The sequence below is a fragment of the Choloepus didactylus genome, chromosome 7 (assembly GCF_015220235.1).
Source record: "Choloepus didactylus isolate mChoDid1 chromosome 7, mChoDid1.pri, whole genome shotgun sequence".
In the NCBI taxonomy this organism is placed as follows: domain Eukaryota; kingdom Metazoa; phylum Chordata; class Mammalia; order Pilosa; family Megalonychidae; genus Choloepus; species Choloepus didactylus.
Window position 1 is genome coordinate 22,188,063 of NC_051313.1, and position 72,089 is coordinate 22,260,151.

The 72,089-nt window shown below is 37.6% G+C and overlaps 1 pseudogene; it reads left to right on the forward strand.

The window, feature by feature from the left end:
* The first annotated feature begins 49,756 nt into the window (after positions 1-49,756).
* Positions 49,757-50,617, forward strand: LOC119540495 (annotated as a pseudogene).
* The last annotated feature ends 21,472 nt before the right edge of the window (positions 50,618-72,089 follow it).

Consider the following 72,089-nt stretch of genomic DNA (forward strand, 5'->3'; position numbering starts at 1 on the left):
AATATTTGAGAGAAATATAAATCTGTCATAGGGTCTGAGATATTTTTACTCATTAAATTTCTAAAGTGTGTCTCTAAATATTATTGATTATTTAAAATTCTACAGCACTGGCATTTGCTCAGGGTAGTCACCCATGAATGCTTTGCATATTGTTCCTTCAAAGGATATTATCACACATTTAATTTTGTACAGTGTGTTCTGTTCTTTGGGCACATATTTCCCCTTTCTGACATATTTTCCCTATCTTCCAGAGGTACAACCAAAGATAGAAAAGATAGGAAGGAGTAAGCAAAGTAATGTATTATCCGAGTTCATTATGTTTGGTTTACTGATCATCTGAAGTGTTATTTCCAGCACAACCATTTCTTGTACTCTTTTCCAGAGTGGTACAAAGATGAAACTAACATATTCTTTGAATGTAACACACAGTCAGCCCTGCACATGGGCAAGTAATATTTGAGGTCCTAATCTACTAGACTTTCCCATCACTCTTTTTTTTATTACACAACAAAAGCAGGTGTGATTTCTACCCAGGGTACATTAAACAGTCAAATAAAACAAAAATGCTTCGATGCTACAACCAATGAGATAGTTTTTGACAGTGCAAGGCAAGAAATAAGAGAAAGCCAACATTGTTTTTAAATCTGGGAAATTAATCATCAGGTACTGAAACTTCTTTTTCCCACCCCAAGTAAACCTATGTAACCCTTTTCACAGGGCAGAGAAATAGCACCAAAAAAGGGTGCAGTGCAAACAGAGTGAGAAGCCCTTCCACGGATGCTGAATGATACAGATAATATCCATTTGCAGCTCAAGCATTGGAGAGGAGTAAAACTCTTTCCATTTTGCAACTTCGCAGGGATCTTTTCTTTTTAGGAACAGTAGTTGCTTTAGTCATAAAAATACAATTGAACATGACTGGGAACTTGAAGCAATTGCAAATCAAGAGATTACAACTTCTTTGCAGTCACTGTAAAATTGTGATATAATAATGTAATCAGTCTGATCTTCTCTAGCCTGAGACAAATTGATTAAACTAAAAGATGAAGAGCATGTGACTTGGAACCAGAACAATAAATGAAAAACAGGATCTAGACAAAAGTAGGACAGAGATTTCCCATTATACATCTCAACAAGAGTTTTGCCATCCCTGGTATTGAGGGATTAAAAGTTAACATCAATACATACTACCAAAATTACAAATGCATATAATTTGCATTATGAGAATTGACATATATGCATGGTTTCCTACTGCAGTATTTTTGTAATAGCCAAAGATTAGAAACAACCCATATTGCCATCAAAGGGGACTAGGTTTCTAAATTATGGTATAGCCATGCAATAGAGTATTGCGTTGCTATAAAAGGAATCTCTCTATGAACTAAGGAAATCTTTCCAAGACCTATTAAACAACAAAAAAAGCATTTATATTGAGACAGACAAAGATTTCTTAAACAGCACATAAAAAGCAGAACCAAAACATAAAAAACTTCTGCTCTTTGAAAGACATTGTTAAAAATAAATAAAGAGGCAAGCCACAGAATGGGAAAAATATTCACAATACACATATCTGATGAAGGACTTATATCCAGAATACATAAAGACCTCTTACAACTCAACCTAAGAAGACAAACAACCAAAGTAAAAAGGGGCAAAATATTTGAACAGATATTTCGCAAAAGAAGAAAAATGGCCAAAAGGCACACAAGACAATACTTAAAATCCTTATTCATCAGTGATGGCCTTGAGCCAGGGCTAAGGAGTACTGACTATAAAAGGGCAAAAGAATAGTTTGGGGCTGCTGCATATGTTTTATGCCTTGGATTTGAGTGGCAGTTAGACAAGTGTATACATGTTTGTCAAAACTCATCAAACTGTACACTTAAAATGGGGGCATTTTATTTTATGTGAATTATACCTGAAAATTTGATTTTTTAAAAAGAATTTTTTTTTAAAGGCCAAATGTGAAGAAAATAGGAGGAAGTTCTCATGGCCAAGGAAATAAGAGACTACCCAGGAGAATATGTGTATTGGACATCTCTTAGCACCACTTGAAATACTCGTGGCCCCACCTCCTACTTCTGCCACTGCTGCAGTGAACAGGCCTGCACAATCTTTGGCCAGTTCTGCCCAGGTGCCACCTGACAGCTCCTCACTTCAGTCTGAACTCTGGTCTTCTTCCTTCTTGCCAGGGCCTTTTCTGACACTTGGCAAAAGCTGGGAACAACAGTTGTTCAACATGAAAGTATAGCAGCATTAATGCCCAAAGGGCCTTCCTTGACCAGTGGTGTATGAGAGCCAATGAAAAAAATGCAGCCAGTTTCAGAATACATTACATTCACTTCCATAAGATGGCCAACTTCACAATGCACCCTTGGGTTAGCTTTTCCCCCTTCATTGTTGTACAACTCTGGTCAAGCACTCCTTCCCTGGGATCATTTCACAATAAACTACCTTCATGCAAGCTTTGATTTCAGGATCTCATTCAGGGAAACATACACTGGGACAAGTAGTATCATGGAAGGCAAATAATAATAATAATTGAAAAGTTTATATTTTTACTATGTGCTAGACTTCTCTAAGATCTTTACATGTATTAATTTATTTAAATATAATAACCCCATTTTATAGATGAGAAAATGGAGGCAGAAGAAAGGTTAGTGGTGGGATCTGGTAGAAAAGTGGTTAACAATGACAAATGCTTCTGAAAAATCATGAAATTCAAGGGATTTGGCAAGTAGTATATTACTGAAAATCTTGATGCAAGCAATTTCAGGGGAGCAATGGGAAAAGATTCCAGATTTTTGGAGACTTATTTTTATTTGTACCTAATACTGAAACTCAGTCTTCAATTGTGCAAAAATGTGAATGTCATGATGCTTGGTGAAATAGTTAAGAAATACTGTGTTGGATAAGTTTAACAAAGCCGTCAATGTGCACTCATGTTCTAAACGTCTCTGAATCCCATCCACATAATGAATTTGTGCTTTGGGATTTTCAAAAGTATGGCTACTGCAGTGAATAAAATGAAACAATGAAAAATGTTGTTGATGTAATAGAAAAAGAGGATTAAATACAACAGCAGTAAGAAAAAAAACTAAAAATAGTCAAAGCCATATATGATGACCTTTACCCATTTATCATGATAGAACTTTTGTATCCCACTGTGATTTCACTAAAACAATATATATCATATTTCAGTTTTCTTTGCGTCAATTATTTCTTTGTATGCAATTGTTTCTCCACAAATGCTAAATACAAAAATGAAAAAAGTCTAAGCATAAAGTCCAATAAAAGACAATTGATTTAGAAAATCAGGAATTCTATTTAATATGTGTCATACTTTTGCCATTCATAGGCCATATTGTTCGTCGTAAGTAAATTTTCAGACCTCAAATTATTGATAAATGAGCATGGATCTAGTCTATAATAAACTTGCAAGGTCATGAATATTAAGCATCTTTTTCTTCTGTATAATTCAATATGGTAATAAGCAATAAAGTTCAAGCAGTAACAAGTTCTAAACATCTAGTTTCAAAATCCTGGCCACTTGTTGTTGACGCTAACCAATGCAAAGTTCAGATCTGAAAGGTAGCCAGTACTTTCAAATACAAATCCTAATAAATAAGACAGCTGTTGGTAATCTTAGTAATTGGTGTGTATGCGCCATGTATGTTGGCACATCAGTCCAGCTCATATTCTTGTCATGGTAACAAATACTGCCATTTGTCAGGTGTTCATCATTTTAAAATGAAACTGCACTTGAAAAAATTAAAAGCAAAACCTCATAAGATGTCTGCATGTTCTAGAAATAAGAAGATGTTTGGCAGGAATAAATATGTGCTGGCAACACATCTCATCTCAGATTTCAAGGACAAAATTGAAACCATATTTGCATGGAGTGCAAACATTGATTGCTGTATGTTTTTATAAACAGAGTACTACAAACAGTACCGCAGCACTCTGTTGATCCTCCTCTCCTTTTATGTGAAGTCCAAAAATGTCCCCGTTAAAGGAGGCTTCCGAACTCAATTCAGAAAAGAGACAGGGACTCATACATCAAGAGTAGAGGCAAAGCACACTCGAGGTATGAGTAAAAACAAACAAAACCACAGTTATGTTTAATTTTGAAAGACAAAACTATTATTTGCTAATGGGTATAAAATCAGTGAGCACAAATGGTAGATTATTTCTGAGTTTCATTCAGGCTGTGAGTTAGGTCCTTTCATCTGTGTTCCCTCCACAGTTAGTCAGGACTGGTCATTCTGTCCCATGCAGCCAAAGTAAAGTACTTAATCCCTGCCCCAGTTAATTCCATCCAGGAGCTTCCTGTTGCACTTAAATGAAAACCAAAGCCTTATCGTCACCCCCCAGGCACTGTGTTGTTTTGAGGCTCTTCTCTCACCACCCCTCCCTTCTTTAATAAACTCCAACCACACAGAATTTCTTTCAGATCCTGAAACGCTCCCTGGGTCTTTCTGCCCAGGATGTTGGCACATGTTACTTGCGCTGCCTGAAAACTGCTTCCCATCAAAGTTCACCTGGTTAGCTTCTACTCCCTCTTCAGACAACTTTAATGCCGTGTCCTCTAGGAAGATGGCCACTTCCCACCAAGATGGTCTCAAGTCCCTGTCAAGTTCTTCCATCACACCCTTTGCTTCTTCATAGCACTTATGATTAGAGCCAAATCATTAATTGTGAAATTATTTATTTAATATTTGTCATCTGGTTGGAGCGTATGTTTCTTGAAGGGTGAGATCTTGTCTGTCTTGTTGCTCACTGGAATCTAAGTACCTTATTGCTCTAAATAGTTAAGTATGTGAATGATCATTTGGGAAATGAGGAATAAAGAAGGGAGGAAGAAAGAAGCAAGAGGGAGGAAGGGAGAAATGAGAAAGTAGAGGGAAGAAAAAGGAAGGTTGGAAAGAATGAAGGAGGGAGGGGAGAATGGAGAAAAGGCTGAGTATCCCTTAGCCAAGTTTTGCTGTGTAAAACCAGAAGGCAGTTATCAAAGGTCAGGTACAAAGACACAATGGCTAAAGGGAAAGAATATGAGCAAGGATCAAGAGTCAGTGGATGAGAATCAGAGACGCTGAGCTGAAATAGCAGCAGGTGGGAGCATATAGATAAAATCCAGAGATGAGGTGGGCAAGGAAGGGCCAGTATCGGCAAAGAAGCTTTTACAGTCTCAGCTTTTGTTTGTGTGATAATCCAAGTCCAAAAGATAAAGTAGCTCCAAGCTATTTGTGTCCATCAGGATTTTGATTCTGGTCAACTTCAACAAACTGGTCACCATATACCTCTGTCTGTTTTGTCAAGCATTAAACATATGAAGTTTAACTTCCAGTTTTAAAAAAAAAAAAAAAAAGTGATTTAAAATTAAATCCTAGAGCCCCCAGCAAGATGTTCAGTGAGATTTTATTCCCTTTTTTATTAAGTAGGTGTTATGTAAATAATAGTCAGGCAAGATTTTTATGAAATGTGTATTGTGTTTAAATGTAATATTACTTCTGATTAATTTCCATAGAATTAATAAATTTATTTAACATATATTTAACCACTGTCTTAGAACTCTTTCCTCTTCTTTAAATCTATGATTACCAATCACCCTATAAGACTCGGAAGATTCCAATACATATCTTTTAAATGAAAATTTTGCCTTACTAGAGGTTAGTTAATAATATTACCAATGAGCTTAGTAGAGAAAATGTATAATGCTAGACCCTAAGTCAAGTTGCAAAAACAAACAAACAAAAAGCCTTCTAAAGACAATGCACTTCCCTGAATTTGTCCATCCTGAGTGCCAGAATATTGTCTGTGTTAAAATCAGACTGGATCCATGTAATCTCACTAACATAACAAACCCTGAACAGGTTCTGAACTCAGAACTTTATAAAGACAAAGAAGGAACCTTGAGAATACACTCTGTCATATCTAAGGTCCAAAGATAGTTGCCACCAATTCTTTCCTTACCTGCATGTGCATGCATCTTCTCCATAGAAGGGTGAGTGTATTTCCCCTCCATTTGAATCGGGCTGGCCATGTGACTGCTTTGAAAAGTAGAATGCAACCGAAGGAACATTCTGGGGCTCCTGAACCCAGGCTTTATGCAGACTGGTAGCTTCTGGTTCCTTCCTCTTGGTATGTTTGTTCTTGGGACATTCCCTCATGGAACCCAACCAACATGATAGGAGAAGCCTAAGTACAGGAGGAGAGCAGAGGCACCCAGGTAAACAGTGCCAGCTGAGCTTTCAGCTCACAGAAACTCCACAGCCAATCAAGTGAGTTGGCATCTTGTATATTCTAGTTCAATTGAGTTCCTTGTTGACTGCAACATTGGGCAACAACATATAGAGCAGAAGAACTGCCCAGCTGAGCGCCATCAACCCAGAGAATCAGGTTGGTGTAAGTAACCAAGTTTTGGTGTCATTTGTTTAATGGCAGTAGATAACCAAAACACACATAACCATGAGATTTATTTTACTCTCCATTTAGCCATCACAGAAATATAGACTATAAACTTTGAATATTATATGGTGAAGTTCTAATTTGCATTTGTAGTTTCTATTATTGATTAATTTGTAAACATCTTCACACTGACTAAGACTAAAGACTATGTTTGGGCTTAATCTGGATTTGGCATGACACACTTTATTCATAGGATGTGTCCATTTGGGATTTTTTAGTTACTTAGCTACTTACATTACTCTTTATTTATGAAGTATTTTTAATTTTTTCACAGGTAAAACTCAAAATTCACCTACATTCCAAATCAAGTTAATGCAAAAAAGCATGATTTCCTTTAATATATTATCCAAACTGATGTTTCCTGTGAAATTTCATTTTAATCGAACAAGCTGTACTCAGTGGGGTATACATAGAAGACAATTATACTCTTTCCTAAAACTTATTATTAATTTTACTCTGAAAAATAGTTATTTCCCTGACTCTGAGTGAAATATGGGGAAATTCCCACTGTTTTAAGAGTAAATTGTAAATAATTAATGGATATTCTCCTTTTCAACTCTATGATATATTATTTCTTCTTTTATTCAGCATCTTTAGTCATAGATGAATCAAACATGGATTAAGAAAGCAAGTCTTCTAATCTCCCTTTTTAAAAGGCAAAGTTCATCTTTCTGATATAGTCACTTCAAGATGCTACAATTGGGGTAATCAATGAACAACTACATGATGGCAATGTGATCAATTGATTGTATATTTTGGATGATTTTATGGTGTGTGAATAAATTTAATAAAAAAATTAAAAAAAAGATGCTATAAATGGGGAGCTAGAGTCATGATGCCATATATGGCCACAGGTCACACCACCAACAGATGAAGAAAGGGTCTCATTTGTTCTTTAATTAATTTATTTTCATTTATTTGTGTTATGTAGGACACTTTAAAGTGTGGAACTCAGAGAAAGTACACTTATCTGGGTCTAATGTGGTACTTAAGGACACTCTAGCAAGCTAGCATAGAAGGTCTAAAACTTCTTATATAACCTTAATGGACAACTTTCCTGGCCAAGAATGTTCCAGGGATCGATGTTGACTGGGGTTTGATGTCCATTATTATGTAAACTTCAATCAAATGTATTTGTCTGAAAAGTCAATCTATTGATCTTCAAAACACACACTTAGTTCTTAAGATCTTGTTATGACATCTAGTTTTTACGATGCCTATTAAAACCAACTCATTTTACTTCAAAAACAAAATAAGATAGACAAAACCCTTAAATTTATGGGTGGGAATGCCTTAATTACAAACCAAACATTTCCCCATTATGATTTTCTAATACAGATATCCTCTATATCTATAGTCTATGTAACTGAAGAGGTTCTAGTCTAGGGCTGTTCCAGATTTTGATTCAATGCCAAATTAGGATGTGCATGGAGAAGACATTCAACTCCCTAGTTCACAGATTCTTGGCCTCTGCAACCCCAATGAATTCCCTACATCATTTCAACCACCCCACCCATGGCCACTCCCTAGACTTGTCTCCACTTGGAACCATTCTACCCTTAATTTTTTTTTTTTTTTTTTTTTTTCTCAGTCAGTGGAATTAACACAACAAAAGTTTATTCCTTGACCATATTACACTGAAGAAAAAAGCCAGTTATTTGCTCTATCACCCTCTGGTTAAGTCTACCAGATAATAAGCATTCCCCCCACTTCCACAGCACTACAAATCAGATTTTAGTGCCTCATGTGACATATGAAAAACAGCAAAGATCCAAGACATTTAAGGAAAATCTCCAATGTGAAGTCATGAAAGATGGCAGCTAAACCAATCAACCAAAACATCAAAAGACACTTGGAAGAAACAGAGGAGCAGGGACAATGCAGGAAATACATGATTACTTAAAGTAGTAGTAAGAATAAGAATAAGAAGAATATCTCCGACTAATTGCTCAGGGAGATTAAAGAAGATATTGTAGCCTTGAAATAAGATCAGAATGATTTTTCTGCATTTGTATATATAAACAATTGGAGAACAATGAAGACCTCTTAGAAAACAGAAATAGAGCAAAACTGAAACATTCCACAGAAGGTCTGGAAGATACATTTGAGGAAGTCTCTGAAAACAGAACCACAACAACACAAATGTAAAACAAAACCAAAAATAGAGGGACAATAAGAAAATAAAAGGATATTAGAGAACCAATCCAGGAGGACTAAGAACAAAAAAATGGGCAGAGAAAATTATCAAAGAAATAACAGTTCTTAAATTGGAAGAACAAGAGGCTGCAGATGGAAGAGTCTCACTGAGTGCTCAATAAAATGGATGGGGCATAACCCGCCCAACACAGACTGTAGGAATGATGGGGAAATCATAAAAATTTCTAGGGAGAAGGGAATAGATGACAATTTAAGGATTAGCGATAAGAATAGTGCCTTAATTTCCCAACTGTTAAAACAAATATCAGACAACTGGAACCTATTAGCTCACAGCTTTGAGGCTAAGAGAAGCCCAAAATCCAGGCGTCAGCAAGGCAAATTTCTCCTTGAAGCCTGTGGCATTCTGGGGCTGGCTGCTGGAGATACTTTGTCTTTGGCTTTTCTGTCACATGGCAATGCACATGGCACTGTCTTCTTGCTCTTCTGGGTTCCGTTGACTTCTAGCTTCTGCTCCTCCATGTGGCTTTATCTTCATAAACTTTCTAGTAACAGGATTAAGGCCTGTCCAGTTTCTACCCTTAATTTTTAAGCTTCCATGTTTGCTTTATTTGGTCTAAAGTTTAACCAATGAGTGTGTATTGACTATGTCTACCTTGCCTACCATTTTATCTTATACAATTTATCTTTCAGAACCTTATTTCCTGATATTGTGTTCTATATTTATTTGTTTATTGTCTCTCATCCCCCTTAGACTGTAAGATCCATGAGGGTCTGAACTTGGTCTTCTTTATTCACTGCTGTGTCTCCAGTATCTGGAACAATGCCCAACTCATAGTATATACTCAGTTAGTATTAGTTGAATGAATAAATAAATGAGTGCCCATGTCAGCACAGCATCCTGAACATAACCTGTGTTTAATAAATACATATTAATAAGGGAACAAGGAATAATAATTAATACCTATTGAGTGCTTCATCTGGGCTAGGTGCATTCTAAGTGCTGTTCTCCAAAAGCCCTGTCAGGTACATGACATTGTTATGGCCATTTTGTAGATGAACAAATTGAATCATGTTAAACAACAAACTTGTATGAAAGTCATTCAATTAATTTTCAATTTAAGTTGAAATTTAAACTAATGCAAAAAGAAAGGGGAGATAAAAAGGCTTGAAGATTCCCACAGCTTCTTACAGTGTAGCAGTGAGCTTTGCCTACCAGCAAAAATTTTCTATACCTCCATGTTTAAAAAATGTACCTATTTTAGTGTATCCAGTTTTATTTTAGGAAATATTAGAAGGCTAGATGTATAGTCTGCTTCTGTAGCCAAATGTACCTAGCATGGTTGAATGGCACTCACAAAGCAGAAAGGCAAGGATTCACAATTCTTAGCAGGGCTGTTCTCAAAACATTCCTTCCCCTTTCTTATTTCCCTTTTCCCAAAGCAAAAGTGCATTTAACTCTTCAGACCACCAGGAAAATGTCAAAGCAGTGAACTGTTTCTAAGATGATTGGGCCCCATCCACTTAGTTCTTAGATTAAATTTAACACCTTTTTTTTTTTAAATCATCTCATACTTTTTTAGAACAGAATCTTTACTACCTACTGTAGTGCAGTTTCTGTGAACACTCAGGATGTTTTCTAGCACTTTCAATTGAGTATTTGGTTGGGGTTAGTTTATATTAATGATAAAAGGGATCAGAATTCCTTTTTGGTCTTTTTCTCCATCCACACTGAGAAGTAATCACTGATATTCAATAGGTTACAGGAAAATCAACCTCACCACTGAATTAAACTTTATGGTCCATGAATTTTAATCAAGTGAGTTTTTCAATTGCTTGTATAATGAGACTAAGTTGTCTAATAAAAAGAAACTGAATCGTGGAGAAAGGAATTGATGTCAAAAAAATGTGAAAAAAAAAAAAAAAAAAAACTTGCTGTAGCTAGAATGACTAGGACTTGGGTGGTGGTGAATACCACAGAAGAGGCAATGCATTTTGAGATGTTTTAAAGTTTAACTTACAACTGTCACATAGACTTCTGTTGAATAGGAAGAAGTCCAGGAAAGATAAAATGCCACTGCAGGGTTCAATCAATTTTTATCTGCATAGAACCACCAAACAACAAGGAAAGAAATCAATCATGAGTTATACGAAAGTCAAAAGCAAAAATAAACTGAGGCATTTCAGAGATTTAAAATACACATACATCATCCACTTTTAATCTGATAGAAAACATAAAGCTGTATTCAACAGCAATAAAATATATACCCCAGTCCCATTCTATAGAGATGCTCAGATGTGGCCCCGTCTCTCTCTCTAAGACCACGTGGTAATACTGACATTCATAGCTGCCAAGCTCTAGCTCTGAGTTTCAGATATCACACAGATACTTAAAGTTCTAGAGACAACCCAGGTTATACACAAAGAGCTCAGCATCTCAGAATTTGGAGATAACCATTACAACTCAGGAATAGATGTGACTGCTGTAAGAGCTTACTATCCAGAGACCATTACAATAAGCATTCCCTTGATAAGCTGTGCTCTAAGATTCAGTTCTCAGAGTTTACACATTATAGCTAGCCCATATTGGTGAGGCATTATAATGTTTATCTTTTTGTGTCTCACAGCTTCATTCCTTCTTGCAGCTGCTCAAAATTGTATTGTACGCATATACCAGAGTTCACCATTCTGTTCATCAGACGATAGACCCTTATCACCCAAGCTTCTTGAAAGTAAAACTAACACTCATTTACTCCTCAAACCACTGCAACCCAAATTGCTCTCAAAATACCATTGATGACTTTCTAACTGCAAATTCAAAGAAATAGTTTTCAGTTCCTACCTACTTGATTTCTTCTGCAGCATTTGCCACCTTTTCTTACTTCTTGTCTCACTTTCTGATAGACCTTTGTTCCACTTACATTTCCATCTGCTTCTCCTCCATCTCTTCTGTTGTGTCCTCTTCTTCCACTTTACACTGAAACAGTGTGCAATGAAGGATTCTATCCTCTGCCCTTTGAACTCTCTCTGATCCCCAAATTCCTACCTCTCAGGTCCCAGAAATCTATATTCAACAGCCAAATGAGGAATGCCCCATTCTGATTTTCCACAGACATCTCAAACTCAGCAGGTGTCAAAAGGAATTTATCACCTTCTCTACAACCCTCTATTCCTCCTAAATCTCTATCTAAGGAAATGACACTACAATCCATTCAGGCACCAGAGTTAGGTGTCTGGGACCAGACTTATCCCTTACTGTCTCCTACCTCCCCAACCCCCTCAGTTAAGTCCAGGCTTCCATTTTTCTGTATATTCTCTTTCAATACCGACTACCTTCATTCCAACCTTTATAATTTCTCCTCTGGATTACATCAGTGTACTCCATATATCGCTTCTTGTCACCAGCTTATTTTTTCTCCTATCTATCTTCCCTCCTGCTTCCAAATTGCCATTTCTCACAAAGCAAATTTAAATACTTCTCCCTCCACTTAAAATCCTATAATATCTAAACATCTTTCCTATAATATCTAAAGATCTTACTAGAGTTTTGTAGGCCACAGTAAGGCAATGAAAATTCACTGAAGAGTTTTATAAGAGTATGTCATGATCTAATTGACATTTTGATAAGATCACTCTGGCTATGGGGAATGAATTAGAATGGGGCAAAGTTGGAAGCAGGGCTACTGTTTAGGGGGCTAGTAATCCAGGTGATGGTAGTTCACACCAAGGAGTGAAACTACTGTGTAAAAAATTCAAGAATTACTTTGGAGATAGAGGCAACATGTCTTGATCAGTTCTTGGATTTGATATGTTGAAAAAGGAAATAAGAATACTGAAGGGTGACTATCTCCAAGGTTTATGCTTAACCTTTTGGATAGATAAATGTGCTGATCACTCACTGGAAAAGAAGACTATGAGAGGAAGTTTTGGTGCATGAGAAGGTGGGGACTGGGGAGAATCCAGAGATCTGCTTTAGGCATGCTCAACTTGAGGTTCCTATTACACATCTTGGTAGGGTAACAGTTTGGTATATAATCCAATATTTACTTGCCTCCTCTACTCAACCCCTATTCAAACAGCAAGGCTATTCTGTACTCAATTGCATTAAGGTAAGGGTCTGATTATAGAAACTAGAGAAAAGAAGGAGACTCCATGACTCTGGATTCCTTTAGAATGTGGAGAGGACTCCTAGCCTGGATAAAGTGTTTGGGAGAAACATAATAAAGCAAAGCAGGGCTTTACTCTAGCCCCCAGATTCTATTCCCTTCCCTAGCTACAAGAAGAGACTCCTCTGAGATAAAAAGGAACAAAGAGATGAAAGTGACAAGAGTAAGGAAGTTGGTGGTATGGGTCAAAAGGTCTGGACCTGAATTGTCCACATGAACAGGAATGGAGATTAGCTCATCAAAGGGGCAGAGGGAGAATCTCAGGTACCTAAGAACCATGTGGAAGCCACATCCATCCCTTGTGCCCAAGGTTAAGCAAGCTGTTCTTGTCACTGATGTCTAGAACAGGCAACTCTTCAACAACCTCTGGCACTTTTCCCAGCCACTGCTCAGAAGGACTGACATCTCTTCATGCTCCATACTTTGCATGTCCCTTCTCTAACTTATCCCGTATGGACAAATGGACAGATCATTTCTGCAATATCGAGGGCTCCATAATTCCTGGAGAAAGTCCTGGACAATTAGTAGGGACATAGCATTCTGTAAGGGAAGACTTGCCACATCTGCAATAAGTGGAGTGGCATGCCAAATAAGACCACCTCAAGATGCTTCCTAAATTGTGAGATAGTGATAAGATGTATTCAAATAGGTAGTTGAATATCAGTCTGAAGCTTGGGGCAGTCATGACACAGAAGGAAAAGTTAAAGCCTTGGAAATGAATGAGACCACATAAGGAGAGAGTTTAGTCAAAGCAAAGAGGAGAACCAAGTTGTGAAGAATGGTAACAGAGAGACCTTCTAAGGAAAAGTGGCCAGTAAGGCAGAAAGAGGCCAGGAGACAACAGATAAAGAAGCCAAGGCCAAAGAGGAGTCTGAGAAGGACCTAGACATCATGTTCCATGTTGCTGAGAGGCCAAATAAGATGAGAACAGAAAAAGAATCCACTGACTTCAATGACATAAAGATCAGCATCAAAGAATATATTAGGGATAGGAGCTAAATTGTAGAAGACTGAAGAGTAAAGGGAAGGTGAGAAAGTGGAGACAGAGTTTAGGTTCCAAAGAGAAAAGAAGGTTGGAATTTTTTCAGGGGAGTGTGATAGAAGAAGAATGGCAAAGAATTTGAGGGTATTTTGCAACTTCATGGAGAAGACACTCCTCGGAGGTAACACTGCCTCCTGTGCATACTTTGAGCATATTTGATATCACACAGAACCATGATGGGTGGTTATGAGTTTATTTCCTTATTAGACCAAGAGAATATTTTAGTCCATCTTTCAATTCTAAGAGAAGAAATGCCAGCAGGGCAAAGAATGCTGAAAAAGTGTTAAGCCTGTTGTTCTAGTTTACTAATGCTATCGGAATGCAAAACACCAGAAATGGATTGGCTTTTATAAAAGGGGGTTTATTTGGTTACAAAGTTATAGTCTTAAGGCCACAAAGTGTCCATCAACAAAGGATACCTTCACTGGAGTATGGCCAATGGTGTCTGGAAAACCTCTGTTAGCTGGGAAGGCATGTGGCTGGCGTCTGCTCCAAAGTTCTGGTTTCAAAATGGCTTTCTCCCAGGACGTTCCTCTCTAGGCCACAGCTCCTCTTCAAAATGTCACTCTCAGTTGCTCTTGGGACATTGGTCCTCTCTTAGCTTCTCTGGAGCAAGAGTCTGCTTTCAACAGCCATCTTCAAACTGTCTCTCATCTGAAGCTTTTGTGTGTTCTTCAAAGTGTCCCTCTTGGCTGTAACAAACTCACTCCTTCTGTCTGAGCTTATATAATGCTCCAGTGAACTAATTCAGACCCACCCTGAATGGGCGGGGCCATATCCATGAAAATTATCCAAAGTTATCACCTACAGTTGGGTGGGGCGCATTTCCATGGAAACAACCCAATCCAAACATTCCAACCTAACCCCATTAATATGTCTGCCCCACAAGATTGCATCAAAGAACATGGCTTTTTCTGGGGGACATAATACATTCAAACCTGCACACCTGTCGAGAGCAGTAGGCCCTGAAGACCAACACCTTTTCAGCAAGGGCAGAGGTAATGTAACATTCCTCTGACGGTTAATGGCCACATATCTGTCTCAGTGTGCCAGGGTTTCAGGGCAAAAGAGTGTTCTACTATCACCAAAGGAAGTTTCTTGCCGTAACCCAGCAAGTTAAAATACGCTCAGCACAGAATTTTAATTACAAGGGATCATAATAATTTACTTAGCTCGTCCGACTGCAGGCTCAATGCAAGAGAAACTTCAGGGAGGGCTCTAGGAAACTGGCCACTGGAGGCGGGGGGTGAGAAAAGGGAGGTGTCTACATAATGAAAACCATTAGCTTCGGTAGACAGTGATTGAGTACCTACTGTGGGCCAGGTACTGTGTTCAGTTGTAAAACTTCAAAGCATACAGCTTATGTCAAGACAGCCTGCACCACTTAATCTGGGGCAATGTGCTGTGTTTATTGTGCATATGTACGTGTGCAAGCACATGTATAATAAATTATATTTATTTATATTCTATGTCAACTTTTCCCAGAAAATGTTCTTTGGAATACTGGGGTCCCTTGAGATAGTAATAAAAGTTCTGGGGAGGGGAGAGTTTCCAAACGCAAATAAGTTTTAGAAGCCCTTGGTTAGACAAAGTTAAATGGGTTTCTTTATGGCAGAACTTCTAGAAGACTTTAAAGTGCTAATATGTGTTATGGTTTTGTAAGAAAGGGGGAATAAAATAATAATTCAGCATTGCCAAACTTACGGACTCCTTTTTCATAAGACAACTTTTAAAATCTCAAAGGATTAATGTTCGTTGCTTGAGAAATTCTGAACCACAAGATGATTTATATTAAATTCACACAGTGTATATTATGCATATATATACTTATATGTGTTAATTATCTTCTACTATTCTCATTCCTAGCTCCAACTTTGGACAAATTATGGAGATATTTTACCATCAGTTCATTTCAAAAAGATAAATGCTTTCATCCTAATTAAATTTAGATATTTTAATCAACAGCCAGTAGCTATAATTATAATTATACCTATTCTTAAGTTCAAAAAAAGGGAAATGGAGTAAGAATGTAAACATTAAATATTTGTCTCAAACTAGAGCACCAAATAAACCTTCTTCAAGTCTCAGGAAGGACTTAATATTTTGAAGTATAAATTCATGCAAACATTTTATAATAAATAAGAATATTAAGATTATATCAACATCTTGGACATTAAGGTGATACTTGACACCTTACCTGGAGGCTTTTATCCAAAAATGTCACAGTATTCAACAAATATTTCTTGTCAGTTTTACAAATAATTTTTGAAATTCGTTATGCCCACAGAACCTCAGTTTGACAGAATAAATGTCCACATTTATTAATTGTACATTTTTATCCCTCCTAGACATCTCCACATGTTACTTAGATCAGCAATCTTCAGCTATGTAGAGCCAGCCAAAGTGACTAAAGCTCAAGTGTGGCAATTATCCTGTTAATGTAAATGCATGGGCTGTCAACCCAAATAACTCAGGAATATGCATTAAATTTCGTAATTTAATTATCCTCAGGGATTACGTTTCCCATATCTTTTCACTGTGGCACAATTGGCATTAGCAGCAGTTTATATGGAAGTAAGTCAGAGTCAAAGGGGGTCAATGAGGCCCTGAAGAGTGTAAAAATAGTGATACTCTGAGGGCTCCCACAGAAGTCCATTTAGAGAAAACCAAGAGGGATATAAGAGATTCTGCAGCATACCCTCCCTTTTAGACACACTGAGTTTAAAAAAATCATAATTAATGCTTACATATAGTACTTTTAATGGTTTCCCATTGTTAACAGGATCAAGTCCAGACTTCCTGATCTGACAAATGAAGTCTTTCACCATGTACTTTTCCCATCTTTGCCCCTCACCATACAGCCCCTGTCCTTAATTCTCCTTTCTTAGCTCATATTAAGTGTGGTAGGTTGAATTATGTGCCCCAACAAACACATGTTCTTAACCTTAATCTGTTTCCCTGTGGGTGTGTAAATAGGATCCCTTGAAGATGTTATTTTTAGTTAAGGAGTGGCCCAACTAAATCAGGATGGGTCTTAATTCAGATTATGGGAGGCTGTATAAAGAGAACCAGGAAGTCACAGAAGCAAGAAAGCAGAGTACTTCACCTTGTGATGGGAGGCAGAGTTACATGCTAAGGACCCCAAGGATTGCTAGAAGCCAGCACTAGAATTCTACAGTCTGGAGAGAAAGCAAGCTTTGCTGATATCTTGATTTTGGACTTCTAGCTTCAAAACCATGAGCCAATAAATTCCTGTTGATCAAGCCAATGGGAATTGTGTTGGATTTGTGGTAGCAGCTCTGGCAAACTAAGACATCAAGTTTCTCAACACTCTTCAGAATAAAAACACTCAAGTTTGTTCCATACCTTTGCATGTTGTTCCTTTTGTCTGGGATTCCGTTCTCTCTTCTTGCCCCTCAAGTTTCCAGGCAATTCTGACCTCTTTTCTGAAGTTATCCCTGATCCTCCTTACAGCTCTTTCTTTCTTTTTTTTTTTTTTTCACTTACAACCCTTTGAACATCTCTCATTTGTAGAACTGCTTTTTTCTCCCACTAGACCAAATTCCTTGAAAAGAGAGACAGCTGACTTGCTCACCTTTGAATCTCTACCACCTAGTCCAGTGCCTGGCCCATAGAGAAGACTTAACAAAGGTTTACCAAGCACATATCAAGTGAATGTTTAAATGAATAACTTGAAATAAAGAATAGTCCTGAGACTTTTTATTATTTAACTGTCATTAATGGGTTAGGTAAAAGATAAAATGATAGCAATTTCCTGGGATTGCATCATCACTTACTATTGATACAGTTTTGTCAGGAGTGTAAGTATTTCATTGCACCTGTTTTAATTATACATAAAAGTTATATTTCACCAAAAGATATAGAAAAGAATTTCATTCAACTTTAGCTATAAAACTGCTAAAAATAATATGTTGGCAATATAAAAATTTCCCCAAATTCTGCATTAGTTACCCATAACCCAAAAAATATAAAATTAATATTTAGAGACCACTGTAATTGATTTTGTTTAAATTATTCTGGACAGTGACAATGGCTAGGAGAGGTGTCCCTCATCACAATGTTTGTGCTTGACAGAACTATGAACCCTAGGCAAATTACCTCCAGTCAACATGAACTCAGGTTATCCTGCTAATTAATTAAGGTTGCATTTTAACACCACTAGTTATCCTTACCTGGCCTAAATAATTCTAAAAACTTAAATTGTTTCAAATATTTGTCTTAGCTATGTGTCGAATGTTTCTCCTGGTTTGGCTGAATTTAATATTTAATTCATAGTAATAAGCAGAGACAGTATAGTGAAACAGTTAAAGCTATTAGCTTTGGAGTCTGTGTGTAAAGCCGAGTCTTAGCTGTGATACTCTTCTCATCTTGCAACCCAACCTCATGCTATTTACTCTGTAGGGGTATATGAGCCTGGAACAGAGTAAATGACCACAGAGATGATGATGAAGATGAAGATGAAGATGATGATGATGATATGAAGAAGGAGAAGAAGAAGAAGACAACTACAGTGAAGACAATCATCTGCATGGAGAAACAAAATTCTCTCACTAAGTTTGTAAGTGTAGTTCTTTTTCCATGATGGATGCTTAGTAAATTATTGCTTTATTTGAATTTTCTTAGGTTCATACTTAATTTGAGAAAACATAAATATTTATGGAACATCCTTGAAGATATTTTTATCATAAATATTTTCAGGAGCCAGTGATAGGTCTGGTCATACAATAGATGCTCCAGAATTAAAGTTTACTGTGTGTTGAATAATAGATACATGAAAATGATTTTGTTAGTTGAGAAGCTAGGGGAGTATATTGTCTTACATTTCCTTATGCATTATTCTTTGTATTTGTGGAATTTACATTTTGGGTGTTCACAATTTTCCCATTTCTCTGAAAGCATGTGACCCATAATAATTTGATTTTGGTTTAGGAACAAAAGACAACTGAATATATGCTGAGGTTGGTTCACTAGATAGAGCCTAATATCCTAGCAAAATCTATTCAATGTAGTTATATTTTTCCCTTATTTTCGACTATAAATAGGGAGAATTCTGAAATCATAAAATTTATTTCTTGAGAAAAATATGCCTCATCTAGTCATTAAGATGGGAGTGAAGTGGTCACACAAGTATGGTATTGAGTAAATTAGGATGATGTGTGAAAACATGCCTAGTGAGACAGGGCCGGTTCACAATAGCACTAGTGAGTTTTCTTCCTCCCCACACCCACATCTCATCAAATTCTGTTTTGTTGAAACATACTGTTAGTGCTTAGAGAGTAAATACAAGTTTTATATTAATTATAAGAGCAAATATCAAATTTGCTGATGGCTCTATGAGTAATTCCATCATATGCTCTATTGGAAATAAGAAAAATAAGTTGTGAAATTGCTTTAAGAAGTGCTTTGAACAGTGCAGATAAGAAAAAAATACATATATGTATCAAATTTTGTAAAAATATTGGTATATAAGAACATGGAAAATGCGTGGCTCTCAACATAAACCTTGGGAAAAAATCAGGAGCTGATACAGACATGCCTGCAATACTATAGGTAGAACAATACTAGTGCAGGTATAGGACCAATTTTTATCTTGAAGTAAGACTAGTTTTTTAAGCATCATGCAACTTTATGTAATGTGAAGCCTAAAATGAAACTGAATAGAAGAAATTGGCCTGGTGAAAATATCCAAATTTTATGGATTAGACTGCTTTCCTCAAAAAGATATGTTCAAGTTCTAAAAGCCCCCTCCCCATCCTATAAATGTAATCCTATTTGGAAATGAGATCTTTGAAGATGTTATTGATTCAGATGAGGCCAAACCAGATTACAGTGTTCAGAGCCCTAAACCAATATGACTGGTGTCCTTATAAGGGGGAAATTGGCTACAGACAGAGAGAGAGAGGATAGCCACGTGATGGAGGCCAGGATAGAGTTACACCACAAGTCACAGAATGCCATGGATTGCCAGCAAGCCACTACCAGAAAGAACCCTACAGGCTTCAGAAAGAGCATGGCCCTGCCAACACCTTGATTTTGGATTTCTAGCCTCCTGAGCTATGAGACAATAAATCCCTGTTGTTTTAAGCCTCTCAGTCTATTCACTTTGTTAGGCAGACCCAGGAACTGAAACCCCAAAAGAGAAAGAACACAGATTCAAGGTAGCTGTGGTGGGCTGAATGGTGGCCCTGAAAGGATATGTCCACACTCTAGTCCCCAGAACCTGTGAATGTTGCTTCATTTGGAAAAAGGGTCTTTGCAAATGTAATTAAGTTAAAGATCATGAGAAGAGGAGATCATCCAGGATTGGCTGGGTGGTCCTCCGTCTAATGACAAGTGTCCTTCTAAGACTGATACAGAGGTCGATTTGACAGGCAGAAGAGGAAGAGGCAATCGCACCACAGAGCCAGATTCCGCAAGTCAAGGAATGTAGACAGCCACCAGATGCCAGAAGAGGCAAAGGACAAATTCACCCCAAGAGCTTCCAGAGGGAGCGTGGCCCTGCAGGTCTCCATAACTGTGAGAGAAGAAATTTCTACTGTTTTAAGCCACCAGTTGTGGTAATTTGTTATGACAGCCACAGGAAATTAATATGGTTGCCAAGAACAGATTGACCTCTACTTTAAGGCAGTGTATCCGAGAGGGTCTAAGCCAGGTTTATCTATCATTCTGTAAGAATCAGGGCACCAAGAGGCCAAATTTCCTGAGAAGACATATATGAAAGTGTGGATCATGGTATATCTCTTTTGAGACTGGTTTAATAAATGTTTAGAAAGTCAGAAGTGTAGAAATAGATTGCTTCCCACAGCTTTGAATCCGAGAGTCTACTAATACGCCCGACATGTACACCCCCTTCCATAAGTCAGTTAACACGGCGCTCCTTTTCCCTAATGTGACACTCTTCCAGACTTCCAACCAAAGCATAATGACATAAACAGCACAGAAAAGATTTAAACACCGATGCCAGTGGTTGGAAGAATTAAACACTCTGGTATTACAACATTGCTAAATTACTCATGAGCATTAGATCAGTCGTGGATGAGGTGAAATCTGGAAAGTGAATTGTAGCCATGTGGTTGGAGGCAGGCTTCCATCTAGATGACAGAGTGATGCCCTTTGTGGAGTTGCGTGGAAAGTGGAAGGTGAGTGGTGAAGATTTTGTGGTGACTTGGTTTACCAGGGCTGCTACAACAAACACCACAGACTGGTTGGCTTTAACAATAGGAATTCACTGTCTCATAGCTTTGGAGGCTAGATGTCAAAAATCAGGGTGTTGGTAGGTCACGTTTTCTCTGAAATCTGTAGCATTCTGTTGGTGGCTTGCTGGCAATCTCTAACTCAATCTTTGCTTCCATCACAGCCATCTGTCTACTACCATCTTCTGTCCAAATTTCCTCTGCTTATAAGCACTCTAGTTATATTGGATTAAGGCCCACCCTGACTCAGTTTGGCATCATCTTAACTAATAGAATCTTTGAAAATCCTATTTACAAATGAGCTCACTCACATCCACAGGACCAGAGATTAGGACTTGAACATTCCTTTGTGGAGGACATCATTCAACCCATAACATCTGGACACCATTGCAAGTCATAAAGAAGATCTGGTTAAAGGTCCAGTAAACTATGTAATTGGTTTAAAAACTATGGAATTGGTGACAACAACTACAATATTAAAGAATTACAGCAAGTTATTTTTGACCTTTGAAAGTAAATTGTGGTCCTCGAATATGCATTGATGCTTTAGGTTTGCAGGTTTAAAGTTAGTATCACAAACTACAGTAATGCATGCCGTGCCATGTAGAGCTGACTTTTGTGGCAGATTTAGCTTTTTAAATGGCTTTTGTCTTGTATTAATAGAATCATTAATGAGCTGAAGGAATCACATTTTTTAGTTATACATTACTGAATTTTGATGGAGTAAAGTATATATACCACAAGGTCATTTGAAAATCTGAGGATTCATAAATTTCCAAGAATATAGCTCAAGGCTATACTAGGAAAACCTTCACTATAAACTAATCTCCACGTCAACCCTCTTGGAATAAAAGTAGAATCTATGTACACTGTCCCTGGTTTAAAATTTGTAATTATATCTTTTTTTTTAATTTTATTTTGAAATAAATTCAAACTTACAGGAACAGTTGCAAAAACAATACAAAACCCATACACAGAACTCCAGCATACCCTGACCCCCTCCCCCGATACCCCGATCCACCGATTTTAACATCCTGTCACACCACCATTTCTTTCTTTCCCTCCCTCCCTCCCTATCTATTATCCATCATCTATTGCTCTGTCTTCTGAACATATGAGAGCTAGCTGCACACATCCTTGAACAAACACATAATTCACATATACAATTCCCATGAACAAGAACATTCTTTTATGCAATCCCGTTAAGCACAGCTAAGAAGTTCAAGAAATTCAACATGGATACAAAACTTACATTCTATATTTCCTTTTTTTTTTCTTTTTTTTTTCCTTATGTCCCCACTGTGTCCCTTTGAGCCTCCTCTCCTTCATCCTCAGATCCCATCCAGGATCATCCTTGGCATTTAATTGTCATTGCCTATTTAGACTTTCTTTTTCTTTTTTTTTTTTTTTCCTCAATTGTGGAAATATATATACAGCCTAAATCTTCCCATTCCAACCCCTCCCTGGCATTCCATTTGTGGGATTAATCACATTTAGAATGTTGTAATGCTATCACCTTCCCACCACCCATTACTAGAAATTTCCCTTCATCCCAAACAGCAACCCTACATTCATTTCTTAACTCCCCATTGCCCCTTCCCCCACTTCTCATAACCCCTACTCTACTTTTCATCTCTATGGTCATATTCTCTGATATTTTCTTTGTGTTTATCATGGGACTTAAATTTAACCTCTTAAATCTATAACAATCTTGTTTTTCTTTGATACCAACTTAACTTCAATAGGACACATAAACTATGTTCCTATACTCCTCCATTCCCCCACCTTTATGTAGTTCTGGTCAGAAATTACATATTATACATTGAGTCCAAAGCCACTGATTTGTCATTAGAGTTTATGTATTTTATATCCTGTAGGAAGTAAATAGTGGAGTTACAAATAAAAAATTATTGACTTCTATTTGTATTCCATTGTGGTCAGAGAATGTGCTTTGAATACATTCAATTGTTTTGTTTTGTTTTTTAATTTATTGAGGCTTGTTTTATGTCCCAGCATATGGTCTATTCTGGAGAAAGATCTGTGATCACTAGAGAAAAATGTGTGTCCTGGTGATTTGGGATGTTCTATATATGTCTGTTAAATTTTTCTCTCTCTCTCTCTCTCCTTTCTTTGTTTCTCTGTCAGTAGGGTTCCCTTTAGTATCTGAAGTAGGGCAGGTCTTTTATTAGCAAAATCTCTTGGCATTTCTTTGTGAAAAATTTAAGCTCTCCCTCAAATTTGAAGGAGAGTTTTGTGGGCTAAAGTATTCTTGGTTGGAAATTCTTCTCTCTCAGAATTTTAAATTTGTCATGCCACTGCCTTCTCGCCTCCATAGTGGCCACTGAGTAGTCACAATTTACTCTTATGTTGTTTCCTTGGTATGTGGTGAATTGCTTATCTCTTGCTGCTTTCAGAACTTGCTCCTTCTCTTCAGTATTTGACAGTCTGATCAGAATATGTCTCGGAGTGGGTTTATTTGAATTTATTCTATTTGGAGTTCACTGGGCATTTATGCTTTGTGTATTTATATTGTGTAGAAGATTTGGGAAGTTTTCCCCAACAATTTCTTTGAATACTCTTTCTAGACCTTTACCCTTCTCTTCCCCTTCTGGGACACCAATGCGTCTTAAATTTGGATGTTTTATTTTATCTGTCATATCCCTGAGATCCATTTCGATTTTTTCGATTTTTTTCCCCATTCTTTCTTTCGTTCTTTCATTTTCCATTCTGTGGTCCTTGAGGATTCTGAGTCATTGTTCAACTTCCTCTAATCTTGTATTTTGAGTATCCAGAGTCTTTTTAATCTGTCCAACAGTTTCTTTTATTTCCATAAGATCTTCTATTTTTTTATTTACTCTTGCAATTTCTTCTTTATGCTCTTCTAGGGTCTTCTTTATGTCCTTTATATCCTGTGCCATGCTCTTCTTCATGTCCTTTATGTCCTGTGCCATGCTCTCATTGTTTGATTTTAGGTCTTTGATTAATTGTGCCAAGTACTGTGTCTCTTCTGATCTTTTGATTTGAGTGTTTGGGTTTGGGTTCTCCATATTGTCTGGTTTTATCATATGCTTTAAGATTTTTTGTTGTTTTTGGCCTCTTGGCATTTGCTTTACTTGATAGGGTTCTTTCTGGAGATAATACTGATATCTAATTTGTCAGATCTACAGCTTGGTGGTGTACACTTTCTCTAACTAGCCAGCAGATGGCGTCCACGAGTCACCTATTCCCCTCAAGTCAGTTCTCCCTGACTTCATCTTTGTGGTGTGTGGGGATCTGATTCTTGTGGGGTTCAGCTGGTGCACTAAGTTTGGGTGTGTTGTTGGTGCTGTCCGCCTGAATGTGGGGCGTGTGTCTGAGCAGTTAGGAACACAAGGCAGCTTTAATAACCAAACCTCCCAGGTGTTCCTGGAGATTTAAGGCTGTTACAAGAGTCTAAGCCTTCATTTCAGTCTTGCCACAGATTGTCTCTGCCGCTGACCCACAAGTCCTTGATATTGGTGTAGGGTCCCTGGGATTTCCGAGCGGGTCCCCCTTCCCAGCTGTGCTCTTCCAGGACCTCTGCTGAGGGAAGGCTGTGCCATGTCACAAGTGCACTCTGGCCTCCAGGGAAGCCCTGGGCCACTGGGCCGTGCAGAGGCGTTCCCAGCCTGCTTTAAAGATGGTTGAATAGGGCATGTTAATTTCCCCCTTTTCACACAGTCCACCTTCCCAGCTCCAGGACAATTAGCTGTGTGTGCACTAAAGGTCATGGCTGATATTGTGGTGTGTGCATAGCACTGTGGGAAACACTCTTGGCACGGCTCTGGGCTATGGCTCCGTCCCCGGGCAGGAGTGTCTCCAGCCCGCCGGGGAGATGTCTGCAAGGGGCATGGTTTCTTTCTCCTTTTGGCTCTCCTCTATCCCCCTGGCCCTGAGACAATCAGGAGCGGGTGTGGGGAGGGCTATCCTCCACGCCAGACACCGAGGCATTGGCTACAGCCTGCTCCTGCAATGCTTCGCTGCGCAGTTCTCACTGCCATATCTGCAGCCGCTCCCAGGTTTTTTTTGTTTTTTTTTAAAAAGAACTAGTCCATCTCCAAACGCCAACCCACAGTTTCCCCACACCACAGCGCGGCTGCCAGACTTTCAGCTGGCTTACTCACTTGTTTCAGAATGCAGACTCCCTGTTTCACCAAATGCACAGTCCCTGTGGATTTAGCAGACCTTGTCCAGCTGGAACATCCAGCTGGAACTGGTGTTCTGGGTCACTTTCTGGCTTTTATCTAGTATTTTTCACGGAGGTGTTTTTTTTGCCCTGTCTCACCTAGCCACCATCTTAGGTTCCTCTGTAATTATATCTTAAATTTGTAAAGGTAAATCCCAGTTCTTCAGAATCCTGAGTCCTCATTTGCTTTATGATCCCCCCAAATTTTATGTCACAATGTTAAATAAAGGACAAAGTTATTTCTACATCCTGAGTCTGTCATTTTAGCTGATACTGTGTTTTGGTAATCATTAGGCTTTATGGGTAACTCAAGATTTCTCTTAGCTCCAAACCCACCCATCTTAGGTCTCCATTTTTCTCTCAAGGAGGAAGAGGGCTTATATAACCGGTCAAATACCCAGACGTTACATTAGTCACAGTCCCAGTGGGCAGAATTCTAAAAGGGGGTCAAAAAGCAGGGCTCCTTAGACAAGCCCCCTTCTGAATGTAGCCTCTTCTGCTACAAGGCTTGTAAAACAGGCACCCCAGCATGCTCCACTCAGGGAATTGAGTAAGCTCCTTTTCTTTGGACCCCCTCTGTGTTGGCCTTTCCTCACAAAGGAGTGGCAAGACCAAGATCTTTAGTTCGAGCCTGCAGAATGGAGGTAAGTACTAAATAGTATTTTAGCTATCAAAGTAAGACAAATGGAGAGAGAAAGTGAGAAGCTCCTATGAGAAATGAGAAAGGGTAAAGTGACTATAGGATTTTTAGAAAATTTTGCTGTATGTGATGCAATGTATTTTCCTCTTTGCTACCTTCTCAGGAGATCTGCAATAAAGACCTACAATATTTTTTAAGTATTATGAAGCTAGATTTGTATTTCACTTAGACACTGTGCTAAATCTTGCCTTAAGGTAAACCATTTTTCTTCCAATTTTGAGGACAATCTGGAGAGATTGGCACTGTCATCCAATTTTACCATTTCTTCTATTGGCCAATTGGATAAAAGTATTCCCAAAACTCAAAACCACCATCAATCACCATTACTGGTACAAAAAATACAGAAACCTAGGGGTGATATAAGTCATTCCATCCAAAAAAAAAAAAAGAGGTGGGGAAGAGGCTTCTCCATAAACCACACTTTTGAAATTTTTTCATGTAATGGTTGTGGTCATTTTAGGAAGCATTTTGACTGCACGTAGCAATATGAATACATCCCAACACTTAACCAAAAATTGCACTTATTTCTACCATATTTCTTCTGAATTCCAATCAATCAACATTGAAATTAAGAAATCTGAAAAAGTAACTCTCATTTGGAGCCAGTAACTGCCCACTTATGTCCGTAATGGTTGTCAATCAGAATTGTGTGATAAACTAAAGAGCAGACTATACTGCCTCATGAGTTTCCAAACATATCAGGCTCCTAAAGGATATAAAATTAGAGAGGGTTTTAAATCTCAGTTTGATCAATGTAATATCTTAATTAAAAATAGTAGCTATTTGTTGAGACCTCACTGTGTGCCAGCCACAGGTGTAAGCATACTTCATATATTATCTTCATTTAAGCCTCTCAGCAATCCAGCTGAGACAGATTCCATCAGGATCCTATTTCACAGATGAGGAAATGGGCACAGAGAACTAAACACCTTGTCCAAGGTCACACAGCTAGGAAGGGGCAAAACCAGGTACTAAAGCAGTTTAACTGACTACTTCCTTACATGAACTTTAATTTCAAGAACTGTTTAAAATAAAATCTGCTCCTGTACATTCATCAATGGTAATATGTAATAATGCCCATGTCAAAAACAATGTTTGATATGGTTACAACCAATACTAAAAGATAATGTACTCAGTCATTTTTTTTTAAATCTGATACTGTTATTAATTTATTGATTTATTGCCTCTCAGCTCCAAATTCATACTTTTTTGTCTGCTCTGTGAAAATGGAGCTGGACACTAATTTTTTCTTTGCCAGTAGGCACTGAAGCTTTGTTGGTTGAGGTCACCGAAGAGACACTGCTGAAGGAAAAGAGTTTTGCTTCCAGGTTTTCAGGTTCTCACTGGGCAGACTCCTGGGGTGAGCAATGCCAACCTCACCCAGAGGCCAGTGTCTTTCCCCCACAGATCCCTCAGGTGATTTTGTACCAGAGTGCCACTGGTGAGGCACCTCCCCATGAACAGCTTCCCCCAGAACCCTAGAGGGAGGATTTCCACCAAGTTCCACCAGTGTGACATCACAGTGACTTCTGCTGGGCCCTCTCCAAAAGATAAGGATCTCAGCTGTGGGCGAGGAGGGAGTGGTGGACCCTTCCTTGGGCATCTCTCTCAGCTCCAGGGTAATGGCTGCTCCTTGGGTCTCCTCTTCATGCATTCTTTAGAGGTTTCTTCACTTCCTACTAGCCAATCCCTCATTATTCAAATCCCTTGTTATAGTTAACAATTTATGTTAAACTTTCTCCATTAAAATTACTGTGTGAGTTCTCTCTCTAATTGAACCCCCGACTGATAGAGATACTTATTCCAAATGAGAAATTTAATTGAAATTAATCATGTGAGAAGCAATTAACTGAATTTATTTTGTTTAAAAAACAACTTCTAGGAAATACACAAGACTGTAAAATATATTGTTTACAAACAAATGCTCAGTTATCACTTTGTTTGTCATCATTAACTTACTGAAAAGAAATTTTAAGTGCAATAATCATGTATCAATTAAAGTTGAAATCTTATAAGATTCTTATCTTGTAAAAAGGTCTTTTTTCTATTATTATTTTATTTCTTATTTATTATAATATTTAATGAGAAGTAAATAAAGTACCTAGCATGCTGATCATGACTAAATATTATAAAGCATGTAAGTTAAGACTTATTTAAATGTACTCAAATAAAACTAAACTATACCAAATTTAATAGATGTATGTTGTAATCATTATCTGACTCTGCAACTTAATATATATTTGACTGGCTTTTTATTTTGGCCATAAATATAGCTTGAGCCCATATTCCACAAAGCCTTGGGAATGTTTCAAGCCAAAAAGAAAGAAAAAATATTAGTTGAGTTTAATTCCTTTCAGCCAGTTATGCCTAGGGAAATACATATTGGAATGCAAGAAATGCAGCTCTCCTGTGTTTGAAGTGAAAAATTAATCAAAAAGCAGCAAGTTTATGGAACTCTGTAATATAGCTATTGGTAACTTTAAAAATCCATCAAAGTTAAAATCTAAGGCAAAGTTGGCAAATAATAGCTGATTTTCAAACACGACAAGTTTCATCATCGTCTAACCTATTCAGTTACCCCAACTCAATGGCAAGCATCTAGGAGTGCTCACGGAGGACCTCATTACCCATTGGAAACATATGACTCTTAAAACGTCTGTTTATGCATAGAAGTGTGACTTTAAGGATTGGAAAATTCTTTGTTAACAAAAGCTAAACTTTTCTGAAACACAAGACCACCATGTGCTGTAACTTTCTCAGTTCTCATAAAATAAATTAGGTCTTACTTTGTCATTACGGAGAAGGAATACCACCAAAGAAAATCCAAGGTGTGACTCCATGCAGAGATTCAACAAATACCCCTTGTTGGAGATCAAGATTTAATATTGCCTTCAAAATAGTGAGCAAAGGAGTCCCAACCACATGCAGAGTGTAAATAGACTACTTTGGCTCCCTGACTTCTGATTTAGAAATTGACCCCTTGGAGATAATGGAGAAGTCAAGGATTAAAAGTAAAAATGCTACAAGACTGATTCAATGTCTAAGAGTGCTGGGAAAGCCACAGGTTTGGGTATGCTGTCTGTGGTGAGAATCCTGGCTCCTTTACTTGGTACTTTTAGCCTTAGGCAATTCACTTAACTTTGCTGAGTCTCAGTTTACTCATCCATCAAATAGAAATAATAATTCTAACCTCATAGAGTTCCTGTGTTGGGTAAATGGAATAAACGATGTAAAATGTCCTCATCCCCATACTGGGAGTCTATTTTTGTCCAACTCCAGTCCAAATGTTCTAGCAAAACTTAGACAGTGACAAGAGGAGGAAGAAGGAAGGTATGCAGTCCTGAAAATTGGAACTAAACTATGGGGAGACAGAGGAAAGGGGAGGGAAATGTAGAAGGCAAAACAGATTTGTTGCTGTTTTACCCAAATTATTGTTTTTCCTTTTTATGTTCTAAGCTTTCGGTCATTACATTACTTGAGCTCTACCAACAACTTGCAAGGGAAAGCAAACACAATGTACTCCACCACACAATCAAAACACAGTATACTTGTACTCAAGAAACCACTGGTTGCAGGTGTTGTTATTTCATTTATATAAGTATGAGAACTTCTAGGTTAATAGACAAACACCCATGTGATGCCAAAGATTCTAAATACTGGAATACCTTTACTCTGTTTTAAATCATATGGCATAAAACCCATCAAGCTAACTTTCTAGCAACACATAGCATGTGCACTTCTAAACATTTATATTATCATTTATATTATTTCCAATTCATTCCTATTTCATAAAACGTCTAACATTGAAAAGACTTCACTAATCCCTTTTTGATAGTTAATTCTAAGGCAATGCAAAAAAAAGGTCAAAACTTTTGTTTTAAAGCAAGTCAAGTCTTACAATATTCAGAGAACAATGTGTAATGCACAGAAAATAAATTTTACAAAAGAAAGAAAAATGTAACTTGAACACATAATTCTGAAAAGGGGCCACTTACCTGGTTTTGGCCACTCTGGGGCACCAGAATTTTGTCTATAAAGCATGCACCATCCAGTTCAAGCACCCATCTGTAATATTTATATATATATTTTAAGTAAGAATGTTATGAGAATGACTGAAAGATTTATTCATAATGACAAAACCCATATTCTGTAACAATAGCTATGTATTTTGTACTTTTATATAAACTATATAATAGTCAACATTCTGGTATCTGTCTCTAGTTTTTCTTCTTTAAGGAACTGGTGATAGCCCACACCAGATGTGGGTCTGGGAATTGTCCTTGTCCCCCCAGAGCATTTTTTATATGGCTTGTGTTGTTCTTGTCCAACACAGTCTGGTCTTTCTGATACTTCCCCTTCTTGGCTCTGGGTCCTTATCAGTATTCACACAACCATGTGATTGACTTTCTATGGAACAAGACTTCACTCTATCTCTTGCAAAGTAAGTCTGATGAGACCATGTCTGGGGCCAATTAAGAGACCATACTTCAGAAACAATTGTTTTATGTGCACACCAAATTAAATCAACAAATATTTTTAAACTGTGACCAAAAAGAATCAGAAGATGACAAACTCTGAAGAATAAAGAACACATGATGTCCTTTCTAAGTGTTCACAAAATCATAGAAAATAATAGAGGTTGAAAAATATGGGAGAAAACATGGTGCTGTAATGACACATGGGGAAGTGTTATTTTTCTTGGCAAGCAGGGTGCCAGGGGATAATTCAGAATGCTATACATAAGGTTTTTCTTTGACTTGTTATTTTGAAATATTTTAAACCTACAGCAAGATTTAAAGACTAGTACATAGAACCCCATTATATCCTTTACCCAATTTTTTAAGGTTCAGCAAAATTTGTTTTATCATTTTCTCTCTGTACCTTTTGCCTCAGTACTTCAGTGTATATTTCCCAAGAACAAGGACATTTGCTTGCATATACACAGTACAACTACCAAATTCAGCAAGTGTCACATTGATACAATACTTTTATCAAATTGTGTTTAATCTGTAGTCCAAAAGTCAATTATGTCAATTATCCCAATAACATGGCACTTTTCCCTTTCAGCCTAGGATCCAGTCCATGTATTGCATTTAAAGTTCATATCCCTTAAGTCTTCTTTAATCTGGAAAAGTTTATCATCCTTTCTTTATCATTCATGACACTGACATTTTTGGAAAAAATATTTATATTAGAAACCATGAGGTCATTCTGATACCACTGATTCCAATCCAACCTCACAAGGCTCTGCCTTGTCATACCTGTATCTCCTTCCTCCACATGAGAAACCTGGCTTCCAAAAGCATCAACACACTTGCTCGTTTGCTTAATCTGATAATAAAAACAGTTTCAGAATTCCTACACTCATACCACTTGGAAAAAAAAAATGAAACTACTAACAGTTGTTGAAGATATAGTCAAAATACTATGGTCAATTATTTGGATTAGTTCTTTTTCCCCTTCAGCATGGTTATATATTTATTTGAAATACAATTATTTATTTGAAACATTGCTTGCATTCAATTTTGGTTTTTTACTATATCATTGTTGATTTGATTTTATTTTTGAATATGTAGAACATTAGGTAACCTGCTTCCAAAAGTCAAAATTGTATGCAAAAGTATACCTAGAGAAATATCCTCCTTCCCCTAGGCTTTCCACTCCATTCCTTCCACTCCCCCATCTTTCTGACAAAATAAGTAGCATACTATATTGATTCCTTTACACTTTCCCTTTTTCACGTAACAATATATCCTGGAAATCGCTCCATAGCAGTGCATAGAGTTTTTCCTCATTCTTTTTTACAGCTGCATAGTATTCCATTGCAAGTAACTACAAAGATCCCACTGTGTGTAAGTACAGTGTTTTCAACCAACCTCTTCTGTTCAAATATTTAATTATTTACAATTATAAGCAATATTATAATGAATAACCTCACGTGTATGAATTTTTTATCCTTGTAAGTGAATCTTCAGAACAAATTCCTAAAAGTGGGATTGCTGGGTCTACTATCTGATATAAACATCTCACCCTCTGATGATTTATTTTGACTTGCCTCATATAGTTTTGTCATACCTTTATTTTTAGCCTTCTGAATCTCTATGTTTTAGGTATGTCTCCCCTATACAGCATAGAATGGTACTTTGCTTCATCAGCCAATTTGCAAATCTTTCTCTTTTAATAGGTGGTTTAGATACTGTTCTACTTTGCTATTGCTGCCAGAATGCAAAGCACCAGAAATGGATTGGCTTTATAAGAGGGGGCTTATTTAGTTACACAGTTATAGTCTTAAGGCTATAAAGTGTCCATCAACAAAGGGTACCTTCACTGGAGAATTGCCAATGGTCTCCAGAAAACCTCTGTTAATTGGGAAGGCAGGTAGCTGGCATCTGCTTCCTCCCAGGTTGCGTTTCAAAAGGTGTTCTCCAAAATGTCTGCATCAGCTTCCAATGGCCATCTTCAAAATGTCTGTCTCAGCTCCAGCCAGTTTTGAGCTCCTTCTGTCTGAGCATATATAGGGCTCCAGTAAACTAAACAAGGCCCATACTGAATGGGCGGGGCCACACCTCCATGGAAATTATCCAGAGTTATCACCTACAGTTGGGTGGGTCACATCTCCATGGACACTGAACCAATAGGTTCCAACCCAATCCACACTAATACGTCTTCCCCCACAAGAATGCATTAAAGAATATGGCTTCTTCTGGGGGACCAGCACAGACACATTAATATTTTTATATGATTGATGTTTGATATCCACGGTATCAGTTTATTTAATGTTATAATTACTTGGTTTATTAGGTTAGATTTACTATTTTCCTTCATTATGATTCTTTGCTCTATTTTAAAATTTTGTTTCCTTTGGGAAGGTTTGTATTTTTGTCCTGTACACCCAGTTTTGGATTTTAACACCCAATTTTCACACTTAACTTTGATAAAAAGTTAATGGCTATATATAATAAATAATTTGGTTTAAACAAGGTATTTCTGAGCATTAACAAACACTTTTATTGCACATTATGAACTTAGTTTTGGCAGGGTTCCGGAATGTAGAAAACCATGACAGAATGTTACAGCTGAGAAAAAACAAGGCTCAAATCTAGCCCAGCAGACTTAAACCATGGTATCCACAGACCAAATTCTTCTTAATTCTATTGAGTTCAGTTTTCAAATAAATTATCTGGAAGGATAAGATTGAGAATGCTCTACATAACTGTCTGTAAAGGTTGGGTCATCATAGGTACATCCCCTCTCTCCAGCCTCTTCTTTGCCCCCACACTGTTATTTTGATACAGCTAGAAAGTCCAACTCCCCAGCTCAACTCCAGTTCCTCCTAATGAGGGAAGCGTAACACTATCCCGGCACCTCCCAGCACAGTGATCAGAATGTCACTGCCCCACACAGTCTGATTTATGTTGGCTTGGTTAAAAATCAGCCCCCTCCCCCATGCTGGAAACCCCCCCATGGAGAGGGGTGCCCTGGCTTCAGGCTATGACTCTCTCTTCATGTTTCCTTCTCTCTGCTCAAAATCTGTGGTTGGAGGGACCTATGGTATATTTGTGAAATTATCCCTATAGGAATACAGAGAAGAACTTTGGTCTCCTTGAAATAATTTACACCTAATTTAGAGTAGCATAAATGATAGGACTGTGTTATACCATCACTTACAAGATTTTTCAACCAGGGTTTGAGCACACGCAGCAAACACTTTCTATCCTCTGGGGCTAGAAAAATCTCTCAGAGTAAGAGATTATTTTTAACAATATGGTTCTAAATCCTTGGGAAAAAAGTCAGTGCAAATGCCTGGAGCTGGTCAGGAAACTCTTAATCATCCAGAAAGCAAGGAACAGGAGAGGTCATTATTCTTAGTGGGCCAAACTATGGAACAATGTTTTTAAGTCTTTAGAGCTATAGCAAAGCACCTTGAAATAGCTCGACTGCCCCAAAAGGCATTATGCAAACTTCTCTTGCCCATTTTCCTTAAAAAAACAAAATTGTCCTTTACTAGCAAGTATGTTCTATCCTCACTACTACCCACTAGAATGATTTCCTATTCTGTCTAGTGCCTAAAACTTTCTCACGGTAGATTTAGCACAATGATTTAATTAATCCTAAACATAATCATTTCAGGGATGGTCTTCTAGTTTGCTAATGCTGCCAGAATGCAAAACACCAGAGATGGATTGGCTTTTATAAAAGGGGGTTTATTTGGTTACACAGTTACAGTTTTAAGGCCATAAAGTGTCCAAGGTAACACATCAGCAGTCGAGTACCTTCACTGGAGGATGGCCAATGGTGTCCGGAAAACCTCTTAGCTGGGAAGGCACATGGCTGGCATCTGCTCCAACTTGTGGTTTCAAGATGGCTTTCTCTCAGGACATTCCTCTCTAGGCTGCAATTCCTCAAAAATGTCACTCTTAGTTGCACTTGGGGTATTTGTCCTCTCTTAGCTCCTCTAGAGCAAGAGTCTGCTTTCAATGGCTGTCACCAAACTGTCTCTCATCTGGAGCTCCTGTGCTTTCTTCAAAGTGTCCGTCTTGGCTATAGCTCCTCTTCAAAATGTCACTCTCAGCTGCACTGAGTTCCTTCTGTTGGTCAGCTCATATATATGGCTCCAGTGATTTAATTTAGACCCACCCTGAATGGGTGGGGTAACACCTCCATGGAAATTGTCCAATCTGAGTCATCACCCACAGTTGGGTGGGGCACATCTCCATGGAAACACTCAAAGGATTCCAACCTAATCAGCACTAAAATGTCTGCCCCACAAGATTGCATCAAAGAATATGGCTTTTTCTGGGGGACATAATACATTCAAACCAGCACAAATAGTGAAACTAAGTGGGGGCATATTTACACACATTCATTTTCACACATATATGTGGCTATAATATATTCTACCTGCAAGTGTACAAAGTACTTAAGAGGTTGACTGGGAAGCCCTCAGGTGGGTGGACCATGGTGGACTAGGGGTCATAAATCCCGAAATCAAAGGCAGAAGTAAATGAAACTGATATCTGCTGAGCCCTGCAACATGTCAGGCAACCTCCTAAACCTTTTCATTGTATCGTTAAAGCATGCATCTATTAAATAATCATCAACCACTCACAACAACCATGAAATACAATGCACTATTATTCACGTTTTTATAGATGAAGAAATTGTGGCCAATGGCACATGAAAAAGTTGGAATTCATTCACAAAGTCCAGGCTTATTCCATAGTTTCACACTAGCAGTGCACAGAGCCATGTGGAACAGAGCCTAAAATATGACATAGCCAAATATTCAATAAAATCTTACCATAATAAAAATTAGTAATAGTAGTGCTCTGTTTACCTGCTGCTCTTCATTCCACTGCACCATCGCCAACATACTTATAATTTTGGTTATATCTTTTCAGGTAAAGGAGCAAGAGGGCAAAAGAGGAAAAACTATAATATTTGTGTGTTTGCCAAGGTTTTTATGAATCTAACTCAGACTATGAAGAAACTATAATTAGGAATGAAATGAAATTATTGTAAAAGAACAATTCCCTTTTGGAAGTAGGATGAGGCCAGGAAAAATTGTTGAAATCATTAAAAACAGTTGATAATTATGGCAAAAAAAGAAACTTTGGTTCTGTTTGAGGAGATATTTACAGGTAGATTAGAACAATAAAAATTATGGTTCATTGGAGGAAGAGATCTTGTCCCTTATTAGTGTCATCACTTAGATTTTTAAAAAAAAACATGGTTCGCTTTTAAAGAAGAAAACACCACCAAGACATCAGTCCAACATTAAAGAATTGACACATAGAATAAGGAGAACTGAATACAGGAATTTTTGATGAAGCACAAAAAGAATGTGAAATCCAAGTCCATAAAACTCTGAAATGCTTAAAACAACTCAAAAAAGCAGCAATAATTTCCAATAGCTGTTGAACACTAAAGCATTAAAGTGAGTAAACTGAAGTGGGCATTTTAGAAAGTACTGGGAACATGATAAGAAATGACTTGAATCCTAGATTAAAAGTTTAGGATTCACATTCCAAACAGTCTAATATTTCTGATTTTGAAATTTGTTAGGGCTATTTATACAAGGAAGGCAATGTTGTCTTTTGAAGAAAACACTCACTGAAAGTCAGGCAAACTGTGTTTTAGTCTAGCTGAGTCACTTAAGTAGGTCACTTAACCTACCTGAACCACAATTTCTTCATCAAAAAGTGAAGGAATTCAACTGGATAATCTAAGATCATTTTCAAGGGTAGAACTCTTGCTGTGAGCTATGTTTTGTCAATGAAGTTTTTTGTTTGTTTGTTTGTTTTTTGTTCATTTGTTTTTTGGTTTAAAAAGGTGGCTTGTGATCCTTCTTTAGACCATACTCCTCATAAGGAAATCAGGCTAACAGTTCATGGGAAGATGGATAGGAAATCACATGGGAGACAGTGCCAGCAAATTATAGTCATATACTCCTTTTGACCTTAATATTCACAAAGATATAGCCTACTGATATGGCTTTTAAAAGAATGATGTATAATGTCTCTGAAACAATTCTCTTTTTACAGCTAGCATACAAAAATGAATATTATTGACACTAGGATGAAGTTTTGTGACTCAGCAGGAATCATTGCATTTGTCTTAATATTATCAATGGAAGTCTGATGAATTTTTGTTCAAATGAATAAGTTGCTGCTGTTAAAAAAATAAATGTTATCAGTCAAAGTTATGAATATAAAGTTAAAGCTATAAACTTACAAAGCTCTAAAATGATGTGGAAATTAAGATTACAAGAATTTAAATACAAATCTTATAAATTATCAGGAGAAACACTTACCAATCAATGTAAAAAAAATACCTGACAGATAATATAGTGAAGATTTTTTTAATGTGACAATAAAAATAGAAAGTAGAACCTAAAATATGCTGAAAGAATTAAGACCACAGATCTGTAAATCAATAAATCAATATGGGCTCAATAGTTTAGAAGGAAAAAAAAATTCACTTTAGATCACAAAATAAAACTCCACTAAGTACTATTTCCAAGAAATACATAGAAAACAAGTAGATTCAGACTGGTTAGTAAGGATAGTCATAGGTACAACAGCTTTTTAAAATGCACAAAGAAAGAAAGCAGACACTACAGTAGGCAGAAATCTAAGGAGGCCCTTAAGATTTTCTACTCTCTTGTGCATAATGCTCTGCATAATCCACAAGATTATGAATAAAATGGCTAGTGATTAGATTATTTTATATGACACAGGCAGCCTTAAATAAGAATATTATCCAGGTGGGCCTAACACAATCACATGTGCCTGTTAAAAGCAGAGAGTTTCTCCAGTTTATTGAAGAAGAGAAAGTCAGAGATCTGAAGCAATGGAAGGATCTAATGGGTTATTCCTGGCTTAAAAAATGGAGAAGGGACATCCAACAGACCAAGATAGTGGCATAAGAAACTCCAGGGATCCATTCCCCCCCAGAATCTATGAACAACAGGCAAAAAGTAGCAAAAGGCATCTGCCTCAAAACTCCAGAAAACAGTTAAAGGGTTGCAATGACTGAGGAATGTCAAATCAAGAAAATTCAATTTAAAACTGGTAGGAGAAGATTGTGGCATCCTTGCTGACCCTTCCCCAACCAACTTCCTGGTACACAGATAAACACATTCAAAAATCCCAGTGAACCCCAGGCAGTACACACTCGAAAAGAACCATGTTCAGACACATTGTAGTCAAACTGTCGAATGCCAAAAACAAGGAGAGAGTTCTGAAAACTGTAAGAGAAAATCCATGTGTTACATGCAAGGGAGCTCCAATAAGATTAAATGCTAACTTCTCATAAGAAACCATGGAGGCAAGAAGGCTATGGGATGAAACATTTAAAGTGCTGAAAGAAAATAATTATCAACCCAGAATTTTATATCTGGCAATATTGTCTGTCAAAAATGAGGGAAAGATTAAGACATTCCTGATAAATAAAAGAGAGAGGATTTTGTCATCACTACACCTACCATACAAGCAACTCTTAAAGGGAGTTTTTTGGCCTGAAAGAAAAGGACACTAGATGGTGAACTGAAGTGGCATAAAGAAATACAAATCTCCAGTAAAGCTAACCAAATGGGTAATTATAAACATCAGTATTACAATATCGTATATTTGGTATGTAACTCCGCTTTTTACTTCTTACGGGTTCTAAAATGCAAATGCATAAAAAAATCATGATAAATCTATGGTATTAGAAACATAATTTATAAAGATAAAATTTGTAGCAAGTAAAAAGTGGGTATATGGAGGGGAATAGGAATAGTTTCTGTATAATTATTGAAATAAGGTGGCATAAAAACAAATGTGGTCATTATAGACTTAGGATGCTACATTTAAGCCTCATGGTAGCCACAAAGAAAATATCTGAAAAATATATACAGAAGGAAATGAGAAGGGAGTTGAAATGGTACACTTAAAAAAATAAAATAATTTGAAATTGGCATTAATGGAAGAATTGAGGGACAAAAAGGTATATGACTTACAAAGACCAATTAGCAAAATGGCAGAAGAAAGTTCTTCATTATCAATAGTTACTTTAAATGAAATGGATTAAACTCTCCAGTTAAAAGGCAGAGACTGGCAGAATGTATAAAACAGCATGATCCAACTATAAGCTGTTTACAAAAGATGCACCTTAAATGCAGGTATGAGGAGGTTGAAAGTGAAGGGATGGAAAAAAATATACCATGCAAATAGTAACTAAAAGAGATCTGGGTGGCTATGATATCAGATATAATAGACTTTAAGTCAAAAGGGACTTTATTTATAAGGGACAAAGAAAGACAAGGTATACTGATACATGGGTTAATTAAATAAGATGACATAACAATCATAAATATATTTGCAGCTAACATCAGAGCCCCAAAGTATATGAAGCACATATTCACAGCTTTGAAGGGAGAAATAAACAGTTTAACATTAATAGGAAACTTCAGTACATGTTTCAAAAATGGATAGAATTTCTAGACAGATGATCAATAAGGAATTAGAAGACTTGAAAGATACTATAAACCAACTAGACCTAATAGGCATATATAGAACATTGCACTCAACGGCAGAATACACATTCTTTTCTAGTGCATACAGGTAATTCTCCAAAATAGACCAAATAGTAGGTTATAAAACAAGTCTTCATAAATTTAAAAATATTGAAATCAATCACTGTCCACAATGGAATGAAGCTAGAAATCAATAACAGAGGGAGAACTGGAAAATTCACAAATATGTGGAAACTAAACAACACACCCTTCAACAATCAATGGGTCAAAGAAAAAAAAATCACAAAAGAAATTAGGAAATATCTTGGAAATGAAAGAACACAAAAACACAACTTACCCAAACTTATGGAATGTAGCAAAGGCCTCGCTGAGAGAGAGATTTATAGCTTTAAAAGCTTATATTAAAAAAGAAGAATTCTCACAACAGGAAGAACTGGGAAAAGAAGAGCAACTAAACCCAAAGTAAGCAGAAAAAAAGAAATAACAAAGATTAGAGTGGAGATCAATGAAATAGAGAAAAAAAACAATACAATCAACAAAATCAAAAGTTGGTTCTTTGAAAACTGGATATAAAGTTTTCCCTTTAAGATCAGGAACAAGTCAAGGGTGCCACTGTCACCACTCGTATTCAACATTGTAAGACAGGCATTTTATTACAAGAATGATGCAATTATATATAAAACAGGGGAGAACAGATAACCACAAAATAAGCTGGTGCAAACATTTATAATGTCAAATCTCCAGTAAATACAAAGATAAATAGATATAAATACATTAGTAAAAGTAGACTTTAATTCATCTCTTTCAGTCCATGTCAGATAAAATGAACAAACAAATAAGGATATGAAAGACCAAAATAGCATAATTAATGGGATGAATCTGATAGATATACTTGAACTCTGTCCTCTAAATGAGAGATACATTTTGCCTTTAAGTTTTGCCTTCTGCTTTTGTTTATAATTTCTAGTTTTAATGAATTGTTATCAGCAAAAATTGTCTTAAGTTGCATAATATATGGCTAACTTTTGTGAATTTACATATCACCCTATTGCAAATGTACAAATGTTCACTGAATTCAAGCGTAGAGATGAAATGATTTTAGAAGAGAGTAGAAATGAGAGGAAGACCTAGAGTTTCCTTGAGGAATCCAAATATTTAAACAAAGGAAGAAATGGATGGCTGAGAAGGTGTTACCTGAGAGGTAGAAGGAAAATCAGGAAGTGAAGCTTCCACACATAGGTAAGGTTATCAGGAAGGAGGGTGGATGGACAGTGTGAAGTGCTGCTGAAGGTTCAGGAAAGATAAGGAATAAAAAATCTCTACTACATTTGTTGACAATAAAGATTATTGATAATCTTAGCAAGGGACACTCTAATAGAATACGTGAGGAAATGGGCAAGCATCTTTTTTCAGAAATTTAACTAAACAGAACAGAGAAATTGGGAAGTATCTGGAGGGGAAAGAGGTGTCCAAGGAAAATTATTTTAGATACAGAAGATCTGAGCATATTAAATGCCTATGGGAAGGGTCTAGCAATCAGGAAGAGGGGGAGATTTCTGAAGGGGATGGGCTAATGAGAGGATTTCTTGGGGTGGAGCAGCATTTTCACTCATAGATCCCTTAGGGACTAGACATGAAGAACATAAACAAGGCTGACAATTAGAAATAATACATATGGTCAAAATGGAGAGAACATCTTCAAGTGTGCTAGATTCAGTCTATTCCACAGCTCATTTTGAAAGACATAGACAAGAAGGTGTGTGTTTGTGGAGGTATGTTCTTCCATGACATCTGTAGCAAAGTATAATTGGAAAGCTGAATTTTATAATTAGACACATGTGGGTTTGTATGCCCCTACACCAGATGCTAGATACATGATGTTGAGCAAACCCATCTGACCCTCAATTTTGGTAATTTCTGTCTCACAAAAGTTTGGGTAATTAAGGTAACAAATATAAATTACTAAGATAGTGACTTTCATATAAAAGATGAGGAACAAATTTTAAATATTCACTACCACCACCTCCCTGTCCCTCCCCGCCCCAGCTAAACTCATTAGCTATGTCCATATACCCTAGTTCTGACACTGTGTCTCACCCAAACTACATTGTCAAGCATAAATCTAAGCTAGAATGGCTATAGCAATTAGGCCATGATATACAAAAGAGAAACAGAGGTAGGGAAATAAACAGATACATACTTAGCTTGCAAGATAGATTAATAACTATAGGAAATGTTACCTGAAATTCTCATTTATGCAATTTTAAGACTACCTTTGAAAACCATATTCCTGAGTTTTCCACAGATTTTTGCTATTATTGTTGCATTTCTTAATTTTCTATACTTCCTGGAGTATTTCAGTTTCATAGTCATAAGAGTAAATAGACTCGATAATTGGATAGAATTATGATTATTCGAACAAGAGAACTTTTAAAATACCTTCAGGGAAGCCAAAATTTTGGGGAAATTTAGGAAAATGTCAACAGTTATTAAGATTTAGACAGATTTTAGGAATAAACTAGCCAATAATAATATCATGGGGGAAGAAATATTTCTATTATGCAATAGCAACTATGGTGAAATTAGTATGTCTTCATAAGATTACATCCTGAGGACAAGATTCATCATTCTCCTTGATTAAGGAGTTCCATGGCAAAAGCCAAAACTTTGTATCTCATATATATGTGTGTGGCCACATGGCAGATACTCAATAACTGCATACTGATATATGTACATGTGTGTGTACGAATGCAGTGTGAATATAGAGTAACAAATTTGAATTACAATCTCAATAAGCAGAAAAAGATGTTTATATAAAATGAAAGTTGGTGTAATGATCTGAAAGTCAACAGAACTAGGTCTGAAACTTGGCCTCCCCACCTGCTATCTGTGCAAACCTAAACAAATAAGCAACTCTCTTTGGATTTCAATCACTTAATCTATATAATTAGGTTAATAATGCCTTTTAAATTATAAACATATAGTTAGCACATAGGAGGCAATTAATGTTCTGCATATCCATCCATAGGTATATGCCCAAAATTCCTCCAGCATAATCAGTGTATTTAAAGTGAAATAAAACTTTAAAAATGGAAGAAACAAAAATGCATTTTGAATATGCGTACTTCTCTCAGTTGATAAGGAAAAATGAGACAGAGAATACTTTACTCTTGTTCACTCTCCATGCTTACAATGAACTACATTTTATCATGTTCCTATAACTTGATGTAAGTCTCCCTATAACTGATCACACACTGAAGCATCTGCTGATCAGTAAGGTACACGCTGCCATTCTAGAGCAACCATCAGCTATCAAATTCTTACTTTTGGCATCTAAACTGGCAGAGTTACATTGTTTGAAAGAATGTTTCACTATATTATTTCCCAACCAGAAACAAAACAATACTACCGAACTTCCATTTGGAAGATTAGGATAGGATTTTTTGAAGGGTTGATGAATGCAGCCAGATAAAATAGACACTTGTCCCTGACCTTTGCTCCAAATTTAACTCTAGCCTCATTCTGAGATTTGAGGAGGTTCAGAGTTTCCTTCCATTACTCTTAATTTTGCCTCTCTCTGCAGTTTGGGTTCCAGCTGGAATCAAACATACCCAAATACCCCAGATGAAGCTGTTCTCATAAGATGTCCAGCCCAGTTTTCAAGACTTGAAAGGTTAGTTCAGATAAGGTTCAGGATCAGCAGCCAAGCACTTGGATGATTATCTGAACTGAGCCTTCCAAGTTTTGCCCAATATTCACTCCTACAACTGAAGATAAATATTACCTCTAGTTAGCTCTCCATGTATTGGACCCATCTGGATCCCACATAGCATTTAGATATTACACATTTGACCTTTTACTTGTATTTGTGGGGATTTTTGTTTTGTAGTATTTTTATACATTAAATTATGGGCAAAGGAGTAAAGAGATCAAGAAGAGTTTAGTGATTCATTTATACCTTTGCCAATTAAAAATATTATTTTATAATTAAAGATTACAAGTTTTAGACTTAGAGATGGGGATCACCTAATTCTATGTCAGATAGGGAGATCAGTACAGAGCTATGATTCCCTATTTTCTTTCCCCCCAGTATAATAAATATGTTTATTAGGTAGACATTTTAGAATCTAGATGGAAAACCAAAAGCTGCTAATTCACTTTTATTTAAAATAAAAGACAGGTATTCTGGTTCAAGATGGCAATTGGAGCTGAGTGAACAAAACTCTCCCCTCCCCCTAGGAATCCCAGTAAAGAGTTAGCAAAGGATAAACCCTCGACAAAGAATAGGAAGAGAATATCAGCAGTTTAAAATCTGTAACAAATTTCTGTGAATTAAAAGTAAGATGGGAGGAGTGCTGATGTGGGTAAAACAGCAAGAAAAGGGCAGCCCAGGAAATACAGGAGAGGATTATAGTGAGAAGAAAGCTGATCTTTCAGTCAAATGTAAAATGGCTGCAGGCTCAGGGTTAGCAGGTACTGAGTCAGTGGTAAGAGTGAGAAGGGAGGCCAAAAATATAGGCAATGTCTGTTGTGATCTAAGACAATCATTGCTTACATTTTCAATGATGTTGCCACTCAAAAGTGAGTCCTTGCCCAATGTGCATTAGAGTCAATTAAGTGACACTGGGATTTTGAGAAGAGAAAAAGTTTATTTAGCAAAGACTAGCCTTGAGAAGACAGGAAAACAGTTCCTCAAATGTCTGTCCCGAGGAGAAACTTTCAGTGTTTTATAGCATTAAAACAAAAGGAGGCAGGGTTAAAAGATGATGAGGTTAGAGATAGTCTTATCTCTGAGTATGCACAGACTGATTACATGCTTAGCTCATCTGAAGTCTAAGATTTAGGCTATTGCGCATGACGGGCTCAGGCCAAATCTGATTAGAACTGGCTTAGTCTGTTCTGGGCCAACTCATGTTACTTCATTAACAAACATTGAGGGGCTCTGTGCAGGCATATCAGACTTAGTGTTGCAAAACAAGAAAAGGAGATACATGTTGGGCCAATCACTAGTTATCTTATTACTGTCTAGTTACAGGGTAAAGATGATATATAGTTATAAAATATAGCATCATCATCAATGACCTCATTTATTCTCTAAGCATAGCATTACCCTGGATAATCCCTACGGGACATCATCCAGCTGGGGGGTCTGGTCAACACCTGGGTATAACTCTCCAGCCATGAGGTCATGCTGTGCCTCTACTGCAGGAGGAAGAGGAGAAAGTAGACCAAAGCCAAGGCAGGCAGAATCACAAAAGTAAATCCTTCAGAGGAACATATCACAGCCCAAGAGATGAGACGCATTATCAGACTGTTGAAGAAGAAACAGTCCTGCTTTTGATAACCTAATTCTAATATTTTTTTATTTACTCATGAGGACTTCCTGAGCAAGCAGTTGGCTCTTGTTTTGAAAAGCCTACAGCAGTGTTGGGCAGTGAGAGACAAGGAAACTGGATTCTAGTGCTGGAGAAGTCAACTAACCAATTAACACTCACACAGATATCTTGGGCCTGAGTGTTCTCAACTCTAAATAGGGATGGGGTTTTGGTAGGTGTCTTTTCCCTCTAACTACCCTACAGTTTTAACAATCAGTGGTCCTAGGAAAGGTGAAAAACCAACAACACCATTTATGTAAATGAATAGAAGAAACATATTAGAAACCAAAGGCTACTGAATTTAGTACACATGGTTACTGAATTTAGTACACAAGACATGGTTATAAGACTCATGTCTTGAAAAGTCCAGCAAGACTAAAAGAGGACTTATGAAAAAAAAAATATTCTATAGCATGAGAAATAATTAAGCAACTCAAATCTAATATTTGTTAAGCACCAAGTCTGTGTAGGTTTGTTAATGCTGTAAATATAGCAGCAAACAAGATATCTTCTCTATATTTCAGGCATCTGTGGGCAAATGTAGAAAACAAGAAGGGAAGCAGATGATCTGTGGTTGGGGCTGATGGATGAGTATAGAGTGCTATGGAATCACATAAGAATGGATTCTAATCCAGGTTTGAAGTGTTTAGGAAAAACTTCCCAGAGAGTGTGCTTTAGAAATAAGAGATCAACAAATAGTGGGAAAAAGATATTTCAGGAAGCAATGGTAGCATGTTCAGAGAACTAGAGGGAGAAGAAAGCAGTGCTCTTTGGGGAAGCTGCAACTAGTTCAGTATAGCTACAATAGAAATTGCAAGGAAGAGAAAGACAAGAGAAAGAGTGAAAAGGGTTAGCAGGAATGAGAAATGGAAAGGTCTATAATCAATATTAAAGAATTACATTTTTATCCTGGAGGCATTTGGAGCCACTGAAGAATTTTAAACAGGGTAGTAAGGTGTTCAGATTTGCTATTTGTAAACTGTAATATCATCAAAGGATGTGAACAAGATGGAAAACAAGGAGTCAGGTTAATGGTTGTTGCAGCAATAAGGGGAGAGATGATATTAGGTGAGAGTAGTAGTAGCAGGGAGAGGAACAGTAGGTTGGATTCAAGAGGTATTAATAGGTACAATCAATAAGAGATTGGTCTCTGATGGAATTCCAGGGGTGAGGAAGAGGTAAGTATCAGGAACCATGTGAAAGTCCCTGGCTTGGCAATGAGTGGAGGATGATGCAATTTACAGGGAAGTCCAAGTGAAAACTATTACCTATGTTTATTTCAAGAGAAAGTTTTGTATTTTCATTTTAGGAATCTGTTGAGGGAGATTAGCTATAGAATCATAAACCAACATAACCATTATCTCCACACTAATGGATAAGAGAAAAAACAAATTAAAATGACTCAGGAGAGAGAACCTAAGATGGCAGCTAGGTGAGACAGGGCAAAAAAGAACACCTCCATGAAAAATACTAGATAAAAGCTAGAAAGTGACCCAGAACACCAGTTCCAGCGGTGCACCATCCAGACAAGGTCTGCTAAATCCACAGGGACCACGCATTTGGTGAAACCAGGAGTCTGCATTATGAAATGAGTGAGTGAGCCGGCTGAAAGTCCAGCAGCCACACTGCGGTGTGGGGAAACCGTGGGTTGACGTTTGGAGACAGACTAGTTCTTTTAAAAACAAAAAAAAACACTCGGGAGTGGCTGTGGTTACAATGGTCAGAACCGCGCAGAGCAGCACAGCAGGAGCATGCTGTACCAACATCTCAGTGTCTGACATGGAGGACAGCTGACTGCTGATTGTCTCGGGGCCAGTGGGCAGAGGGGAGCCAAAAGTAGAAATAAACCACGCCCCTTGCAGCCATCTCCCTGGTGGGCTGGGGACGCTCCTCCCTGGGGCCAGAGCCATAGCCCAGACCTGCACCAAGAAACCCAGTGTGACAGGGAGTGATTCCTGTGCACCATACACATGCCACAATATCAGCCATCGATGGTGGCCTTTAGTGCACCCACAGCTAATTGTCCCAGAGCTGAGAAGGTGGAGCTGTGCAAAAAGGGGGAAATTAACACACCCCAATCAACCATCTTTACAGCAGGCTGGGAATGCCCTTGCACGGTCCGGCAGCCCAAGGCTTCCCTGAAGGGCCGGCACATACTTGTGATATGGCACAGCCTTCCCTCAGCAGAGGTCCTAGAAGATCACGGCTGGGAAGGGGGACCCACTCGGAAATCCCAGGGACCCTACACCAATACCAAGGACTTGTGGGTTAGCGGCAGAGACAATCTGTGGCAAGACTGAAATGAAGGCTTAGACTCTTGTAACAGCCTTAAATCTCTGGGAACACCTGGGAGGTTTTATTATTAAAGCTGCTCTGCCTCCCTAACCACCCAGACACATGCCCCACATTCAGGGCAGATAGCACCAACAACACACCCAAACTTAGTGCACCAATTGAACCCCACAAGAATCAGATCCCCACACACCACAAAGACAAAGTTGGGGAGAACTGACTTGAGGGGAATAGGTGACTCGCGGACACCATCTGCTGGCTAGTTGGGGAAAGTGTATGCCACCAAGCTGTAGATCTGAAAAATTAGAGATTGGTATTTTTTATATCCTGAAAGAACCCTATCAAGTAAAGCAAATGCCAAGAGGCCAAAAACAAAAAATTTTAAAGCATATGATAAAACCAGATGATATGGAGAACCCAAACCCAAACACCCAAATCAAAAGATCAGAAGAGACACAGTACTTGGCACAATTAATCAAAGAACTAAAGTCAAACAATGAGAGCATGGCTCAAGATATAAAGGACATGAAGAAGAGCATGGCACAGGATATAAAGGACATAAAGAAGACCCGAGAAGAGCATAAAGAAGAAACTGCAAGAGTAAATAAAAAAATAGATGATCTTATGGAAATAAAACAAACTGTTGGCCAAATTAAAAAGACTCTGGATACTCATTATACAAGATTGGAGAAAGTTGAACAATGACTCAGTGTCCTCAAGGACCACAGAACAGAAAATGAAAGAACAAAAGAAAGAATGGGGAAAAAAATCAAAAAAATTGAAATGGATCCCAGGGATATGATAGATAAAATAAAACATCCAAATTTAAGACTCATTCATGTCCCAGAAGGGGAGGACAAGGGTAAAGGTCTAGAAAGAGTATTGAAAAAAATTGTTGGGGAAAACCTCCCAAGCCTTCTACACAATATAAATATACAAAGCATAAATGCCCAGTGAACTTCAAATAGAATAAATCCAAATAAACCCACTCCAAGACATATTCTGATCTGACTGTCAAATACTGAAGAGAAGGAGCAAGTTCTGAAAGCAGCAAGAGAAAAGCAATTCACCATATACCAAAGAAACAAAATAACACTAAGTAGTGACTACTCAGCGGCCACCATGGAGGCGAGAAGGCAGTGGCATGATATATTTAAAATTCTGAGAGAAAAATTTCCAACCAAGAATACTTTATCCAGCAAAACTCTCCTTCAAATTTGAGGGAGAGCTTAAATTTTTCACAGACAAACAAATGCTGAGAGATTTTGCTAATAAAAGACCTGCCCTACTTCAGATACTAAAGGAGCCCTACCGACAGAGAAACAAAGAAAGGAGAGAGATGTAGAGAAATTTAACAGACATATATAGAACATTACATCCCAAATCACCAGGACACACATTCTTCTATAGTGATCATGGATCTTTCTCCAGAATAGACCATATGCTGGGGCATAAAACAAGCCTCAGTAAATTTTTAAAAAAATTGAAATTATTCAAAGCACATTCTGTGACCACAATGGAATATAAATAGAAGTCAATAACCATCAGAGACTTAAAAAATTGACAAACACCTGGAGGGTAATAATGAGGGGGAGATGAAAACATTCCCAAATAATCAAAAGCTGAGGGACTTCATCACCAGTAGATCAGTCCTATAAAAAATGCTAAAGGGAATTGAGCAGGCTGAAAGGAAAGGACACTAAACAATTGACTGAAACCACATGAAGAAATAAAGATTTCCAGTAAAGATCACATGGTAAATATAAATACCAATACTACTGTATTTTTGATACGTAACTCCCCTATTTACTTCCTACAGGATCTAAAATACATAAACTGTAATGATAAATCAGTGGTTTTGGACTCAATGTAAAATACGTAATTCTTTTCAAGTACTACATACAGGCGGGGAATGGAGGAGTATAGGAACATAGTTTATGTGTCCTATTGAAGTTAAGTTGGTATCAAAGAAAAACAAGACTGTTATAGATTTAAGAGGTTAAATTTAAGCCCCACAGTAAACACAAAGAAAGTATCAGAGAATATGACCATAGAGACGAAAAGCAGAGTACGGGTCACGAGAAGTGGGGGAAGGGGCAATGGGGAGTTAAGAAATGAGTGTAGGATTTCTGTTTGGGGTGAAGGGCAATTTCTAGTAATGGATGGTGGGAAGGTGATAGCATTACAACATTCTAAATGTGATTAATCCCACAAATGGAATGCTAGGGAGGGGTTGGAATGGAAAGATTTAGCTGTATATATGTTTCCACAATTGAGGGGAAAAAAAAGAAAAAGAAAAAGTCTAAATAGGCAATGACAATTAAATGCCAAGGATGATCCTGGATGGGATCTGAGGATGGAGGAGAGGAGGCTCAAAGAGACATAGCTGGGACATAAGAATAAAAAAAAATGAAATACAGAATGTAAGCTTTATATCAATGTTGAATTTCTTGAACTTCTTAGCTGTGCTTAATGGGATTGCATAAAAGAATGTTCTTGTTCATGGGAAATGTATATGTGAATTATATTGTTTGTTCAAGGATGTGTGCAGCTAGCTCTCATATGTTCAGAAGACAGAGCAATAGATGATGGATGATAAGGAGGGAGGGAGGGAAAGAAAAATGGTGGTGTGACAGGATGTTAAAGTTGGTGGATCGGGGTATTGTGGGAGGGGGGTCAGGGTATGCTGGAGCTCTGTGTATGGGTTTTGTATTGTTTTTGCAACTGTTTCTGTAAGTTTGAATTTATTTCAAAGAGAATTAAAAATAAAAAATGACTCAGGAGTGAGACATCCCCACTCAGGTTGTGCCAGGAGTTTGCTTTACAGAGCAAATCTAAGGAAAATGCAAATCCCATCCTAAGGTAAATATCATATACAAAGTTTTTAAATTGGAGTTACATTTAGACTGCTGAAGCAAATAACCTCACAAAAGCATATCAGAAAAATTAGCTCAAACAACACCACAAAGTTCAAACCTTAAAAAAAAAAAAAGAGTGGGAACAATCATTTTAGAGAGTTGGAGTGAAAAACAAATGAGTGACTTATAGTGCCAACCACACCCAGCGACAGCGGCTCAGGGGAGGGGAGTACGGCCGGCTCATCGAGAAGGGGCAGGCAGGACCATGGAGAAAGAATTCACATATGAAGATTACCAGAACACTGTGGAATGGCTTCTGTCCCACACCAAGCACCGACCTCAAGTGGCAGTGATCTGTGGTTCTGGGTTAGGAGGTCTGGCTGATAAAGTAATTCAGGCCCAGGCCTTTGAATACAGTGAGAGACCCAACTTTCCTCAAAGTACAGTACCAGGTCATGCTGGACGACTGGTGTTTGGATTCCTGAATGACCGAGCCTGTGTGGTGATGCAGGGCAGATTCCAATGTTATGAAAGCTACCCACTCTGGAAGGTAATGTTCCCAGTGAGGGTTTTCTGGCTTACGCGTGTGGACACCCCGGTGGTCACCAATGCACCTGGAGGGCTGAACCCCAAGTTTGAGGTTGGAGATATCATGCTGACCCGTGATCATATCAACATGCTTGGTTTCTCTGGGCTCAGAGGCCCCATTGATGAAAGGTTTGGCCCTCATTTTCCTGCCACATCTGATGCTTATGACTGCAATCTGAGGTAGAAGGCTCTCTGTGCCTGGAAACAAATGGGGGAGCAGTAAGAGCTACAATAAGGCACCTATGTGATGGTGGGAGGCCCCAACTTTGAAATCATTGCAGAGTCTCATCTGCTGCAGAAGCTGGGGGCTGATGCTGTTGGCATGAGCACAGTACCAGAAGTTATAGTTGCACGGCACTGTGGACTTCGAGTTTTTGGCTTCTCTCTTATTGCTAACAAGGTCATTATGAATTATGAAAACTTAGAGAAGGCTAATAATGAGGAAGTATTGGAATCTGGGAAACAAGCTGTACAGAAATTGGAACAGTTTGTCTCCATTCTTATGTCTAGCATTCCACCCTCTGATGATGCCATTTGACCAGCCTTGAAGTGTCTGGCAGGCCTCACCATGGGATCTAAATAGCTGCTACCATGTTGGGGTCACCTGCCTCTGCCCTTTAGTAGTAGCAGAAAAGAGAGGAGGATCCCTACCTTTCACCTTCCCTGCTTCTCCCACCAGACACTTTTGATGCCAGATCCTGTTCAATTATCTTCTCAAAAGAGTTTCCACTCTTGTTGATCCCCCAGGGCTGGAGCCCATGCCCTACCACATGTCAGTGGATATGCCCATGATTTCACTTGGGCCTTCAGACTTGGCCCTGTGACTGCTACTATCTTTAAAGCAATGTTCTTACATTCCTGGAACTCAGCTCTGCCATCCCTTAGCACTGGGAACCACATAAGGACCAGACCGAAACCTCTTAGACTTTAATGCCATTTTTTTAAAGTAAAGAGAAAGCTGTATAATAAAAAAAACAAAAAACAAACAAATGAGTGAGAATTTTTGATGTTTACTATAAGAGGAAAGAAGATTCAAAAAAGAAACTTGGAAATGAAATAATGAAAGTGAAAAAGTGTTTGAAAAAGGTCAAGACTGATTAAACAAATTCTTGCAGCTGAGCTCTGTATGAAAGCCATGACTTGAATACACAGAAATGTCAATGACCCAGTTCATGGATTTAAATAAAGACAAACTTACTAAGAAGTAACACACATCTACTAACCATTGCCTAAAAGAAGTGTTAACCTGTAGTAATTAAAAATTGCTCTATAGTGTAATAATTTGGAGAATAAAGTTTTCTAAGGAAGAAGAAAACAACAATAGGGTGGAGGGGTGAAAGTGCAGAGAGAGAGATGTCAGAAATCAAATTCTGCCTGCTCTGTTAAGAGACAGATGAGGAGCAAGTTTTCTGATAAGGCAGAGTATTTCACTTTTTTAAAAGAAATAGCAATTTATAAAAAGATATGATGAAGGGGCAAGATGACAGCATAGGAGGTGTGGAATTTAGTTAGTCATCTGGAACAACTAGCATATAGCCAGAATCAACAAGTAAATTGTCTGGAACAACGGCTGAGGGACATCTGTGACCAGACAAACACCGTACACCAGTCTGGAATGGGTGGAACAGCTGAGACTGAAGCATAAGAACTGTTAGTAAAGCTCCCAAACTGCAGAGCTGTTGCCCCACCCCCACTGGCATGGCAGGCTAAGTTGGAAGACTTCCCTGTGGGAAAAAGAAGCAGTCTACTAGGAAGAAGGGAAGATAGCTCAACTAAGCTCCAATTGCAGTTTTAATTAATGAATCTGGACTACTGAATACAAACTACAAGCTCAGATAAACCCAGAGCAAACAAGAAAGGAACCCAGAGGTTGCTCCTGGCAGAGAGGAGGCAGGGCTGACAGAAAAAACATACATATATGAATAAAAACAGAGGCTTTTGGAATCAGCTGAGCTCAGAATGCTGGAAAAGGGCTGTGTCCCAGAACAGGGGCACATTAGAACTGGGCACCAACTCTAGTTCATGACTGGTACCTGGTGGTGGGGGGAGGGGGAATGGAGGGGGGCTGAGGACTGGATCTGAAAAGGGGATTTCTTTCTTTTTTCCTTTTTTTCTCTCATTCTAAGTAGCTCATCAGAGAAAGCCTCAGGCATTTTCAGTTATCAATGCTGACCAGCCAAGGATAGAGTTAAGATAGAGATTCAAAGGAAGAAGCCAAGTGTAGGAGATGAATCACTAAAGGACTTAATTGCCCTAAGAAAATGGGGAGGTGGGGCCCAGTTCAAATGGCTGCCCTCCCTCAGAAAACTCAGACCCTAGGGCCTGGGCAGAGTGGGGGGGGGGTGGAAAAATAACAGAAACAGCTTAAGCTTGACTTCTGACACTCTCAGCACCCAGCAGGGACAGTGTCTCTGCTGACTATTAAAGGCAACACAGCTTTTTACACCAGTGGGGAGCTGCAGGCTGACAAGCTTCACCTGCTGGGCAGGATAGGAAAAGCACACAGCATCTAGAGTTCTCACAGGAAAGTCTGACAACTTGCTGGGTCTCATCCCCAGGGAAACCTGAAATTGAATACAGTCTCTTCCTGACACCTCAGCCCATTGGGTCTGGGAAAATCCAATTGGGGTAATCAAGGAAACCAGATGCCTAGACAACAAAAAATTATGAATCACACTAGAAAAAAATGAAGATATGGCTGAGTCAAAGGAAAAAACTTACACTTCAAATGAGATACAGGAGTGGAAACAATTAATTAAAGATCTTCAAACAAATATGCTAAATCAATTCAAAAATCAAATTGAGTTGAGAAGATATGGCAAAAGAGAAAAGGATATAAAGAAGACACTGGGCAAGCATAAGGAAGAACTTGAAAGTTTGAAAAAACAATTGGCAGAACTTATGGGAATGAAAAGCACAAAAGAAGAGATGAAAACACAATGGAGACATACAACAGCAGATTTGAAGAGGCAGAAGAAGGATTCAGGAACTAGAAGACAGATCATCTGAAATCCTTCACAAAAAAAGAACAGTTAGGGAAAAGAATGGAAAAATATGAGCAGGGTATCAGGGAACTGAATGACAACATGAAGTGCATGAATATATGTGTGATGGGTGTCCTGAAGGAGAAGGGGAAAGGGGCAGAAAGTATAATGGATGAAATAATCACTGAAAATTCCCCATCTCTTATGAAAGACATAAAATTACAGATCCAAGAAGCGCAGTATACCCCAAATAGAATAGATCTGAATAGACCGACTCCGAGATACATAATAATCAGATTATCAAATCTCAAAGGCAAAGAGAGAATTCTGAAAGCAGCAAGATTCAAGCGATCTATCACATACAAAGGAAGCTCGATAAGAGTATGTGAGGATTTCTCAGTAGGAACCATGTTGGCGAGAAGGCAGTGGCATGATGTATTTAAGATACTGAAAGAGAAAAACTGCCAACCAAGAATTCTATATCTGGCAAAACTGTCTTTCAAAAATGAGGGAGAGTTTAAGATATTTTCAGAAAAACAGAGAGTTTGTGATCAAGAGACCTGCTCTACAAGAAATACTAAAGGGAGCACTACAGGCAGATAGGAAAAGATAAGGGAGAGAGGTTTGGAGAAGAGAGTAGAAAGGAAGACTATCAGTGAGAGTAACAAGAGAGAGAGAAAGAAAATAAAAATAAGATACGACATCTAAAATCCAAAAGACAAAATGGTAGAAAGTAGACATCACATTGAGTGAAATTAACCAGAAACAAAAGGATGGATACTCTATGGACTCCCTAATATGAACTAACATTGATGAGCAAAATTTGAGAGTTAAAGTTGAGAACACAGGTTGTCAGTAGACAGAAGTTAGAAAATGGGCATTTAATGCTGAAGGAGTACATAAGTTTCAACAGGATTGACTGTATAGATCCAGAAATGGATAGCTTAATACTGTGTGATGGTAGCACAACATTGTAAGTACTCTGAACAAAGATGAGTATGAGTATGGTTGAAAGTCAAGGCTATGGGCATGTATGACACCAGAAAGAAAGAGAGAAGATAAAGACTGAGATAGTATAACAGTGAAACCTAGAGTGGTCAATCATGAAGATTAAATGTACAAATATGAGCATGTTTTTAGAAGAGGGAGAACAAATGAATGTCAACATTGCAAGGTGTTGAAAATTGGATGGTATAGGGGAAAAAACGCAATCAATGCAAACTAGAGTCTATAGTTAATGGTAACATTGTAAGATGCTTCCATTAACTGTAACGAAGGCAAAATACCAAAGCTAAAAGTCTGTAAGGGGGGACATAAGGGAGTGATATGGGATTCTTGGCGGTTGTGGTGTTGTCTGACTTCCTCATTTTATTTTACTCTATTTTTATTTTTCTTCTATCTTTTATATTTTTATTCTTCATTTTTTTCTCCTTTTCCTCTTTCTTTTGCAGAAGAAATGGAAATGTCCTCATATAGATTGTGGTGGTGAATGCATAATTATGTGATTACACCAGGAAATCACTGATTGTTTACTTAGAATGGATTGTATGTTGTGTGAATAAAACTGTTTAAAAATACAAACAGAGGGATACAAGTGCTGAAGAAAAGGTGGTGAGAGGGATGTATCTATTCACTGTTGGTAGGGAAGTAGAATGGGGCAGCCCATCTGGAAGGTAATGTGGTGATTCCACAGGAAACTAAGTATAGGGTTACCACAAGGTCCTGCAACCCAGTTATTGGGGATATACTCAGAAGAACTGAGAGCAGGGACATGAATGGACATTGCACACTGGTATTTATGGTGGCAGTATTCACAATTCGCAATGGATGGAGATGACCTAAGAGTACATTGACCAATAAATGGAATGGTGAACTGTGGTGTATACATTCAATGGAATATTGAGCGACAGCAAGAAGAAATGAAGTTGTGAGGTATGCAAATAGGTGAATGGACCTTGAGGACAGGATGTTGAGTGAAATAAGCCACAATTGAAAAGACAAACATTATAACACCTTATCAATATAGACTAACTATATGTGCAAACACTGAGAATTGAATCTGAGAGCATAGGTTATCAGGGGAAGGCTTAAGGTAAAGGTTCCCAGATTGTAAGCTCCTACAGCAGTCACATCTATTCATGAGTTGCAACAGTTATTTCTAAATTCTGAGATGATGAGCTGTTTGTACATAATCTGGTCAGTCCCTGGAATTTCAGGTACCTGTGTGACATCTGAGACTCAGAGCCAGAGTTCAGCAGCTATGAATGTCAGCATTACCCCAAACAGCAAATGTTAAAGAAGCTGAAAAAGAGATCAGACTTTAATTAGAGATACGAACAAAATGGACTTGATTAGGACTAAGGTAAACCAGACTAAAGGGAAAAGGATGATATTGACTGTGTTTTAAAATTTTGACTTGTGTGTGAAACCAGAGGAAGAGATGTTTATTTGGTAGAAAATCTATATTTTCTGTAGCATGCTATATAATGTAACTTGAATGGTCAATTTACTCAAACACCATAATTACATGGAACCTTGAATAGGCAGTGAGATCTGGTTGGTCTGTACAGGTTAGCATGAAACCCTGCTACATCCCAGAGTAATTTGGGCAGAGAGCAAAAAGTATTCGCAAAGCCCCCATGAGGGCCTGTGGAAAAAATGGAAATATTAAACTTCCCCACCTGGGGAATTCCTGATATTCTTGCAAGCACTGGGGACTACCATTGTAGTAGGCCGATCCCTCAATCTTGGGACGTACCTCTATGAAGCTTGTTACTACAAAGGAGAGGCTAAGCCTACTTATACTTGTGCTTAGCAATCACCCCCAGAGAACCTCTTTCTCTAAGCCAACACTGCATGTAAACTCTCTGCCCTCCCCACTGTATGGGACATGACTCCCAGGTGTGTAAATCTCCCTGGTAACATGGGACATGACTCCCAGGGATGAGCCTGGATCCAACATTGTAGGATTGATAAAACCTTCTTGACAAAAAGGGGGAAGAGAAATGAAACAAAATTAAGTTTCAGTGGCTGGGAGATTTCAAATGGAGATGATAGATCATTCTGGAGGTTATTCTTATGCATTACATAGATATCACTTTTCAACTTTTAATGTATTAGAATAGCTAGAAGGAAATACCTGAAATTGTTGAACTGCAATCTAGTATCCTTGATTCTTGAAGACTATCTTATAACTATATAGCCTATATGGGATGACTCCGTGATTATGAAAACCTTGTGGCCCACACTCCCTTTATCCAGTGTATGGACAGATGAGTAGAAAAAAGAGTACAAAAAGTAAATGAATAATAGTGGGGGAGGAGGCATATGAGATGTTTTGGGTGTTCTTTTTTACTTTTATCTTTATTTTTATTTTTATTTTATTTCTTGGAATAATGAAAATGTTCAAAAATTGATTGTGGTGATGAAGGGCACAACTACATGATGATACTCTGAACAACTGATTATACACTTTGGATGATTTTATGGTAAGGGAATATATCTCAATAAAATTGCATTAAAAAAGACATGATGAAGAAAAGGCAATCTAGATGAAAAAGACCAAAAACTAAAAACCAAGAATGCAACCTTTCAAGATATATACAAAAAGATCTATAGTTTATAAAACAAAAGTGGATGGAATTAAAGGATGAGCAATGTAAAACCTGCTTAAAGCCTATAAGAAATCTTTTAAAATAGGTCCAAGCAGAGGTTCTATTGGAATGTTTCAAATAGCAAACTGTGGATTTGTTTTGACTGAATATTGTTGAGAAAATTTGCTAGGAAAAACAAGCACAAGAAACACGTCTTGGTAAAAATTCATAAATATACTTAAAAATTTTTGCTTTTATTAAAACTAAATATATATATATATATATATATATATACACACACACACATATACACATACACACACATGCACACACACACACACATATAAATAGCAATTGGTGAGCAAACTCCAAGTCAAGGTTTAGGCAGAGGAGGCCCTGCCACAAAAGGCCACAAACAGAGCCATGGCCTCACCTGGTCCCACCATGGCAAGGGACTTTCAGACACGCAATCAAACATTAGACAGAAAAGAGTGTAAAAGCAGCAAAAAAGGTTTTTCACGTGGAGTTATTAAAAGAAAGAGGGAGAGTTAGATGAAATAAAGACTGGTTTAGGGATAAAATATCTCTTTAGCAGACATGGGAAAATACAGACCAGAGGGTAAAACACATTAGGTAACTCAAGAGTGAATTCAAAGAATAGGAATTTTTTTAAAAAAACAATGAGTTTAGAAGAAATGTATAAGCAATGTTTCTGGAAATCTTTTACTTTTTTCAATACCAAAAAAGTATTTCCAATACAGGAATATGAATAAAAATCTTAGAAGATCAAAGAAGGTAATAAATGTGGAAACATTTTGCAATGTATGAAGTGCAAAATGGATGTAGAACATTGTCATTATAATGCATGCTGTTTGCTTTTTAGGTATTTACCATCTACAAATAAGACATTGACTACTGTGTTATACTGTGTGGTGGAACAAAATGACAGGAGTGGGGAACAAAAATGATTATGTCTTGTAAACCTCAGATAGCACAATCATCAATTATCAAATTACATGCAAACAACACAGCACATCTGCAAGCACATCACTTAGCAAGTTAAGCTTCATCAGATTAGCAGTTGTAAAATACTGCTGCTAGTGGTAAGACACTTGTTTGCCCAAATAAAACTTCCTTTCAAGAATTTTTTTTGCAGCATAAAATCATCTTCAACTTAAAGTCTAATGAATGGAAACTTTCTTCGATAAAGTATATGTATGGCATCTTTGTCTTTCTTCCCCATTCGACCTTTCTTTTCCCCTCCTCTTTGTATCATACTATTCCTCTCCTATCCAAGAATAAAGACAGAGAAGGGTGGTTTGGCCACTAATTGTACCAAGCACTAGTATGAGAGTTGGGAAAAAGCACTGAAAAAGAAGGACAAGGTCACTGCCCTTGTGGATCATATATTTTAGCATGAGAAATAACAGATGAAGATGGAAATAGATGATAGGTAGATAGATAGATAGATAGATAGATAGATAGATAGATAGATAGATAGATAGACAGACAGACAGACAGATATAGCTAGATGGTAGACAGATGATAGACCATGGTAATAGATTGACAGATGATAGACGATGATGAGCTATATATAGAGAGGGGGAGATGGTAGATAGATTGATAATGGTGATAGACGAAAGATAGGTGATGATGATAGAGACAGATGATAAATAGATTAGATAGATGGATAGACAGATGATATAAATACATGAGAAAAATATTAGAGGTAAGTGCTATGCAAAGAATTAAAATAGAGTGACCAGGTGACTATTTTAATCAAGGTTATCAGGGAAAGCCTCTTTGAAGAAGAGCCAAATCTAAAGTGTAAGAAGGGGCCACCTGTGCAAAAATTCAGGTAGAAAGACAAGAGCTAGTGCAAAGGCAGTGAAGTGGGAACAAAGGTGGCACTTTTAGAATTAGACTGATGGGACAGGAGTGTTGCCTAGAGAATAGTGGATGAGTGGGAAGATGGAATGAATCTAGACATGTGGTTGAGGAAAGAGCACGAGGGATTTTGTAAGCCAGGGAAAGGCATTTGGGTTTTATTCTAAGAGGGAAGTAAGCATTGGTGGGTTTTAAACAAGAAGTGATGGAATCTGTTTGACGTTTGAAAAGAATGAGCCAAGCTGCTCTGTGGCAAAAGAGGAAGCTGAAAGTAAGAGCTAATTTTAGTGCTTAGAGAAAAAAAGACAGTGATGAACAACGGTATCAGCCGAGCAGATAAAGAGGATAGTACACCTCTTAAAAAGGTATTTAATACGAAATATATCATTCAGTGCAATATATCAAATTGAGACGCTACAGAAAAGAAATAAAGTCTGGAACATTTACCAACATCATTTGCCCCAGAGCACCTGTCAGGCAGAGCATCTTGCAGAATTAGGGTTTTTCACAGAACACTACTAAAACCTGAAGAAACAATTCCTTACCATCTGTGGAGCTTAAGTTCACGAGTCAGCTTTGCAAGGTTATAGTGTCCAGTTGTTTAGTCAAGCAAGTGTTGACCTGTTACTGTGGGGATATTTTGTGGATTTAAATCATCAGTAAGTTGATTGCATCTATGGTTGATGACATTTACAATCAACTAAGGAGATTGTCTTCAACAGTGAGAGAAGTCGCATCCAGTCTTACAAGAAGAGCAAATGATTTCATCAGTCAGAAGGGAGAATTTCCATCTCTACTTCAGCCAGCCAGCTTTTTCTGGGGATTCATGGGAAACCTTCATCAGAGTTCCCAGCTTGCAACCTGCCCTATTGAATTGGACTTGCCCATCACCCACATACATGAGCCAAATCCTATAATAAATCTCATATTTATGTCAATTCTGTTTCCCTAGAGAACCCTAACTAATAAACTATTTAACTGGCATATTAGACAATTAAACAAATTGCCAATTTCCTCACAGTAGCAGGAATTATCTGATTTTGAAGATCTAATGGTTTCAATTATTCTTCCATGTGCATCTTGGTGGCTCCAGGATCAGATATGCTAAATCTTCAAAGTCGATATATAATGAAAGGGAGGTTGACACACATCCATGAGTGTCAGCCTTTGCCAGAGACTGCACTCTCTATTTTTTCATGTATTCCTAATAACAACTCTGGGAGGTAGGATTATTGTCCCCCTTTTACAAGTAAGGCTTAAAGAATTTAGCTACCTACTCAGATTCACAACTAGTAATAGAGCCAAGAGTCTTTCTGTCTAAATACAGAGCCTAAGTCCTTCCCGCTGTTTTACCCCTTATCTCCTTTAAGCAGAATGCCTGCAATTTCTGTCAAATGTTCCTAAATAGTTGATATCCACATGATGCCAAATTATTTAGTCCAGAAAAGGAATAACATAGTGTATTGTGTTTGAATGCCAATGTCTTATAGATAAAACCATATCCGCCAAGCAAAATATTTTATCAAACTGTATTTTAATAACTAATTTATTCAGTCAGTTTTTAAAAAGGTTTTCAACTGGACCAATTAACCAATGCCCTGAGATTATTCAGAATAGTTATTGGCCAAGATACTTCCCCAGCTTTTCATGCATACAATTTGTATCCCATAAAACCCTCACCCTTCCCCCCAAATCCTCATCACTTTCTTCCTTCCCTCACAACCTCATAAGCTGTGTTACTTAAATCATAAGCAGGATTTAAAGTCCTCCTATGAACCCAAAGTATTTGCTCTTTATCATTGCTGTTCCATGTAATACACTGCCCACTTTAATCCAGCACCATGCCCACTTCAGCTGGAACCTCTCCCTTTGAGAAATTAACCACATGGTGAAGACATACATTTAAGGGTAAACATTCCTGTGGTTTTGTCTGCACAAAGAACAAGCAAAAGGCAATGAGGAGGGTGACGGTGTGATTGTGGGGACCTTGTGGCTCACACTCCCCTTGTCCAGTGTGTGGATGGGTGAGCAGAGAAGTGGGGACAAAAACTAGATGAAGAATAGGATGGGTTGGGGGAGGGGGGTGATTTGGGTGCTCTTTTTAATTTTATTTTTTATTCTTATTCTGATCCTTTCTGGTGTAAGGAAAGTGTTCAAGAATGGATTGGGATGATGAATGCACAACTATGTGATGGTGCTGTGAATGGTTGATTGTGCATAATGGATGATTGTGTGGTGTGTGAATGTATCTCAATAAAACTGAATTTTTAAAAAAAAAGGCAATGAGGAGGAGTGAAAGTTAACCCCACCTTTGTTCCTTTTCATATTTCAAAAAGCCAGCAGGACTCCTGTGTGGAGAGAGGCTGTACAAACATTCATTTTTGAGAAAAAGCTGATGGAAACTTGTTAAAAATGTTTACTCAGAGATTCAAATGTCTTGTTAGGCTGCATTTTCTTAATCCATAAATATTTGATCCACATTTATCTTCCCTACCTGAATCATTTCCAAAACCTCTGCCTCTAAATTTCTTCTTCACATAACTCCTATCCAGTCAGACTGGAAGGCTAAAGGTCAAAACTATTTTTTCAAAGAAAATGTTTAAAAATAATCTCCTGATTATATGCCCTCACCTTTTCCAAACAAAATGAGACAAACAAACAAACAAAAAAATGACTTCTTTCCTGGATTAAAATAAAAAGCTATAAAAGACACATGGAATGTTCTGAATATGGAAAGGATATTAGATGATATTAGGCAATGACTGCTAATTCTATCAGATGTGATAACGGTATTAAAGTCAGGAAAGAAAATGCTATTTTTAGAAGCATGTGATAGTATTGGTGGGCAAAGTTTTATAATGTCCTCAACTGACTTAAATAATTCAGTCAAATGAAATCTTATACAGACACAGAAAGTTAAAGCAAACATGGAAAAATTTTAACTGTGGTATCTAGGGGGTCAGTATACAAGTGTTAATTAGAACTGATTGTTGGCTAGGGCAAGAGTCATTTGCAAGGGAGCTGCATAAACCAGTCAGTAGCATCTCCCTAAAATCATATCAGTAGCAGTAAAATCAATGTGCTATTTTGTATGCAGTTCTGCATGCTGTTCAGTGTGCTATCCTGTAGGCCATTGCTCTATTCCTTAAAGTTTTTTCAATGTTTAAAATTGTTCATACAAAAAGTTGAAAAAATAAAATAAAGTGCATTGCTACCCCCAGACAATCACCCTTAAGAAGAATATTTACAGTGAGGAGAATGTTTAGAGAGAGTGTTTCATTATAATCGTGGAGACAATGTCTGCTTATGTTAAATGTTTGTTTGCTCACCAGGTCAAGGTCTTGTCTACATTACAAACACATAAAAAGAAAGAGAAAATGATTTGGTCTTACATGACTAAGAGGCAAATCAAAAGTCAGCAAATTTTAAAACACAAAGATAAATCACCTGACCAAATTCCAGTAACGAGGGATCCATAAGTTAATTTGCACGCGCTTCTTGGAGTTTGAACATATTCATGTTAACTGATATCATCTCTCCGTTAGTACTTCTCAATGTGTGTTCAAATTATCAGGGGATCTTGTGAAAATGCAAGTTATGCTTCAGTGGTTCCAGTGGGACCTGAGAATCTTCATTTCTAACAAGTGCCAATGATGCCATTGCTGCTGATCCACGGAAAACACTTTGGATAGTAAGAGCCTATATTAAGCTAAATAATCAGTGGGAATAAAAAATGAAAAAAACATCTATCTCCCACCAAGTTCTATATGGATAATCTTTCCTATATTGTGTGTCTATATTTTTGGAATCATGGAACAAACATGCACAAATAGCTCAGATTTCCATTTTCATGCCTATGTCCATTAACACAGATTGTATTCCATTCTTCCCTTTCTTTCAACCAACCATAAACTGTGCATATATATGTATAAAATATAACTTTTATAATCTAATAATACATATATAATCTGATATAACTTTATATAATCTTCTAAAGGGAAGATAAAAGAATTTGTGTTATTCTGAACATTTAATGAAATCCTCAAATATTTAATTCTTTTAAAGCAAGTCTTTAACATTTGCACATACATTATGGAATTCTATTAAATAAATGTTTATTATCAGTTATAATAATAAGAATCATATATTTTTATTAAGTTATCTTCATTTATTTGTCAATACAATAACAATGACTTGTTTAATTTTTTCAGCAAAATTAGTAGAATTTGACATGTCACCTTTAAAATAATTGAAGTTATTCTATATAGAAATATAGAAGTTACTCTATATAGAAATTCTGATAGTCAAATTCAGCTATGTTGGAGTAAAATAGTTGGGTAAATTGGAAGCATAGTATATATTGCTGGGATTTAGATGTCTGAGAGTTTCTAGTTTTTGATATGAGTTATAATTTGGGTTGCTATGGCAGATTGTATTTCCCAAAAATGGAAACATCTTGACTGAAAATTAAGTTTATCCCTTCCAAATGCTCTTTTTACAGTGTAACTAATACTCCTCCCACCAAACTCTGAGATCTAGGTTCCCTCCCCTTTACCCCGCATGGGGACTTGTGACTGAGCAGACCAATGTAACATGGCAGAAATGATGCTGTGTGACTTCCGAGGCCAGGTCATTAAAAGGATATAGCTGTCAGCTGGCTCTCTGGAGACTTGCTTTTTGGAGCCCAGCCATGATGTGACAAGGAAGCCCAGGCCACAGGGAGAAGCAACACGTGGCTGTGATGGTCAACAGCCTCAGCTAGATCCCAGCCAACACTAGTATCAACCACTGGACATGTGAGTGAATGAGTCTCCAGAAGCTTCCAGCTCCTACTCTTTGAGTCTTTCAGTTAAGGCCCCAGACATCATGGTGCAGAGACAAACCATCCCTTTTGTGCCCTGCCTGAATTCCTATCATGCAGAAACTGTAAGAAATAATAATTATTTTGTTTTAACCCACTAAGTGCTGGGATAATTTGTTACACAGTAATAATTAACGTAGATTTTAGTATCTGGAAGTGGGGTGCTTCCATAACAAAAAATCTAAAAATGTGACTTGGGGGGACTGGATGTGGCCAAAGCTGGAAGGACTTTAAGAAGAGCATCAGTGACAGTATAAAGGGTCTTGAAGATGCTGTTAGCAGAAGCCCAATAGTCTTGTATATGGTTGTTAGTAGGGGCTAAAAGAAAGTAAGGAAAATGTTCTTGGAAAAAGAAGGAAAGGGGATCCTGTTTATGCAGTGACAAAGAGTTTAGCAACATCATTAACTGTGATAAAGTGAAAGTTAAAAATGCTCCTAATGAACTGGGTAATCTAGCTAAGGAGAGTTTCAGGCCATTTTGACAATGTTGCCTGGTTCCTTTTTCTGTTTATAGCACACTGCCAGAAGAGAGAGAAGTGAAAGTAAGGTCTGTTACACATAAAAAAGCCAAGACTTGTTAAACTCTATAGACTGCAAATAATGCTAAAATTTAAGAAATTGCTTCTAGGTAGATCAAATCCAAGGTACAATAAGGACTCACAGTATAAAAATGAAACTAAGGGTGTGAGTGCATAATTCTTTGTGTAGACCTCAGAAACATTTAAGACAATACCTTAGAGAACTGTTAAGTTAGTAAAAAAAAAAAAAAAAAGGCCCTCTAAGGATTCTTTTTTTTTACATTCACAATGTTGTGCTACCATACTACCATCCACTACCAAAATAAGGATTTTAAAAGATCTTTTCTTTTGAACTGTTAGATTTCTAAGATGTTATGTTTTAGTAGCCTCAGCAGAGGCCCATAGTAGAGGAGGGCTTATCCCACAGAGTTTTGTAGGTGCAGCTTTTGTCTAATGGAGTGAACCCCAATAAAATTCAGAAGAGACAGACAAAGCTTAAAATTTCTAAGAGAATTGCATTAGTATAGACACCACCAGCTTGGACTAAAAGGGTCAGGGAGCACAAAACGGTGAAGGGCCGTTGGACCCCAAAATAGCAACAAGCAGAAAGCAGACTGAGTAAACGACTCACATGGAAACACAGGCCACCATTTATGGGGGAGGGAAGGAAAGACGGCTCAGAGAGTGGAACCATGTCTTATTGGATTTGTCACCTCCAATAATGGCACAACGCTTGGCATACAGTAAGTGTCCAATAAACAGTTGCTGAATTCATGTTAAACTTTCTTAAGTCTGGAGTGGGAAGGGGATGGAAGTTGATTACAAGTGTAACTCTCCTCACATACTCATCATCTCACCTCAGAAATGTATGATGTTCACTCGGCATTTTACACAGCACCACAAACATATAACCAACCCCCCCTCCCCGCCCCGAGAAATTTCCAAAGCTCAGTCTATTAACCAAAGCATTCCTTTAACCCAACTGGCAAAGGGCACCAGCACCTTGGAGAGATCTGCAGTGGCCAACCTCTCTAGATGAACATGATAGTGGAAGATGTCGCAATAGAATCAGCTTCCCTGATCACAATGGAAATAATGGGATCCTGACATGGGATCAGATACAGTAAAATAAAAGCCTAAAACATGTGTGATATAGAGGCATAATTATTTCTCAATAATTTCAGAAACCTCTGTGAGGAGTGCATACAAAAGACATTCCTAAAAGAGAATGCTAAAGGTAAGAAGACAGAAACAGCCTTATGTAGCACAACCTTTTGAAATGAAATGAGAAAGTAAAGCACAGGTATTTCACTGCATTCTTATAAATATTTTATTTATTGCTTTTTTTTATTTGTTAAACTGCATCTTCAAATAAAACACAACCTTTTATCTCTTGACTCATCTATGTTAGGTAAAATCTCACGTTTTATAACATCCAATTTTATATCACTTACCCTCTATACTTACAACTAAAATTCACTCTGATTTATCTACAGGCTAATCTCCTCCAAAAAAGCAAAACCCAGCATTTGCAATATTATAGTAATTAAACGTAGTTCCTGCAGAAACAGGTAGTGTGATTGGACACAGTGGACATTCATCCTCGATCACTGACTCAGTGGTGCTGGAAGGAACGCAGACAGCGTCTACTTTCTAACTGTGATGAAGCATGGCTACATTGGCAAATTTGAAATCATTGATAATCACAGAGCTGGGGAAATTGTTGTGAACCTCACAGGCAGGTTAAACAAGCGTGGGGTGATTAGTCCCAGATTTGATGTGCAATTCAAAGATCCAGAAAAAATGGCAGAATAATCTGCTCCCATCCCATCAGTTTGGTTTCGTTGTACTGACGACCTCAGCTGGCATCATGAACCATGAGGAAGCAAGATGAAAACACACAGGAGGAAAAATCCTGGGATTCTTTTTCTAGGGATGTAATACACACATGCAAATAAAATAAAGGCCTTTACAGGAAAAAAAAATGCTACAGCTTCACCTTATCTATCACTAAGGTCACCTCACTTCTTAATCATATAATTTGTTACAAGAAAATATTTTTCTTCTAGATGACATTCTTCCTGGAGCATTCTTATTCCCTGTTCTAATTTGCGTCCTAGACCTACTGCCATAACTGTCATTCTCGAAGTATTTTTCCTTTCTTTAAATCATCCTGTTCTTCACTTATGTTTTAATGCTTATATCTTGCTCTTAAATAAAATGATGTAACAAACCACCCTCTCCATATTCCTGCAATTGAATATTAGCATTTAAATATTCCTTGAACAGACTTATAGAAAATCCCAGGGGACAATAATCTTATATGTGGTGTTTGAATAGATTTCTTTTCATATAGAAATTGCACTGAAAATTGGTAATTTCAAATAATACTGCAATTCTAGTATTTGGAAAAGTAATAATATTTTGAGAAGAATGATGTTTTACTTATTACTAGTGTTTCTAATAATGAGGTTATTAATTCATCCAACAAATATTTATCAAGAACTCCATAGGTTCTTGGCAGTGTTCCATGCTCAGGGGATATAGCAGTGAACAGAGTCCCTTGTGGAGTTTTATTCTAGTTGATGAGGCAGGGGCACAAAAACAATTATATTTATATAATAAGTCGTTTGTTGATTGATGTTAACAGATAGGATAGAGAGTGTGAGGGATGGAGGATGGGGATTTAACTTTAAATAGAGAATGTTTCCAGGAAGACCTCTCTGGAAGGGTCACATCCCCACCCCACCCCCACAGTTTCTTCCCTTTGTTCTATTAATTTTTTTATTTCAAAACAATCACAAAGTTACAGAAATGTTGGAAATACAATACAAAACATCCTTTTAATTTTTCTGAACCCATTTGAGAGTAAGTTGCCGATTTTTTATTGCATCATTCCAGGATACTTTAGTGCATACTTCTTATAAAACAGAGATATTCTGCTATAGAACCACAATGCACAATAGATTAAGCTCTCTGTTTTGTGGATCTTAATTTTTCCCTCTTTCTTGATTTCCTTTTTTGTTTTGCTGGATAAATTACATAAGCAAGTCTTTCAAAGAGGATGATCTATGGGTAAAAGTTTCTGAGTCTTGAATATCTAAAAATGTCCTTATTTTACCTGAACTCTTAATTGATAGTTTGGCTGGGTATTTAAGTCTAGGTTCCTAATCATATTTTTCCTTAGATCTCAGTTTTCCAGTACACAATGTTACATATGAGAAATCGGAGTCCCACTAATCAGATGCAACAAGAGGAGGCTTTCAAGATCTTCTCTTTACTTTTCATGAGTCTTGGTCTAATTATGATCTTTCTTCTTCATTCATATGCTCTTAGTTCTGTAAGTTGATTCAAGTTGAAGACGCTTTTGTTTATTGCTAAAAAATTAATTTTCTCCTATTATTCCTCTGGTAACTACCTTGGGGATACTTTGTTCTCTTCTTGCTTTCTGAAATTCCCTTTAAAAGGATCCTAGCTTCCCTAGAAACCTCTGTGGGGATATTTAAACTCTATGGGGGACTTTAAAATTCTCTTCTGTATGTTCCTATTTTTTTTCAGTCTGATTGCTAGATTTCCCCAAGTTTTTGTTGTGGTACTTCTTTTCTAATTTTTCTTAATTTCAGATGTCATATTTTAAATTTCCAATAAGCCTTTCCCATTCTTCAGTTGATTCTTTTTTATAATGACTTGTTCCTTTGATAGAGGCCATAGTTTCTCAAATCTCTCTACAGATGTCAATAAGGATATATAAAAAATTACATTCTGTGCCTGAATTACCTATTTCTTTCAGAGTTGATTCATTGGTTCATATTGGCATTTTGTAGAAGTGTGTGGGTGTGCATCTGTGTATATCTATGTCATTATTTTTCTTTTCCTATGATCTTTTTCTACTTAAAATCATGAAATGGGGGCTAGTTTCCTTGATACACTTAGTTGGCCTGGGTTTCCTCTGCTGGCATGTGGTCCTGTTCCTCACAGGCCTCTCCTCAGTGAGAGGCACTGACTGTAGCTCCTAGTCCACAGACAACTTTCCTTTTGAGGGTGTGAGCAGAGAGAAGGGAGTAAATTAGGCCCACACTGCCTTGGGTTTTATTCTGAAGATCCCAAACCAATTTCCAAAAAGAAGTGGTAACCTATACCTCTACTAAACTACTTGGAGAACAAACATCCATCTTGATCTCTGAGCACTACCTCCTCCTTCATGCTGGACCTTTTATCTCTAGGTTGTGAGACTCTCAGAGGCACCACCTCAGCGGCAGCCTTCTGTGTGCGCATATTCTGGGCTAAGCTCCTGCTCCCATATTGCTTAATATATCACATATTTTCCATTTTCCAGAAATTCATCAAGGCTAATGGCTTGCTTATGTCTCCTACTGCTTTGAGACCTGCTATAAATTTATTACCCTTGGTGTTTTAAAATTTTATTTCAATGAGATTTGTGAGTGGAAAGGAGATACATGTATGCTCAACTGTCATCTTGAGTCAGAAGCTTCTTTCTCAGTTGCAGAGTCCTCTCCCCCTCCCTTTCTCAGCCACTTCCCTATGTAGATGTCCCATTAGCGCTGGTTTCTTTCCTTCTACCCCTCCCTAAATCTTTGTCTATCTTCTCTTTTTCTTCTACTTATTTTCTGAGGATGATTTTCACTCTCTCCCATGGATTCAACTACCACTTATCCCAGGGAACCCTCATCATGACTAGCCCTCATCACTCTTCTGGCTCCAGTCCCATATTCTCTACTCACCCCTGCCAGACATCCCATATTTCACTTTTCTATCCAATGCCAGGAAATAATAGCTCCTCAATAATATTTTCATTAATTAATTATTTAAACAATGAAGCAGTGAGTGCTGGAAGGATCTAGAACTGGTCGTAAGGTATAATCTTTCTCCTACACCACCGATCTTTCTGCTTCTCAATCACTTTTCACAAATCCACCAATAATTGATGAATTATTTGTTCACTATTACCCTGCAGTTCCTCTTTACCATAATCCTTATATAACTCATTTCTGGTAATACAGTCCATTTAAATTTCATTATCTGCCCACACCCCGCCCACCACCCGGCAATATATTAGAGACAGAGAAATTTGAGGGGACAAAAAGCCACAATAATTTCCAATTACAATACAGCACTGTAATTCTATTTCTGATTTCAGTTGCTATAATCTAACTTCTGTTAACCAATTTTTTGAAACTAAAACACTCAACACAGAAGTTTTCACTTACCTAATTGGCTACCAATGCAAGTGTAGATTCAATCCATCTGTCCCTAAGTGGATATGCGTATCACTGCCAGTCTGCCCTTTGTTTTGGTTTTAAATTACCCTTTTTAAGCCTGGTTTCCCATGGAAGGAAAGCTTTTAACAGTCCTTCTTCTAGTCTGAGCATTTCAACTACAATAACTTTTGATTCTAGACATAGATTCTTCTCAATTCTGTCAGAATGAGGGAAAGAGCCTCAAATTAGCAAAGGTTTCTCCACACCATGGATTCTGTAGGTGCAGAGGGAAGAAAAAAAAAAAAAAGCAAAAAAATACACCAAGATTCTTTGTCTACATAGCATAATCTTCTGGCCTCCAATAAAGTGGTATATTATAGACAATGAGAGCTCTTGTTCCTGATCCATCTAATGATTCATGTGTCCAGTCAATCCTCCCCCACATTCAAGGACTCAGAATGGTTGCTCAAGGATTCTTCCAAGGAACCACAGTGTCTTTCTTAAATTCAAGGAAATATAGACAAATAGGATCTTCAGATTTGGAATCCTATGTCAGTATTTCACTGTATAACTCAAACAGAAAACACTTCTTATGAATAACAGCAGTAACAATAATTACAGCTCACGTATTGAGAGCTAGGCAGTACTTTAACCTAATTAAGATGGAATGTATCATTCAATTTTTGCAATAACTTTTAGGTAGGTCTTACTATCATCCACAGTTTACACATAAAGAATTGAGGCTTAGAAAAGATAAAGGTCTTGCCCAAGTCATTTGTCCAGCTCATAAAGAGTAGAGCTGGGACTTGAACCCAGGCAGTCTGATATCAGAGCCACATTTTTCACTAATTGGCAAGAATAACAAACAGATTTCATCTTATAAATCAACTTCAATTGATTGATAGTGGCTGCCTGGAGCAGAGTGTAGAAAAAAATCTGATCATGAGGCTAAGTGTGATAGAAAGCCAAGATGGACCACAACAATCTATCATGAGCACCTTAGAGTTAGGGTTCATATTGCAGTTCTGGCTTTCCTACAGAAATTGAGAAAGAGAGAGACTGGCTGATTATTGACCTGTGTTTCTATGTACAATTCCCAGAACAAGCACAGAGAGCTTAGGTTTGAGAAACTCACAGAATGTACCAAGCCCTACCAAGAATTTGTCTACCTCTACATTAAGCTCATAACAAAAAACTACTAGTGGTTTCAGTTTTACTTATTTTTCTTTCTCCCACACACTGATAGGGTATTTAAAAACCAAAAAAGAAGGGAGGTAATATGAGGAAGAAAGAAAGGAAACAAGATGCTTAGAAATTCATCACTTGGATGATTGAGAAAACTGCATTCAATTTCACAAATATTTCAGAAAACAACAGAAGATAACTTAATTGTCTTTTCTGCAGGTTCAGATAGCAGAAACGCATATAGAAAATGAAAACCTAAATGTCATGGAATAATATTTTTGTGCTATCAACCTATGTTCTTTTCCTGACCACCCCCCTCCTCCACTCTTCCTCTCTCTCCCTCCCTCCCTCTCTTTTTCTCAGTTTCAATTTCTCTAGGAGGCAAGTGCCTAGAAAGTGAAAGAGGCTCTCAGACCCCTCCAGGTAAGCTTCACAGATATGTCAGTGTTTCAGCATGGCAGACAGAAGCAGAAAGACTCTCTAGTGTTTTGAGTGCCACCAAAGCAGGTAAAAGAACCCTCAGAGCCAAAGAAGTCATGCTCAGGGAACCAAGGACATCTCAGCAGCAAACCATGTGGAGAGATAACTTAGTATCAATTAGGATGGTGGATGTCTTATTTGATGTCTCCACAGACATATGACACACAGATCACAAAGTCACCCTCCCCAATGTCTTGGCACTGCATAATCCTCTCCAAAACCTTAAATATATTCCCTCGGAAAATGTGAAGGAGGGAATACCAAATTAATGGAGATTGGAGATAAATAGTCTCCCTTGTAAGGAGAGCTCAATATAGAAAGTAAGCTGAATTACAGAAAAATCGAAAATTGATATTCTGTGCACACAACTTTGTAGGCAGAGATTCATCCCCAATATCTCCATATTTACAATCTAAGAAATGATTAGGAAGAATTGGAATCAATAGTAACCTATGGCAAGATCATTTCTTAGCTCATAGTGGCTGAATACAACTTAGACACAAAGAGGTAAAGTTAAATTTGAATGTTAATCAAGTAAACTAAGAAGATAATTTATTAGATTACAGAATGTGAAGTGATATTCATGGTTAAGATCTGGAGGCTCCACTACTCAAGGAATTATCATTAGCCCAAGCAAGGCAATGAAATATTTCAATGGAAAACAATCATGGAAGAGCCTGTAGATTGTTTATTCTTGCCTTTCTATCCTATGTGCTACAACCTGATCATGTCAAATTCTTATGGACTAATGCAAACATTTTCTAAACCTAACCATCCACATGAGAGAAAGTTTACTTCCTGAGTGTAACTGTTCAAGTCCATTTATAAGAACCCTAACTCAGGTCACAAGTGTCCACTTAAGGAATTAAAGTAATAAATTATTGGATAAGATCTTTGTGACATGTGCAAATACACATGCTCCATATGCCAACATAAGTACACAGAACAACTCACAAGCTCTGCCTATTGAGCCAAGGCAGAGAGGAGAGGGACTCAACTGTCAAATACATTGTCAACCAACCAAGTTCATGCAGATGATTCCAAACAGTCAGACCAAAGAAAACAGCAATCCTTGCCTAGTTGGAAAGGACTGGTTAGAATCAGGAAACATTCTAAGTACTACTGGCTGCCAATAAGACCAAAAAAAAAAAAAAAATGTGATTTGGGTATAACTTTGAAATCAAGGACTCCAGTTTTTGGTTAAAAAAAAAATCTCCAGTCACCAAAAAAGAGTCTTTCAAAAAATAAGGTAGTTTTCAGGCATTGTGACACTTGCCATTCCC